The 61891-nt window shown below is 60.9% G+C and overlaps 4 protein-coding genes across 4 annotated transcripts; 1 reads left to right on the forward strand and 3 right to left on the reverse strand.

The window, feature by feature from the left end:
• Nucleotides 1–10079: 10079 nt before the first annotated feature.
• SMPD1 (sphingomyelin phosphodiesterase 1) lies at nt 10080–18393 on the forward strand. Its single transcript, XM_015817294.2, has 6 exons — nt 10080–10280; nt 12916–13676; nt 15377–15548; nt 15737–15813; nt 17195–17340; nt 17419–18393. The coding sequence occupies exons 1-6, from the start codon at nt 10080–10082 to the stop codon at nt 17820–17822; spliced, it is 1761 nt and encodes a 586-aa protein (XP_015672780.1). The 3' UTR covers nt 17823–18393.
• A 727-nt stretch (nt 18394–19120) lies between these two features.
• On the reverse strand, nt 19121–26793 carry APBB1 (amyloid beta precursor protein binding family B member 1). Its single transcript, XM_029284404.1, has 10 exons — nt 26653–26793; nt 24919–24930; nt 23525–23683; nt 23290–23417; nt 22147–22261; nt 21806–21890; nt 21174–21257; nt 20074–20189; nt 19758–19934; nt 19121–19467 (listed from the first exon to the last, which is right to left on the reverse strand). The coding sequence occupies exons 1-10, from the start codon at nt 26776–26778 to the stop codon at nt 19297–19299; spliced, it is 1173 nt and encodes a 390-aa protein (XP_029140237.1). The 5' UTR covers nt 26779–26793; the 3' UTR covers nt 19121–19296.
• A 10125-nt stretch (nt 26794–36918) lies between these two features.
• Nucleotides 36919–40774, reverse strand: HPX (hemopexin). The gene is made up of 8 exons (XM_029284401.1): nt 40685–40774; nt 40024–40248; nt 39711–39864; nt 39336–39548; nt 39006–39122; nt 38510–38640; nt 37739–37883; nt 36919–37214 (listed from the first exon to the last, which is right to left on the reverse strand). Exons 1-8 carry the CDS (start codon nt 40772–40774, stop codon nt 36931–36933), a joined length of 1359 nt encoding a protein of 452 aa, XP_029140234.1. The 3' UTR covers nt 36919–36930.
• A 6420-nt stretch (nt 40775–47194) lies between these two features.
• On the reverse strand, nt 47195–55205 carry TRIM3 (tripartite motif containing 3). The gene is made up of 11 exons (XM_015817307.1): nt 55075–55205; nt 52125–52365; nt 51732–51883; nt 51455–51635; nt 50470–51193; nt 50267–50370; nt 50016–50183; nt 49450–49618; nt 48596–48666; nt 48045–48185; nt 47195–47347 (listed from the first exon to the last, which is right to left on the reverse strand). Exons 1-11 carry the CDS (start codon nt 55203–55205, stop codon nt 47195–47197), a joined length of 2235 nt encoding a protein of 744 aa, XP_015672793.1.
• Between the last annotated feature and the right edge of the window lie 6686 nt (nt 55206–61891).

The raw sequence follows: 61891 nt of genomic DNA on the forward strand, positions 1-61891 counted from the left end.
CGTTCCAGTATCTGAGGGGCTTCCACAAAGAAGAGGGGATCATGTTATTCTCCAAAGTACCAGAGGGAAGGATGAGAAACAATGGTTGGAAACTGATCAAGGAGAGAAGCAACCTGGAATTTAGGAGAAACTTCCTGAGGACAATTAACCAGTGGAACCACCTGCCTCCGGAAATCGTGGGCGCTCCATCACTGGAGGTTTTTAAGAAAAGACTAGACATTCACCTGTCTGAGAGGGTATAGGTTCTCCTGCTTGAGCAGGGGGCTGGACTAGAAGACCTCCAAGGTCCCTTCCAGCTTCTATTCTATTCTATTCTATTCTATTCGATTCTATTCTATTTTGGGAAGAGAGGGCCCAGCCTCCCAAAACAGCAGGATCCGGTCCTGCCCTGCCCTCTAGTGGAGATGCCAGGTATTGCAGGGGGTGCACAGGACCAGCATTCTCTGCTCAAATGTGAAGCCTTGAAGACGCTGCTCTTGCTTACACAATATGGGCAGAGTCCGTGTGTTGGGTGAACCCGGCCTCTGCTTCCACCCCTGCCTCCAAGTCAGAAGCAAAGGGGGGGAAAGAACACTCCTCCTCCTCCCCCCTTCTTGCACTGATGATGTTCCCTAGTTGGGTCATGAAATGTCCGCAAGGAAACCACCCAGTTCAAAAAGCACCAAGGACCCCAGAGTTTAACTCTGAGCTACAACTATTCTTTTCTATCCATATTGTACAATGGTTTGCACACTTTGTTAAGTCCATTTTTTGTTATTGGAATACAGACTGGCTTCTTCCAATCTGCTGACCATTGTGTTGTTCCCCAGTTTTGCTGGCAATGCTTGATTAGAAGCTGGAGGGACTCATGTGCTGTAGCTTGTTCTGTTTCTTGTGGATGTTCCTCAGTTCCTGTATCCTCCTGACTTGGTAACGGCCAGAGTGTTGATCTAACTTCATTTTCTGGGACTAGAAGTTCCTCAGGTGTGAAATATCTTCCAAGGTAACTTGGATGTTGACATTGCTACTGTACAGCATTTGAGTAGATGCATTCCATCTTAATTTGATCTCCTCTGAATCCATTATTATCTGTCCATTGGTGTCCTTTAGAATATGAGAATTGCAGAATTACAGAGTTGGAAGGGACCTTGGAGGTCTTCTAGTCCTACCCCCTAGTCAAACAGGAGACCCCAAACCACTGGGGAACTACCAGAAGACTGGAAAAGAGCTGATGTAGTTCCCATCTTCAAAAAAGGAAAAAAAATGGATCCAGGAAATTACAGACCCATCAGCCTGACCTCAATACCTGGGAAGATTCTGGAAAAGATAATAAAGCAACGAATCAGCAAACACCTAGAGGCAAACAAAGTCATTACTAAAAGCCAACATGGGTTTGTCAAAAACAAATCATGCCAGACAAATCTTATTGCATTCTTTGACCAAGTGACAAAATTAGTGGATCAGAGGAATGCTGGGGATATAAATTACTTGGACTTCAGTAAGGCATTTGCTAAAGTAGATCACAACCTACTTCTTGACAAGATAGAAAAATGTGGGTTAGACAGCATCACCACCAGATGGATTCGTAGCTGGCTGACCCGCCATACTCATTGTGTGGTCCTTAACGGAATTGCATCTATATGGAGGGAAGTGTGTAGTGGGGTGCCCCTGGGCTCTGTTCTGGGCCCAGGGCTCTTCAACATCTTCATCAATGATTTGGATGAGGGGATAGATGGGGAACTCATCAGATTCGCAGATGACACCAAGCTGGCAGGAATAAGCAATACTCCAGAAGACAGGCTTAAGAAACAGGAGTATCTGGACAGACTTGAACACTGGGCGCTATCTAACAAAATGAAATTCAATGGTGAAAAAAGCAAGCTTCTACATTTAGGCAAAAAAACCCAAATGTACAGGTATAGCATAGGGGGTACCTTGCTCAATAGTAGCAACTGTGAGAGGGACCTCGGAGTCCTAATGGACAATCACCTAAATAAGAGCCAGCCGTGTGCTGCAGCTACCAAAAAGGCCAACACAGTGCTGGGCTGCATTAACAGAGGGAGAGACTCAAGATCATGTGATGGTTTCCTATGGAGGAGACAGACCACCGCCTCTTAGTAGTACACATACTGTTTGTGTGTGTTTGTGTGTGTGTCTTCTGTCTCTCGTATAACATTCTTAACAATGAAATTTTCTTGACATTGCCCATTTGCACCTGTTAGTAACTGATTGATTGCAGCATTTACACCTTGAGAAAAGGGCAGTATAGGTACTGCTAAATGTCTCCTCTTAGCAGCAGTCGAAGGAACTCGGTTCCTACAAGGCTAAGGGAACCAAATAAACACACTGCTTGTCAGAATGCTGCCTTTCCCCGAATGTCTTGGGAACCTTATCCCGCCTGCGGCCATTTTTCTACCTGATGTGATGGGTCCTCCTCTCTCGGGCCCCCCATCAGGCCCAGAGGCTCCTGCTCTGCCCATTTGGGTTCAAGAGCAGAGACTCACTGGGACCTGCTAGCTCTGGAATTAATACAGAGCCCTTGGCAGCCTCTCCGGCCGTTGGGCATTTCTTGGTGTGCTGTTTGTCCACCACCACACCAAAGCAATAACTGCAACACTCTTTCACTAAGAGTGGCATCATAGATACTTAAACTGAACGTTTTATTATTTGTTTATTATGGCCACCCAAATGTTTTATTATTTGTTTATTATGGCCACCCACATCAAGACTTTGAATATTTCACACCAACTAATGTACCAAACATCTGCCACGGACACCGACATAATTTTTAAATTTATCTCTTTTATTTTACATTCAAATGTAAACTTCTTCTCTCCCATCCCCACAGCTCAAAGCTATGCGCAATTAATATTTCAACAATTAACCATGAACACGGTGTTAGTTTCCCTTCGGCTCACACAGGAAGTGTCTTCAGCGTGGCTATTTACGTGGCTGAGCGCGTCTAGGCGTGTGGGGCTCCGCTTCGGTTTTAGACCTTGGATTCAGAGCGCAACCAGGAAGCGGGTTAGGAGCAGGTTGGGCTTGTTGTGCAGAGCCAGCTGTGGGTTTTTCATCTGCAGGGCTGCGGCTGAGAATGAAGAGTGGGAGGAAGAAGGCAGACCAGCTCTCACTGTGAAGTAGAGCGGCAGTGCCACCGTCTCCAGGGCGGGGGATTGCGGAACAATGGGGGTTGGTGTGTGTGTAAAACGGAACCGGGATACGGGCAGAAGCTCAGCTGTCAGTTTCCTAGAACTAAAAGTACTTTGGATTGCAGCAGGTTAGGCAAAAAACAAACATAAATAATGTCTCAGGCCGAAAACATCATCTGATATTTTAACAGCAACCTTGGACGGTTAGATTTGGCAACAACTGAAAACTCGTGGTTTCCATTTGTTAATCCTCTGGTTCTTTTTATGCAGCCCAGATCCAGTAGCTCAGGAGTCCCCAACTTGTGGCCCACTGCCAGGCCGCAACCTGCTGGCCACCGGGCTGTGTGAATGGCAGGCCGCTGCACGCATGCACAGCCGCACTCGTTGCGATTATTGCCGTGAGCGCCGTGGGCGTTCTTGGCCCCACTTGTGCGAGTGTCGCATTCGCAGCTCCTCACGTGAGCAATGGGTGTTTGTGTGTGTGCATGTGTGTGTGCATGCGTTCACCTTCCCACAAAACCATCCCTTCTTTCCCCCCCCCCTCTCCCCACTCCGGGCCACCAACCCCAAAAGTTTGGGGAACTCTGCAGTAGCTCTACTTTGGTTGACTTTGGGACTTCCGGAAGAAGCAAGAGGGGGTTATTAATAAGATCATCTTCAAACATTGAATAACGTCTGTATTGGGATGACTCGAGTGTGTGTAGCTTCCGAAACATGAAGCTGAAAGAGGAAGCAACTGTGCGCAGTTGTATTTGTGAAAGTGGCACGCGCACATGTGAAACCATCTCCTCTCCCTGCCCCAATGCCGCCGCTGCCGTCTCCGCTGAGCCGGAAAGATTGGGGAACTCTGTTGTAACGGATCTGCAAACTCTACCACAGAAAGTTAAGGAACACGGTGAAAAAAATGGGACTATGCTTAAATATTCAGAATGAGAACCGGTACAGCAACCGGCCTTCAAACAGGGGCTACCGAAGTGGTGGAGAACTTCTGCTTTTTAGGGTTGACCTTCGACAGGAAAGGAATCAGCAAAGGTGCCTCAGACTAGAACCTGTCACTGGACGGTAAAAGGCGGCCTTGAGGGGCAGAGGGAAGGTCTACTGTCAAGGGAACAGTCAGATAAAGTCCCAGCCAAGGCCAAAAATGTGGTTTATGGAAATGCCTCAGAGGCCCCCCCTCCTTTCGTTCTCGTTCAAGGCACAAGTGACCAGGCTGAAATTCTCCTGCTTTGGACACTCGATGCAAAGACTCAGCTCCTTGCAGAAGGTTTTGATGCCAAGAAAGATGCCCTGTTGGGAGACCAGGCTGGACATACAGCACTGTGCAAAAGGCTTAGACAGTTGTGCGAAAATGCTGCAAATTAAGAATACTTTCAAAAATACAAGTGATAATTATTGTTTATATTTATCAATGGATGAAATGGAAAGCAAATGAATAGAAGTCCAAATCAAATCAGAATTTGGTGTGCCCACCTTTCACCTTCAAAACAGCGTCAGTTCTTTGGGGCACACTCGCATACACGGTATTTGAAGGAACTTGACAAGGTTCCTTCAAACTTGCTCCAAACGTCTTGGAGTAAGATCCTCTGTGGATGTGGGCTGCCTTTCTCAAATCCTTCAGTCATCAGTTGATAAAAAAATAAACTATTACCACTTCTATTTCTGAAAGCATTCTTAATTTGCAGCACTTTTGCACAACTGCCTTTTGTACGGTACTGTAAATCACGGAGGTGAGACACGAAAGCCGGCTGGGCAACTTCAGGCCAATCGCTCTCTCGGCCCAGCCCACCTCGCAGGGTGGTGGTGGTGGTGGTGGGAAAAATAGAGGGAGGAATACAGAACAACAGAGTTAGAAGGGACCTTGTAGGGAGGGGTGTTAGCTTTATCCGCTGCCTTTGTAATAAAGGCAGGGTTAAAAAAAATCTCTTAGGAAGATGGATGGATGCAGCTACAGGGGGGTGACAGGACCAGGCTGGGGACAGAATGTCCTGGGGAAAATCCACTTATGTGGCCCCCGAGAGCCGATCTCGACTCAGTGGCAGGCAATCGTGGCTATCCACCTTTCTCCCGAGGTGGACAAAGAGTCCAGGGCTTGTGGGGCAGCAGAGAACAGAGACAGGGAAGGGTCCAGCCTGCATGTCAGCAAAGGCAGGGAGCGTTTGGGGAGAGCACCTTTGATATAAAGTAAATGAAGCCCAATTGTCTGCTGGTCAATGGGAAAGGGATCTTCAAACGTCCGGGGTCCTCAGGCTGCAGAAAGTCTTCCTTCACTGGGTGGCTGGGGGCTCCATGCAGTGTAGACACAACACAGAAAAACAATCCCCTAATCAAGAAACTACCAAAGGGAAACCCCCAACCCCACAAACACTGGCAGGGAAGGCCACCGTACAGAAGTGGGGAGCAAACCCCCACATTCCTCACACGGATGGGAAATCATGTCTGCCAGAAAACCACCCAGCTCAGAGGGCACCGAGGACACCACAGCCCAGCCCTGAGCTACACGGAGACTCTAGTGTGGGAGCCTCACACGGGTCTCAAAGGCCTCAGAAAGCACCCCGGTGGAAGGGGCCTGCCTGCAAGCGAAGCTCCATCAAAGACCAACGGTCTTCCTGCACAAACGCCTGCGGCAACAGGGCCTGCCCACCAGTGTCAGATACAAACCTCCAATAAACTGCACAACTGGATGGAAAATAGCTCAACAAAGTGGCTGAAAAATGAAACGGCTAAGGATCATGGATGCTCACCTCAGACTAAACAAATCCAACACACCACAGATTGGAACAAACAACGACCTTAGAACACACAGGCTACATCTCCAAGACAAGCCGATGAAAAGAAAACTCCAGCTAAACCCCAAGCAAAGAGAGAACTGAACCCAAAAGGGGGTTGGGTCAACACGTCCAGACACTCCCTGTCTACGGCAGAGCACGGTGTCCCCCAGAAAGGCCTCCCAGCTGGCGATGATGCCAGTCCCTTGGCATTCCTTGCAGCCTTAGAGGCAGCCTTTAAAACCACCAGGCCTGGCCCAGAGGCCCAGGAAAAGACCGGGCAGGCGAGCAGAGCTCAGACCAGAAGCAGAGCCCACTCGGAGCAGAGGATGGGGCAGCCCTCAAAAGCCTCAAGGAGGAGCAAGCCACCCCCATCCCCCCAGCAAACCAAGGCCGAACCGTGGTCAATGTGAAGAGAACACAATACCTACAGAGGGCCAAAGAGCAACTGGGGGACAAAGAGACCCTCATCCAAGTAAATAGCAACCCCGTACAGAAACTGGACAGCCTGATCCAGAGAACCCTCCAAAGCCTCAGCCAAGAAGAGGAACAGCGACAGATGAAAAGCAGAGGCCTCGTCTTCCCACCGTCAACCGTCCCATTTGGCACATTCAGCAAAAGAGACTCCCGGCTCTTTAGATTAAGCAAGAGGGCAGCTTCATTGAAAAACCCATCTAAACGCGACAAAAGCAAAGGCAGTTCTGGGATGTCTCCCTTTTCCTCACCGGCCCATCCATAGTTCATCAACTGAGTTCAGTGCTTTTGCTTTGGGAAACTCCATCTGTTTTGGTCAAAACATTCCTCACCACTCGGCCTTGCTAGATAATGTCTCCCCTGCAACAGAGAGACGGGGGTCCCCTTGCATTCCACAGCCTCCCTCCAGCCTTAGGAATTGCCCACCCTCTTCCCGTCACTGTTCGACAAAGCTGCCAGCAGCGAAAGCAGGTACAGGCAACTACGGAGTCGAGCCAGGTTTCGCACCCACTTTTATGGATGCCCCCAAAACCCAAACCTGACATATGTTTTCATCCAATTGTACGGATGCCAGCCACCCCAATGCACAACACAGCCAAAGAATTGAGCAAAACCTTGGACACCTCTGTCCACAACGCATCCAGAAAACAAAAGACTGAATAAGGGAAGAAGCTGAGATGACGGTTTCGTTTGATGTCACGGCCCTCTTTGCCTCCATAGAACCAGGGTGCTACACACCACACCTGACCTCATTCAGCATCCTGAGGTCGAAATGCCCGGCACGATAGACTGATCAACCTCTGCTTTCAGATTGATGGACACATATGTGCCCACAAGTCAGAGGGACATCCGCCCTCAGTGCCTAGAAACCAGGGCTCCCCCATCCATGCAAACAAAAACAGGCAGGTGGGCGGTTATGTAGGTCGGAATGCAGATGGCACCTTCATCCTCATGAAAAAGGACAACTGAAGGAGACACATGGAGCAATCAAGAGCATCTTCACGGGAGGAATATTCATGAGGAAATAAGGAAACAACAACACACAACCCTTCCTGGATGTCCTCATCAGCAGAGGCAACAAATTAGAAAGGCAGGCCTGTTGAAAAACTACCCACACTAACCAAGGATTCCATCACTCAACCTCCCACAAGAGGAACTGTGTGAGGACATTACTCAGATCAGCATAAACGCACTGCAGCAGCAACCCACAACACCAGCAAAGGGAAATAAGACTGCCTGCACACGTTCCAGGAAAATGGAAACCCACTGTCAGGTCCCCCCAAACCTCCGTGTTTTTCCTTGCATGTATATTCTACTTTGGGGCCTGCCATTCTGTTGGGGGAGGGGGAGCTTGGGATGACTTCCGTTTTCTACTTTCACTCTCCTGCCTCTATCCTGGAGAAAGGAATGTGGCTCCCTTATTAGTGTCCAACGAAAAGTCTTCATCAGGGTTCAGTCCAAGCCGGGAATAAACAACATGGCGACTGCTTTAGAAGGAAGGTTGCAGTTTATTGAAGAGGAGAGCCAGACAGGAAGATGGCTCTGGAAGAAAAGAAAGAGAGAGCACATGTAGGGAGTGGGTTTTTATACCCTCTGGAGCCTTTTGTTTGGAGTTGTTCCTGTGGCAGGAACTTTGACCTGAGTCTGAGTGTGCCTATCTGATAATCTGATGGTGGTGGGTTAATCCTATTATGTCCCAAGGGTCATATCCTGCTTTCCTGGGGCTGGGGCTGATGGCTCTTAGATTTTTGGTGTTGATTCTAGGGATCTTTCTTCCTAATCCCAGGTTCCTGACTCTAGTGTTTCTGACAAAATTATCACATCTGCATTTCTGCAGACCTGGTTTCTGTTTGGGACAGAGAGACGTGGGGGTGGGGTTGGTTTCTCCTTTTAAACCATTCAGGGAGATATATTCTGCCTTTTCAATATTTCCAAAAATATTCCTTTCTCTGGGGGAGACAGAGAAAGGAAAGCCGGAGAAGACCTTGAGATGCGCGCCAACTGTGCCGGTTACCCACACATCATACCACCTGCGGATTGGCTGAATCTCAAACGGACATTATGACTCTGGTGGGAGGAGGAATATTGCTTGCTGAACTATACCGTTTGCGCGGGATTTTCCCCAGATCTCGCCTTGACTTCCCGACCGTCACTGACCCCTAATAAAAGAATCCTTTTGAGACGACGCCTGTTTCAAGAGTTCTGCTTTCTTGGGTGGTTAGTTGAAGTGGGTCCTTACACCCACACAACTTTATCAGAAGGGGCCTCACCACTCAACGTGCTACAGCAGGGGTCCTCAACCTTGGCCACTTTAAGACTTGTGGACTTCAACTCCCAGAATTCCTCAGCCAGCTTTGCTGGCTGAGGAATTCTGGGAGTTGAAGTCCACAAGTCTTAAAGTGGCCAAGGTTGAGGACCCCTGTGCTACAGCACAGCCAACACAAGCTACAAAATGTAACACCGCTACTACGTGAAAAGCATCTCAGACTAGCAGAGCCCATCCATGAACACCAAGCAGCAGTCAGAAGACAACGGAAATCCCTTAATCTCACAACGGCTGAACGGACTCAGCCATAGTTCCAGCTGGGAAACTGGGAGCATCCTTGACCAAGCCAAGCCCAAGACCTTCGGGGGGGGGCGGATTCCCGGAAGCTCGGCCTTCAGATAAATCGGTCCTTAAGGCCCACAAGCAGGTAAACGTCCATACCGTTCAAAGGAGAAAATAAAAAGACTCCGAAAGGAACAAGAAACCCGGAATGCGTCCCCCTCGGCCACCGAGCGCCAGGGAAGCCTGGATCGCTACCAGACTAACCACAGTATCCAGAGAGGAAGCCCCCAGTGCCACCCACCCCGTCGGGCCGAGCTGCTGCACGCGGGCAGGGAGCAGACCCCGCTCGCACGAGCAACGCTATCGGCCGGTCTCCCCGGGACCCCCGCAGGGGAGGAACTGTCCGCGTCTGGATCGCTTGCGAGGAATCCTGTCGAATGAGACAGCCGCCGGGCAAAGGGGGCGCCGCCATGTAAGGTTGCCAGGTCTGCTTCCCAAAAATAGCGGACAAGTGGGGGGGGGGGGGTAAGTAGTAAAAAAAGTACAGCTTTAGATTACGTACCATTTCATCATAAAGCTTTTGAATAAAAAAAATGTCCACTATTTTGTGAAAAAAAATAGTGAACATAATGTGAAAAAAGTGGACTGTCCACTCAAATAGTGGACACCTGGCAACCCTACCATGGGACCCGGGGACCGGGGACCGGGGTGCGCAGTCCCCCGGATAGGCAAGGGCCCTCCTGGACGGCAGGCTCGGGGGGGGGGAGGCGGGATGCTTCTGGGTTCCCGCCTGCCTGCCTCCCGCCCGGCAAGATCGCGGCCAGCCCGGGGCGGCTCGGACTTCTTCTTTCCCCACTCGGGGCCGAGGCGGCCCTCCCCGGTTCCCGCCCCCCTGGCCCGGTCTGCGCTGCGGGAGGACTCCCCCCTCTCCCCTCCGCGCGCGGCGGAGGGCCGGAGCCCGCGAGCGCCCAGGGCCGGCCGGGCGGAGGCCATCTTGGGGGGCGGGGGCTCGCGGCGCTCCTCCCGGCTCCGGCCCTCGCTCCGCCCGCCGCAGCGGCTTCCCTGCTGGGCGCCCGGCCGGGCGGCAGTGGCGAGGCGAGGCCAGGCGGAGCGCGGCTGGCGGCGACCCGTTTTGCGTCCTGAGCAGCCGAACCGAGCCGGGCGATGCGGGCGGCGGCGGTGGCGGTCCCCCTGGTGCTGGCCGGGGCGCTGGCGCTGGCGCTGGCGGCGGGGCTGGCCGTGCCCCGGGAAGGGCGGCCGGCCCTGGAGAGGCTGCTGCCCGCGGCCGGAGCGCGCTTCGGCTGGACGAACCTCAGCTGCCCCGCCTGCCGGCTGATCTTCACAGCCCTGGACGCCAGCATTCAGGTGAGCCCCCGCTCCCTCCCCGCCCTCCCGGGCCCCGGCACCCGGCGGGGACAGCAGCTAGGCCCGCCGGCCCCTCCCGCGGGAGACCGGAACCGCGCTCCCGCTCCGGCAAAGCGGGCCCAGCTGGTCCCTTTCCCGCGACTCGCGGAGGCCGTTTCCCGGCTGGCTGAGGCTCCCGGGCGGCTTCCTGGTGGCAGCCGGGCCGCCCTCTCCTGCCCGCGGTGCCCTCCGGGGCTGGGGGTGGGGAAGGCCCCGGTGGCCCCTTGCAGGCGTTTCCCAGAAGGGGGGGGGGCCGCTGGCCGGGGGGAGGATCCGCGCACAGGAAGTTGGCAGAGCCCGATGGAGGCCCTCGGCTCCCCGAATGCCGGCCTCGCTGAGAAGGAGATGCCCCAGCCGGGGCCCCCTCTCTGGTCTCGGCCTGAGCTCGAGCCGGTTCACCCTCTGCAGCCCCCGGATTTCCCCCCTGAACTCCAGCAGCCTTGCCCCGCTGCCTCTTCTGCCCCAGACGCAGCAGCCCCACTTCTGAGAGCCGGGGAAGCGGGGAGAGCCAGGGGGGACCCCTCTGACCAGCTGGGGAGATGCCTCCCCCCCTCAAGGCTTTAGAAGTGTCGGGATGCTGAAGAAAGACATGCAGTCCTTGGATACGAAGCCCCCTCCCCCCCCCGTTCCCAGGATGTCCAGCACAGCCTTTTCCGTCCCCCCCCCCATCTTCTGGAAGGCAAAAGACGGAGTCTTTCCGTCCTGTCCCCCCCCCCGTGAGAGTCGCCTCCTCCCCCTCCGCTGCCTGTGCCAGCTGTGCCAAGGGAGCCCTTTGTGGCAGCTGCCACCCAGCCTGGGCCTCCCCCTGTGGGGGTCTTGTGGGCCCCCCGACTTGCCTCCTCCTTCCCTGGAGTCAGCAAGAGCAGCTGCTTCCGGGGGGGGTGGGGGCTGCCCTTGGCACCACACCCCTCCGTTTGTTGACAGCCTAATTCCCAGCCTCCAGCGGGTCACGAGCTCTGCAGAAGCCAGCCAGGCACTGGGCAAGGGCAGAGGGAGGGGGGGGCACAGCCAGGAAGCCTCTGAGTCCTCATCAGCCCAATATGTGTGTGTGGGGGGGCAGAACCTGGAGGCCTTGGGATAGAGGAAGAGCCCCCCCCAGGAGCTGCCCTCCTCTTCTCCCAAAGAAGGACCTCACCCCCAAAGCCCCCTCCCCCCCCTCAGTTTCTCCTGGCTTCAGGGTTGGTGGTCCGACTCCCAGGCTGAGACTCTGGTGGGATAAGCTCAGTGGAGCTGGGGGTCTTCCAGGGGCTGACCCTCTACTTGGCACCCAGCCGGCTAGGCGGACAGAGGCCAGGCAGGGAAAGAGCCGGAGAGCCGAACTGGGCCCCGGGAAGCCTCACCTCAAGGGGTGCAGCTCCTTTGCCCCCCCCTCCCCGCCGGATCACTGCCTTTGGGGGTCTGGTGGGACCCTTGACAGGGGCAGACAGAAGTTCGAGAAAGGGGGTTCAGGACAGTGGAGACTCAGAGGGTCTGCTGGTGAAGGCACCTGGCTAGAGTGACGGACGTGGTGAATTCTAGTTCCACCTTAGTCATGAAAGCCGGCTGGGTGACTTTGGGCCAGTCACCGTCTCTTAGTCCCACACACCTTTCAGGGTGGTTGTGGTGGGGAAAACGAGGGGGGGGGTAGGTGTGCTGGAGATGCTCTCCACTTTGAGTTATTTGTAAAAACAATAAGGGTGGGATACAGATAAATAAATAATTGCCAACTCTTACAGGCAATCTTTTCACAGCCCCACATTGGGAGGGAGACCCAGCGAGGAGGGGGGAGGAATGGGGGAGGGGGCTGCTACAGCCCTCTCCTCTTGCAGGCCTTATCCAGCTGGTTCCCCCTCCCGTTGCTGCGGGGAGAGGAGACCCAGAGGAGACCCAGAGGACCTGCTGGGGTCCTCTCGGCTGCCCGGCTGCCCCTTGCGTACAGCCCCTTGTTGGGGCAGCAGCCTTGCCACAAAGCACCAGCCCAGTTGCACAGCACCGGCTGTGGACTCCGAGGCAAGTCGTGGCAGGCCAGGTGGCACCTTCCCTCCTCCCCAGCTGGCAGGCAGGCTTTGGGCCCCTCCCGAGCTGCCCTCCCACCCCTTCCAGCCGGCCCCTGGCAGCTCAGCTGGCTCCCCAGGGTCCACGCAGACGTCAGGGCCAGGGCTGAGTTTGGGGCTCGGTTGTCCAGGGGGGCTGGAGAACGGTGGCCCCTGTGGACGGCCTGCTCTTCTGCTGAGAGGGCCGAGAGGGGCTGGGGGCCACGGGGGAAGCCTGGGGCCTTGGGGCCAGCCCCTCGCCTCACTTCTGGCCTCTGTGGGGCAGGGCAGGTGGCTAGGTGCAGGGAAGAGCCAGCCGGCCTTTCTCACCACCCAAGGGGGCTGCTCCTGCGCTTATGGGTGGTTGAAGGAGACTGCAGGGGCAATGGGTCTCCCCACACCAGAGCCTGTCACACACACGCACCCCCCCCCCAGGGACTCCTGACAGGACTGTAGGAGGGGAGGGATGGCTTGGCTAAGGAGGCAGGCGGGGAGATTCTTCCAGCACCTCTTTTTTGCCGGGACATTTCAGGGGTGCTTCTCCAGCCCCTCCTCAGTGCTAATGTTGCCCCTCTGCTTCACAGCTGGAGACCAGCGTGGAGCACATCCAGCAGCTGGCTACCAAGGTCTGCCTGACACTGAGCCTGGCACCCCCCAACGTGTGTCAGGAGATCATCCGTCTCTTTGGGCAAGACGTGGTGACTGCCTGGGTCCGCTCCATCCTGCGCCCAGCTGAGATCTGCGGCCTGCTGGTGGGTGCCCAGTGCGGCCACTGGGACATCTACTCCAGCTGGAACATCACCCTGCCCAAGACGCCCAAGCCCCCCGTGCGCCCTCCAGTGCCCCCTCCGCCCAGCGCCCCCACGGCACGCCTGCTCTTCCTGACTGACCTGCACTGGGATCGGCAGTACACCCCGGGCAGCGACCCCAACTGCAAGGACCCGCTCTGCTGCCGGGGGGGGCAGCCGCGGGGGCCCGGGGCCGGCTACTGGGGCTCCTACAGCAAATGCGACCTGCCCCTCCACACCCTGGAGAACCTGCTGCAGCACTTGGCGTTGGCCGGGCCCTACGATGCCGCTTACTGGACGGGCGACATCCCGGCTCACAACGTCTGGCAGCAGACGCGCCAGGACCAGCTGCATGCCCTCACCACCATCACCAGCCTCGTCCAGAAGTACCTGGGGCCATTGCCCGTCTACCCGGCGGTGGGCAACCATGAGTCGGTGCCGGTGAACGCCTTCCCCCCGCCCTACATGCCTGGGAACCAGTCCTCCGCCTGGCTGTACGATGCCATGGCCGATGCCTGGCAGCAGTGGCTGCCCCCAGAAGCCCTGCAGACCCTGAGGTAGGAGCGAGGGTCTGGCGGGCGGGGGCACTGGGGAGGCAAGGGGGTGGGGGGAAGGGAAGGCTGCCTGAGGGACGTCAGGAGGCAGCCCCCGCAGAGGGTGGCCGCTGCCTTGCGATTTGTCCACCTGGGAGTCCAGGCTGGGCGGAGGTCCAGGCTGGGCACTCCCCCGCCTTCCCTGGGGACCAGATCCTCACTCCCCCCTTCCCCATTCTCCAGGCGGCCTTGACAGGGACCTGCCCTGGGCGTCATCAACACATCTCTCAATGATAACAATAAATAAAGTTCAACTCCGCCCCCCCCACTCCACTGGCCTCCTTCCTCTCCTCCTGGCAGCTCTGCCCCAGGTGTCTTCATTATACCCTTCCTTGCTTTTTTATAAATAATTCCGGGCCAGGGAGAGGCCCTTCAGCCTCTGGCAGCCTCCGGCCTCTGGGAGCTGGACCTTCGCCCCGCAGGACAGGCCTCCAGAAAGAGCAGCCCCTCGCGCTCCCCACGGGCTCGGGGCCAAGGGCTCCGGACAGCGGCGTGGCCTGCTTTTCCGTGGCTGTGGCTGCTGCCCGTAACCGGAGCTGTCTAGGAGGAAGGCCAGCCCGGAGGAGCCAAGCTCCAGGATTCTGGATGTGAGAATTGTAAGCCCCACCCAGAGTCGCTTGGCCCAGCTGGGTGGCTATAGAAATCAAACAAATTAATTAATCTTCATGGCAAGAAAGTTTTGCTTCCGCTGCAGTCCTGACCGGGACGGGTGCAACCTGATCTCCTGGTTCTTGCTCCTCTTGATCTTGTTGCCAAAGCAGCCGGCTGCCGCGGCAGTTGCCTTCCCCTGTGCTCAGCAAAACATCTGGGCTTTGCCAGGCATGAGAATCGGGGCTCCCGGATTCGCCAGGTAGAGCCTCACGGCTGCTGCTCCCTTTCTGCGGCCAGGCTCAGGAGAGGCTTTAAAACAGGCGTGTCCGACCTTGGCCACTTTTAAGACCCGTGGACTTCAACTCCCAGAATTCCTCAGCCAGCCGTGCCGGGAATATCTCTGCCTATTTTCCCCACGAGAGCAACAGCCCTGTAAGGCAGCTTGGACTGTTTTTGTGGCCATTCTGTTGGCGTGACTACAAACTTTTCTGCGTGCAAAGCCGACTTTGAAGGGTCTTTGGTCCTCTCTGAGCTGGACTGTGTTCCTGCAGCCGTTTCATTACCCAAACCTCAACCTTGGGGGCAGCTTTGTTTGGGGAGGGGGCCCGGATGGGGCTGGACTCTGCCATGTGCCCCTCCTAAAGCCTCTCCTGGGCCCCAGGGTGAAAACTGCTTGTGGGGAGGGAGAGGAGGCCGCTTCCTCTGCTTGGTTAAGAGCTTTTCGGCCTGGGCGTGGGTGGGTGGCAGAGCCCCGTGGCACCAGCCAGGCTGCCTCTGCCCAGGGCACAGTCTCCTCCCTCTGGAGCAGGGCTGGGCGATCATGGCAACTTCACCAACTGTGGACTTCAACTCCCAGAATTCTATGCTATGCTATGCTGGCTCGGGAATTCTGGGAGTTGAAGTCCACAGTTGGTGAAGTTGCCACAGGTGCCCATGGGGACTCCATCACTGGAGGTTTTGAAATCTGGTTGGTGGTGATGGAAGGAAGGAAAACCCCCTCCTCAGTGGCAATGGGGGAGGGGTGTTCCACAAGCCCTCCCATCCCTGAGACGTTCCTGCCTCCTCTCTGGCAGGCTGGGGGGCTTCTACACCCTCCCCATCTGGCGGGGCCTCCGCCTGGTTTCCCTCAACATGAACTTCTGCTCCGAGGCCAACTTCTGGCTCCTGATCAACTCCACCGACCCGGCCGGGCAGCTCCAGTGGCTGGTGGGCGTCCTGCAGAGGGCGGAGGAAAGTGGCGAGAAGGTGAGCCGGGGCGGGCAGGGGTGGCGCTGGGCAGGAAGCGGGTCAGGCCGGGCCAAGCCAGAGCATGAGGTGGCCTGCTCGGAAGCAGGGCAAAGGGCGAGCGGGGAGACCTGCCCGTTCAGACAAGCCCCGGTCCCCGGAGGGTGCCCGGTGCTGCTGCCCCCACTGACACCCCTCCTCCCCTGCAGGTCCACATCATCGGGCACATCCCGCCCTCCCACTGCCTGCGGAGCTGGGGCTGGAATTACTACCGCATCATCAACAGGTACGAGCGCCAGGGCCTGCTCTGCTCTGCCCAGCCTGGCACCCAGGAAGGGGCGTCCCCAGCAAGTGCTTGCGCCAGGCTGACCGCAGAGCCTCCCGCAAGCCGGCACCCCTTGCCCGTCCCGTCCTGGATGTGGGTCCTCCCTCCAAGGACAGCCGCCGACTGGGGAGGCACTGCGGGGGTGGGGGGGCTGCTGGAGGCCTCTCTGGCTCCTTTCTCCCCATCGCTCAGGTGCCTGCAGTCCCCCCCCATCACTAACTCCGCTTCAGCTGCCCCGGCTCAGTCCTGGGTCACAGTTGCTGCTGCTGCTCTGATTTGGTGGGGGAAGCAACCCCTCACATCCCCCAGGTTTCCTAGATGCCTCCTGAAGGGGGGCAGCAGTCAAGGGGGGGCTCCCGTTCCCAAAGCTAGTGAGAAAACACTTTGCTTCTGGGGAATTCTTTGGGTGGCTGGAACTTGAACCTTAGCAGGTGGTGAGGCAATGGCTGAGCCGCTCCCTCTGCGTGAGGAAAGGGTCCTTAATGCCGGCGGTGGTCTGATTTCTGCAGACCCCCTTCCTTGGGGGGTGTGCTCCATAACCCCCAGCAGGGCCTGCCTGTGGGCCTTCCCACTCCCCAGGCCCAGGCCGGCTCCTGCTGACTTCCTGAGCACACAAAAACATAGAACCCTAGGGCTGGAAGGACCCCTGGAGGCTATCTAGTCCAACTCCCTGCTCAAGGCAGAAGCCTTATATCATCCTTGGTCAAATGGTAGCTGCCTCTCTTGCCGTCACCTGGAAGTTAGGACCCCATTGTTGCTTTCTGGAGAGGCTTTAAATTCCGTAGTCCACTCTACAAATTTGGGGACTCCTGGCGCGTCTCCAGCTCCAGCTCTGCTTAGCCTTCCGAGGTTGGGCAAGGTCAGCTCCGTCCAGCCACCTTTCGCATTCCACCCTTTATAAGGCCGTATTGCCAGGGTGAAGGCCGTATTGCCACCCTTGATAAAGCCGTATTGCCGTATTGCCAGTCCTGGGCAGCGAGAGTGTTGCACATTTGCACACCTCTCCCCTGAAGATGGACGCCAAGGGAGGACTTGCCCTGGACCCCGCTGCATTCTTGAATGGGGAAGGACCTCCCCATCTGGGGGTCTCTGCTGACCTCCTGGGCGTCTCCCTCAGGGCCTGTGCCGAGACTTGGCTGCCTCCTTGCTAGTCTCGTAGTCCTGGTTCTCACGGAGGCCAAACTGTGGTGCTCGTGTTCCCGGGGGTGCCCCTTCTCTCCCCACCCCCATCTTCAGGGCAGCAGACGCAAAGCCAGATTCCTGCTCAGCCGGTTTTGGCTGTCCAGCCGGGACAAAGGTCTGGAGAACCCGTGCTCAGGCCTGTCTCTCTCTCTCCCTGCAGGTTTGAAGGCACCGTCGCTGGGCAGTTCTTTGGCCACACCCACTTGGACGGGTTTGAGCTTTTTTACGACGAGGAGACCATCTCCCGGCCGGTGGGCATTGCCTTCCTGGCTCCCAGCGTTACCACCTACATCAAACTCAACCCAGGTGAGGTGCTGACCTCCCTCCCTCCCTCCTGCCAGAGGGCCTGAACTGAGCCAGTAACCCCTCCTGCCTTCCTTCCAGGGTATCGGATCTACCACGTGGACGGGATCCGCTCTGGCAGCTCCTACATGGTCCTTGACCACGAGACGTTCATCTTGAACTTGACGCAGGCAAACCAGCCCGGTGCCGTGGCTCGGTGGCAGCGCCTCTACGGGGCCCGGGAGACTTACGGGTTTCCCGTGGCCTTCCCAGAGGACTGGAACCAACTCCTGGACCGCCTGCAGGCCGACGAGCGGCTCTTCCAGCATTTCTGGTACCTGAGGTTCAAAGGCCACCCGCCCACCGAGCCCTGTGGCGACGCCTGCAGGAAGGCCACGCTCTGTGCTCTCCGCACCGGCCGGGCGGCCGATCCCAAACTCTGCCAGACCCTTAAGATGCCCTTCTTAGAAATTCAGGCCTGGCGGCGGAAGCACACATTTTGCTAGCTGGGGCCCGAGATGAGTACCAAGGGGCGCAGGGGCCCTGTCCTCCAGCAGGCTCTGTGGGCGTGGGCACAACACGGCACCCCTTCTCTCGGGCACTCCACAGGACTCAAGTTCCAGACAAGCACCGCGGCCCTTCAGATCGTGCAGAAAGATGCAGAAAGGACCCAGCAGTGGTCCTAAGACCCTTAGGAGAGGGTGGGGTGCCCTGGCTGCCCTTGGCCTCTGCCCCTACAGCTCCCCTCTATTGCTCAGCAGCTCCTCCTCTTCCACCCCTGCTCCACCCCTTTTGTGTGGGCACGGAAAGCAGGCCTGCAAGACATGCCCACCCTGCTGCCCCCGTGTTTGAAGTGCCATCAGCAAAGGAGGAGCAGAGACCTGGACGGCCGTGGGCGCTGGGGGTTTTGTTGCTGGCTCTGGCGCCAGGCAAAACCTGGCAGGATCCGTTCTCAGACTCTTCTGCCTCCAGTACCGGCCCAACCTCTGCCAGCGTGGGATTCCTCTGCAGGGGAGGGGTGCCCCCCATCTCTTTTGTTCCTCCCTCCCCAGCAATAAACAGCTTCTGTGTCTCCTCCACTGGCAGAAGACGCCTCTTTCGCCCAGTCCCCACTGACCTGGGGTCAGCCCCTCGCCTTGATCCTCTGGGCTCTCCCATGTGTGACCAGCCGGCTGCCCCCAAGGCCAGGGGGCAGAGACACATGGGCACAACCAGGGAAGAGCACACAGCACCCGGGCAGGAGGGGGGAGAAAGTGGGGTTCAACCCCCTTCTGCCCTAATGGCAGCTCATGGGGAGAAGCCAAGCCCTGCCTTTCCTGCCCCATATCCTGGGCGGGGGGGGGGAGGGTGTCCTGTACTCATCAAACCATCAGTGCGCTCCCCGGCCCTTCCAGGCACCCATCATCCCCAGAACTGGCCCCCAGCTGCTTCTTAGGTGGGGAGACGGACATTGGCAGCTCCCTCCCCCATCACAGCACCACGCCAGAGATGGATGGGGGACGTTGGAACAGAGTTTATTTGTGGGTTAGTACAAGACAAGAGTTGTTGCAACAGCAGAGGCAGCAGCTCTCCCCCCACCCCCTCTGCTCCTGGGCAAATGGGGGGAGGGGGTTGTTGAGACCGTGACCCCTCCCCAGTATGTGGCCAGACACCGGTGAGGGCCTCTGCAGCAGCTCCAGCTAATTCCGGGGCCTACCATACCTGCAGGGGTGGGTGGGCAGAGGCCAGCGGGGGCAGGGACCAGGTTTGGCGGCCAGGGAAGAGGAGCCCACCCCTCCCTTCCCCCACTGGCATGAAAGTCACATGTCTGTGCAGATCCACGCATCCCTCATAAATAGACACCTTGCACTCATGCAGAATACACACGCACCGCGCACCGGGGCAGGCAAAGCGCTACGAGGCTGATGGCAAGAGGCCAGTGGCGCTGCTGGCCCGGAGGGTCAAGGTGGGCGGGCAGGTCCCCTCTCTCGTGCCTGGAGCTCACGGCGTCTGGGACCCCTGGCGTTTGGGTTGGAGGGTCCCCAGCAGGGCCTGGATGCCCTTCCTAACTGTGGAGCCCACACGGCGAGCCACGGAGTCGGCAGGAGGGGCCGGGAGACAGGAGCTGCTGGTGGATTGGGGCCGCGCATCCAAGCATTTCTGGTAGCGGAGCTGAAAAGGAGGGGCGAGGCAGTGACAGGGCATCGGTGCTGATACAGGCACCTGGGGCAGAGGGCCCTCCCAGCCATGCCCCGCGATCCGGGCTTCTACAGCAGGGCATGGGTGGGCTGCCGTTAGGCATTGGTGGGAAGGACTACTCAGTGGGGAGAGCAGGAATGGCCACTCACAGCTGCCAGCAGATTGTACAGAGCTGGCACAGTCAGGAGTCCCGCCGCCCTTTTGGCCGCGTGGCAGAGCCTCTGCCAACCAGCGGGTGGGGAAGAGGAGTGCCTCAAACTCACCATGCAAGCGGCCTGAACGGCTTCGCTCAGCCCCGCAGCATTGGGCTCGCACCAGATCATGTGGCAGCGGAAGTTGCCGGCGGCAGCAGCCATGATGAAGGCGAAGGAGCGGACGTCCTGCCCAATGCCCATGAAGGAGAGGAAGCGCACGCGGCACTCACACAGCACGGTGTCGGTCTGCAGGGAAGGCAGGCGTCAGGACAGACCCACCCACAGCGGAAGGGTGCCTGCTCTGGCCCCTCCCAGGGCTTCCCCGTGCCCAACTCCCGAGAGTTCATCCCCGGCTGCTCTCGCCAAACACGCCGGGCACTCTTACCTGCTGATGGGCGAGGGTGAGAGTGGCCGGTGCCACGCTGAATTGAGCAGGTGCCCACTGCTCCTTGCTGCCAGATGCCAGGGCTGCCTCGAGGGCGCTGTTGATGACCTCCATGCCTAGAGAAGCAAAGGCAGTGACGGCCTCACTGGGGCAGGCGAGGGGCCAAAGCTTGTGATTAAGCCCGCCCCGGTGGGGAGAGCAGCAAGGCAGGGCCCGTGGGGCCCCGACAGCAGCTAAGGCAGGACGATGGTTCCAGTTTCTGGGATCGGCTGGGGGTGAGGGAAAAGCAGAGTACCCCCACCCAGGCCGAAGGTGCCCTGGGCCCTTTGCTGGCACTGATCTGCCCCCGATTTGGGGGATGGGAGGGAGGATCCTCGCATGGGGTCTGCTGCACAGCCAACTCTGCTAACAGTGTAAGGTCCGTCAAGTTCCTGACCTGCACATGGTTTGTCCCAATCTCAAAGGGAGAATGGAAGACCTGGGAGATCTGATCTCCTGGCCTTGACTTCCCCCCCCCCCCCCAACAAGGAGTCGTGCAAGCAGAGGGCCCAGCCTTTGGGGAAGCTGACCTAAAGAGGTCAGAGGTCCTGACAAGGGATGCCATTCAGCAGAAAGAGGACCACTCGCAAAGGTGGTGGTGTCCAGGGATGGTGGGAGGAAGGGACATGCAACCAAGGGGTTGGGGAGCATCCAGACACGGGGAGGGGTCTGGGAAAGCCCACCCAGAGGAAGCTGAGGATGGTTTCCTTGGACACACTGCCGCAGAAAGGACAGTCCTTTAGAGCAGGGGTCTCCAACCCCTGGGCCATGGATCAGTACTGGTCCGTGGTCTGTTGGGAACCTGGCCACCAAAGTGGCGGGCAAGCAGGCAAAGCTAAATTGGCATACGTGAAACCATCCCCCCTGCCGCCCACCGCTGTGTCCGGCTGGGGACGGCTGCCTGGGAGGTCTCAGGAGGAGGCGGACGGGATGAAAAGATCACGGTTGTCCCTTCTTGTTTTCCACTGTGGGTCCCCTGGGACTGGTAGCCCCCCACCTTCCGCCGCCTCTCGGGGTCTCAGCAGAAGCCTCTGCCCCACCTCTGCCCATGCCTCGCTTACCCACAGGCTTGGCCACAGAAACGCTCCCCAAGTAGTAAACCTGGAACTTCTGGACCGATTCGCTTTTGGGTGCCGGAAACTCAACTGGAGAAAAGAAAGGGAGGGCCGAGAGCAGCGGCGACCTTGACTTACAGCTGGTTGCTTAGGAGAGGCTCCCCCCGAAAGCGACTTATGACCCCGTTTCAAAGTTCCAACGTCACACACACCCCCTGGTCACATGACCCCATTTTAAGACGGTTTTGCCAGAAACTGGCGCTTATTTCCATTTTCTGGAAAAACTGGGCACGGTGACCAATGGGTTCACCGAATGACCCCCTGCGGTCATTTTACAATTGCCACAAGAAGTGGCATAAAATCAGGTCACTTGCGTGATGACTGACTTTATGACTGTCACAACTTACAACCGTAATTGCCAAGCTCCCGATTCTGCCTGGCTGCCCTCCCACCAGCCCCCCCCCCAGGGTCGATGGAGGCCCCAAGTGACCCTCTGACGGCCCCCCTCCACACGGGGGCTTCCTGCACCCCTCCGGCAGCCCAGGGGAGGGGGGAAGCAGAACCGGGATTGGAGGCAAGGAGCCCCCTCCCAAGACCCCGACCCCCAGGCCCCCCTCTCCTTCCCATCTCCCAGCTACCTTGGAAGGGGATCTCCACCATCTTGGACGGATCCAGGGAGATCCCGTTGAGTGAGCTTTGCACGCTCCGCCGCTCTGTCACAATCTGGAGGAGAGGAGCAGATCCCCCCAAGGGCCATCAGGCTGGCTGCCACAATCCTGCACGTCCTGCCCCGTGGCATTAGAACTGGGGGGGGGAGGCGTGGGTCTGAGGACGGTGCCCGGCCCCAGCGGGAGGCCCTCTCTTGTGACCATCTTCCCAGCCCCGGAGGAGATGAGAGGGAGGGGCAAGGCCCAGCAAGGCAGGCAGCTGGAGACCCCCAAGGAAGAGGGGAGGCGGTGGGGAGGGGGCAGGTCCTGACCTTGGAGCAGATTTCATGGAGTCTGCTGGCAATATTCTTGGCGGGAGCTTCACACCGGAAGACGTGGCACTTCAGCATCTGAGCCAGCTGGTCTTGTGCCACGTACGCAAACTCCCTGCAGGCGAGGAGGCACAGGGTGGGAAACCAAGGCCCAGGATGCCAGGGCAGAGTTGGGCCCGGCAAAGCCCCTCCAGTGGGCAGGTGGGGTGGCTGCCAAGCAGGCGCTGGGGGCGGCCATTCTGATGCCCCTCCCAGCAGGGGAAGCGCTTCCTGAATAGGGGGGGCTGGCTGGCGGGGGGGCTGGTGCAGGGCTCACCTTTCGCTGGATCCCGAGGCAAAGCAAAGGAAGAGATGGGCGGGCACCAGAGGGGGGGCAGAAAGGCCTCACTCCTTCCACTCCCCAGCCACTGGTCCGATCAGACAGCCCCCCTTCTCAAATAGAGGGCACAGACCCTCCTGCAGGCTGCCAGAAGCCCCCAAGAAGGCACCCATCGGTCGCTCGGGCCTCCCTCTGGCCCGGGGGGGAGGGGGCAGGCACCACCAAGGCCCCCGGCAGCCCCAGGGCCTGGATTGGCCCATCAGAAGAAGGTCCAGCAACCAGAGCTGCTGCAAGACCCTTTGGGAAGACCTGCCCCCCACCCCCATCGAGTAGGACGTGAGTCCGCGGGGGGAAGCTCTACCCCACCCAAACGTCGAGGGGGGGGAACTCTCCCGCAGAGGTGGGCAAAAGTCCAGGCTGGTTTGGAGTGCAGATCTGCACAGCCCCCCGAGGCTGGGAGGAGACCCCGGGCTCTCTGCTGGGCCAGCTTCAGAGGCCCTGGAGCACCATCAGCGCATGGATGGTGCCAGGCCCTGGGACGACAGCCAGCTGGTGTGGCCACGGCTGCCCCGGACGCCCCACGGGGGGGGGGGGGGACATTTCTCCTGTGTGCCAAGAGACGTAAGTGTGCAAAGGCCCCACTTTTCCCCCGGGGGGCTCAGCCGCCACCGGCCCCTGTGGAGCAGCCACCGCCTGGAGGAGGGCCAGCCGGGCAGAGTCTCTGGCCTGGGCAAAGGACCCTCCAGGGAAGCCCACCCACCCACCCACCCAGCAGCCCCCAGGCGCCACGGCCACCTCCCTTCCGCTGTGGGTGGGCCGCCTACCTTCCGCTGTCCCGCCCGACGCCCCAGACCCGGATGGCCGCGATGGGCAGGCAGTGCAGCTCCGTCCGCTTCTGCGAGTCCAGCAGCTTCAGCAGCTCCTTCTCCAGGACCAGCAGCATGGATTTACCCTGCCGGGGAGGGGGGACGGCTGCCACGGGCCCTTTCTCAGGCCCCCCAGGGGCCCTCAACTGGCCCAGAGTCCCCAGGAGCCTTTCCCCCCCCCCCACACACACACACTGTCTGGCTGCCCACCCCACCAGCTGCTTACCTCCACCAGGGCCGGCTCCTGCCCAGCCAGCTGCCGGATGCAGTTGTTGACCGCCACTCCGCTCCTGCCCAGCGCCAGCTCCTCCTCGGCCACCGCCACCCAGCCCAGCGAGTGGACGGAGAAGCACTGCGGGGAGCAGCGGAGACAGGCGTGTCTGGGGATGTGGGGCTTCCCCAAAGAGAAAGTCTGCCCCCGGGTGAAAGTGGCAGCGGAGGGACCCTGGGGGCAGCCCCAGGCAATGCCTTGGAGGGGGCACCGGGGGTCCCTCCCCGGGGCCTCCCTCCCCTCAGGGCCTTCCGCCAGGCAGCTGGGCCATTCACGGAAGCTGGAGGATCCTGCCTGTTGTTGGGGGGGGACTGAGGGGGGGATTCCTCCTGCAAGGGGGGGGTCAGAAGCCAGCCCGCCAGTGGCCCAAGGGAGCCTGCCATCCTCGTGGCATCGGGCAGTTTTACCTTCGATCCCGGGGAAAGGGCCAGCAACCCGGCTGCGTCCTCCCCTCCTGCTTCCAGGGAAGACCTGGAAGACAAACAGCCCAGGGTGGGGTCAGCTGGGTCCCCCCCCCAGCCTCTTCAGAATGCACCCGCAGCACCCAGAGACACGCCCCCTCAGGCTCCCTGAAGGAAGGCCAGACCCCCACATGTTGCGGCTTTCCGGACACCCTGATGCCCCCTTGGAGATCTGGAGGCAGGATGGCTCTCTGCCACTCACCGCCCCCCCACGGCCCCCAGCAAAGGACCCTCCCTGGCCCACCAGCCTGGCAGTGCCCCTAACCCTTCCTCACTCCCTTTGGCCCTCCCTCCGAGGCTGCCATGATTTGCCAGGAGGGTGCCAGGCAGTTTCTGGGCATCGATGCAGGGATATTGGCGGGACCCCCAAGGGAGAGTCCCTTCCAGGACGAGACACCCCCCCCCCCCACACACACACAGGCACTCACCGGATGCCGGAGGATCCCAAGGCTGAGCTGGGCTGGCCCTCCTCTGACTGAGGCTCTGGGGTCGCCCCCTCGGGTGGAATCTCCTGGGGGAGGGAAGCCATGAGGAGCAGTCAAGCCCCCCCTCCTGCCCCTCCCCCATCCCCGGCCCAGGCAGCCGCTCACCTTCCAGAAGTCAGGATTGGGGGTTGCGTCCGTTTGCCCAAAGTCCATCCAGGTGAGCTGCAGGGAAGGAGGGGGATGAACAGAGAGCCCCTCACCCACGGACGCCCCCTCCCCACTTTCTCCATGTGCCCATCCTGACACTCCCATCTCCCTGGCTCTGCTGGGACCGAGCACCCCTTCCCCAGTGGCCCCTGCTGGGCAGCCCAGCTCAGAGCAAGCTGGCCCCCCACATCTGTCCCGGTGGAGGAGTGGCCCCCCCTCACACACACACCCCAGGCTTGCAAGAAAGTCCTGCTGGCAGCCCCCGCCTCCTGCCCTGCTTTGCCCCGAGGGCTTTGGAGCAGGAGGCATAAAAAGCCCTGCCAATTTATTTTATATTTTATTTTATTATTTCATTCATTCATATTTATCCTGCCTTACTATGAATATGAGTTATTATAAAGAGATGACAAATAATTCAACACAGCAGACATACCTAACGCCCCTTCCTCCTCCTGTTTTCCCCACAACCACCCCCCTGCAAGTGGGCTGGGCTGAGAGAAGGGGGCGGGTCACCATCCACACGGCTGGCTTTCGTGCCTAAGGCAGGACTAGAACTCACCACCTCCTGGTTTCTAGCCGGGTGTCTTAATCGCTAGACCAGCCTGGCTATAGGAACTGCAGCGAGAGGGGAAGGGTGGGGGGGGGAAGACCCCTCCAGCAGCGGCACCTGAGGGCCTCCCCTCGTCCGCAGGGCAACTGGCCGGCGCTCCCTAGTCTGGAAAGGACCCATCTTCCCCTGCCCGGCAGAGCTGTGTGGGCAGAGGGGGAGTGGCTGCCACAGGAGGAGGCGACCCCTCCCGTGCCCGGCCCAGGCCTCCCCAGGAGCAGTGGGCGAGCACAGGGGCTGCACCCTCCCCTCCCCCCCCCCGTGAATGGGGAGGGCATCTCCCACCTTCAAGGCTGACAGGACCCACAGCCACTCGGCAGAGCCTTCCCAGGCAGACCCTCCCCCTGATGGCTGACCACGAAGGGAGGGGCCTTGCTTGGCAGGGGGGGGGCAGGACGCAGCTGGAGGCCCTGACAGGCACACCCACCCCACCCCGCTGGGGCAAAGCTTCCCATGAGGCTCTCCCCACAGAGGGGTCAGCAAATGCTCTCCTTGGAACGAGGCCACCGGAATGGAAATACCGGCTCCCTTGGCCTGGCTGGGTTCACACAACGCCCCCACCGCAGCTGCCAGGCAAAGCCCCCCCCCAAGGAAGGAGCCCTCATGGGTAGCCCTGCTTGATGGAGGCCCCCCCTCTGCCCAGCTCCTCTGCCCAGCTGCTTTAGGGGTTGCCCCCTTTCTATCCGGCATCTGGCATCCAGGCCTGGGCCTGCCCTCTGGAGCACCAGTCCTGGGGTGGCCTTTCAGCTACTGGAGGGTGCTGCTATGACCCAGTCACCAGTTCGGTCTAGCTCAGGGGTGGGCCACCTGGGCTCTTTCATGACTCATGGACTTCAACTCCCAGAATTCCTGAGCCAGCCATGCTGAGGGGAAAGGGAGAGGTTTCCAAGCTGAGCCGTGCTGGCTCAGGAATTCTGGGAGTTGAAGTCCACGAGTCATAAAAGAGCCAAGGTAGCCTACCCCTGGTCTAGTGGTTAAGGTGCCAGGCTAGAAATCAGGAGACTGGGAGTTCTAGTCCCGCCTTAGCCATGAAAGCCAGCCAGCTGGGTAACTTTGGGCCGGTCTCTCCCAATGCACCTCACAAGGTGGTTGTTGTTGTTGTGGGGAAATAAGAGGAGGAAGAAGTGTTAGTTACGTTTGTTGCATTGAGTTATGGAAAACATATAATAAAGGCAGGACAAAAATAAATACTAAATAAATAAGCAAATCCTCCACTCCAAGCTGTCTCCTTAGGAGGCCCTTTGGGCTCAACCCGCCGGCCGCCCAAGGCCAGGGGCCTGCCTGGCATCTGGCGATCTGCGGAGGGGCCCTTGGGGCAGAAAGGGGCCAAGCCCCCCCCCAGCCTTTCACCTGGGTCTCCCGGGTGGGGGTGTTTCCTGCCGAGTCGCCCCTCCCGCTGCACAAGGGAGGCTCCCATTGGGTGGTGCCCGTCGGAATGTGCCAGTAGTAGGTGCCGGACGTATCTTGAACCCGCATCCATCCTGCTGGGAGGTCAGAGTCTGTCTCCAGGGAGTTGCACAGCCAGAAGGAGTCTGCCAAAAGAAGGAGCGAGGTCAGCTGGGTTGGGGGTCCGGAGTGGGGGTCTGGCGGGAAGCAAGCACCCCTGGCCCTCTGCCACTCCTGCCACCCCAGGGGGGAGGGGGAGGGGGCGAAGGGTGGGGCGGGGGAGGCTGGCGGAGGAAAGGAACAGGGGAAAGCGATCGAGGGAGGGAGGGAATCTCTTGGCAGCTCAGCTCTGAAGCCCCCCTCAGCCCAGCCTGTGAAGAAACCCCCAAAAGAGGCTTTGGGCCTCCGGGAGCCCCCGTGAAGGAGGCCGGAAGATTCTGCGTTGACCCCGGGACCGACAGGAAGGAGCCTTCCTGGAATCGGGCCAGTTCTTGCTTCTTGCTTCTTGGCCCAGCTGTGCTGGCACACAGGCACCTCCTGGGGCGGATGTCTGCCTGCCCGCGCAACTGTGCCAAGCCAGGGTTTGCACAAGGCTCTCCTTGTGCTGGCACGGTCACAGCGTGCTCTGAGCGCCGCTGCCCCAGGCACTCCGGCCCTGGAGGGCTGGGCATCATGGACACAGTGCTCCTTGCCCCAACCCTCCCCTCCCAGCCTGACTGGACCCCAAACCGTCCGTCAGCCAGAGCAGCTGGGGAAGAACCAGGCAGGGGTCGCCCTCCAACTCCCCCTGCCAGCCCTGGTCCATCCCGGCAGGCACCAGAGGGACCCGTGGCTCTTGCCGGAAATCCCACCAGGTCTCCCCAGACTAAGCCCAGCCCTCCGTCCAGACCCCCAAAGGGGGCCTGAGAGCCTGCCAGTCTCCCCCGTCTCAGCCCCAGGGCTGCTACAAGCTGCCTCCTCTTCGGCAACTCTTGCCTGCAGTGGGGCAGGCAGATGAGACCCCCCCCCCAGCCTCCTTAGTCACACACCCCTCCCCTCCCCAGCAAAGGCAGCCTGGTGGCCCTGTTTCCCTAGGGGAGGGGCAAAACCAAGGCAGGAGGGGCTGGGTTGCAGTAGAGTCACAGGAAAGGGAAGGAGGGAGGGATTTTGCCCCCTAAGCACCCCCCTCCCTCAATTCTGTTGCTGATGAGACCTCCCCTCACAGCCCCCTCAGGCTCTCTGCCCCGGCACCAAAGATCAGAGAAAGAGAATTAAAACCACAGTCCTTCCATTAAGACGTCCTTAGTTTTGCCTTTCCCCCCCCCCCAGCCGCCCTGCTCCCTGCCCCTTTGCTGACCCCCTGCCTCCTTCCACTGGCTCCCCTGCTCCACCTAGCCCCCCTCACTACTCAGCGGCTTCTCCCACCCGCCACCCCCCCACCCGGAATAAGGCCGGCTGCAGCACAGCCAGCCATCCCTTGTCGGTGGCAACGGGCAGGAGCTGTTCTTGCAGCCTGACATAAATGTTTCACAGACCAAAACCGAAAATAATTTAAATAGCCCCCCCCAGTCTTTGCCCTCCCCCACCCCTTGTAGCCCCAGGGCCCACCAGCTTCTTGCCAGTCCACGTCGCTCAGCCCACTCCCCCTCCACCCCGAAAGCCCCCCTTCTTCTTCCCAGGCAACGTGCATCTCGCCAGGCAAGGAGCCGCAACCTGCCTCCCCCAGGGACACAAGAGGAACGGGGGGGGGGGCAATGGAAAGCCTCCTCTGCCCCTGGGAGGCTGCTGGAGACGGCCACAGCTGCAGGGGGCAGGACCAGAGGAGCATCCCAGGGCTGGTTGCTGGGCACTAGGCAGTCCCGGGGGGGGGGGGGCTGTGCCAGGCACCTGCTGACATCACTGCTCCCCCAGGGGCCTTCGGAGGCGCAGGAGCAGTGCTGCCAACCGACAAGGGGGGGCATCCTAGAAAGCAGCCCCATGCTGCCCAGCACACACCCTAACCCAGAACCTCTGCAGTTGCCCTCTTAAACCTTCCCAGTTTTAACATGCAGGGAAGAAGGGGCCAAGATAATCCTGCCCCCCCCCGTTGCATTCCCTCCTCGTGTGTGACTTGGCTCGCTTGTCCAACTCGCTCTGCCTGGCACAGGCACGTGGCAGTGTGCCTCTCTGCCTTTGGGCTCCCCTCCAGCAAGCCATTGATGGTCCCTCCTGCCCTCTGCCGTACCGCCCCCCCAAGTGACCCACCGGCTTCATCCGGGGAGCTGCCGGTCGGACTGCCCTGGCTGAGCGTGGCCCAGCTGGAGTCTTCGTCGCTGGCGGTGCTGTTGCGGGTGGCAAAGAGGAGGCTGGCGCTGCGGCCTTGCTCCCCCCGAGGCAGTGCCCGCTCCGAGCTCTGCTCCGACTCAGTCACAGGCTCACTCTGGACCGGGGTGGAGCCTTCCTCCTCCTCTTCCTCCTCCTCCTCTTCGTCTTCCTCCTCTTCCTGGTCCTCGGGGTCCTCCGCCCGGCCCTGGCCCTCCTGCCCCGTCAGTGGGACCAGCAGCGCGCTCAGCTCCTTGCTGGGAAGGCTCACTTCGTTGCGGTTCTGGTCGCGGCCACGCTCCGCCGCCTGCCGCAGCTGGTTCTGCCCCTCCTTCACCCACTTGCGGTTAGAGGGCTCCTCCACGGACGGCGGCAGCCCCAGGAGGCTCTGCAGCTCCCCGCAGCTGTAGGCGCAGCGCCCCTTGTGCGGCAGGACCGGCCCCCCCGGCGGGGCCACCAAGGCCAGGCTGAGGCCCAGGCAGCCGTTGTCGTTGGCCAGGCTGCTCCGCTTGCTCAGCGAGGTGGACATGATGCTGGGCACTGGGGAAGACTGGGGAGCGCCGGAGAGGGAGAGGAAGCGACCGGTTACAGCTCTGAGGGAGCAATCCCAACGCACGGACACCCCTCGCCTGAGCCCCCACCTCCATGCACCCCCCCACCACTCTCCTTGGAAGGGAACAGCCCCCCCCCAGGCCAGCAGGGCCCTGGTTAGGATTGGCTTTGATTGGTAAGCATAGCCTGCTGTGCCCAGAAACCAGCTAATTTGGTCACCCAATTAAACTCGTCTGGTGGACCCAGCCTGGCCTTTGGCTGTGGGAATGAAGGCCAGAGATGGATGTCGGGAGCAGGTCAAAGATCAGGGGCAGGAACAGTCCTGGGCCCCAGAAAACCTCCCTCCCTCCCTCCACCCCGTCCCCAGAGCTGGGTGGGCCAAAGCTCTGAACTGCTCTTTGCATGCCCCCACCACCCCAACCCCAAGTCAAGGGCCGACTCCTGCAAGACCCGCCAGGGGCTTACCGATCCTGGGCCGGAGGGAGAGAAGCGCAGCTACATGCCTCGGGGGAATCTTGGGGGGCCGTCCAAGGAAGGCTGGGCAGCATTCAGCTCCTGGGGGCAACGGGGAGAGGCAGGCAGGCAGGCCGTCAGTCCACCCCAGCAGCCCCAGGGCAGAGGGGCTCGGCTGGAGCAGGCCGGGTGCCTCCCGGTCTGGTCTCCCGAGTCTCCTCGGAGCAGTTAGAGGTCGCTTGGGCTGGGGGGGCTTGTTGGTTCCCCTCCCCTGGCATTTGGAGAGAAGCTCTTTGGGACCTTCAGCCGAGGGTGGATAGTGCTCCCTGGATGGACCCAGTCCCACTCGCGGCCATCCAGGTGAGGATGAGACCCATTTTGCCTCTTGCCGTGGCCCACTGGAGGCCGGGGGGGGGGCTTTCCAGTAGGGCGGGAAGGCTGCTCTGGCCTTGCCCTTCTCCCCCTCAGCTGGGACTGGGAGGCCTCCGCCCGGAAGCGGGGACCCTCCGAGCCTGGCTCCCCTCTCTGGCCCAGAGGCAGCAGGCAGGGGGCCTTGGAGCCGGACCCCCGCGGCCATCTCTGCCCCACGGGTGGAGCTGATCCCCTTCGGTTACTGGGGTGCCTCGGCTTCCTCCGGCTCCCTCACCGCCTTTCCCAGATGTGCCAACCAGGACCAGACTCAGTGACCCCGACTGGCCCCCCGAAGGCCCCGGAGCCGGCAGGCAGGCTGGCAGGCAGGCGGGGGCTGCCATTTCCTTGAATCCCGGGGCGGGGGGACTGCAGCCCCCTCCTCCAGGAAGAGCTCCGGCGTTCCTCTCTGAACTCTCGCCTGCCCAGCCGGAAGGAAGGGCGGCCCTGAGCCCGGCTCCTTCTCGCCATCGGGCCTGGGGGTCAGAGAGGCCGTCTGGGCAGGCCGGGGGCGCTCGCCGGTCCCANCTCCAGGCGCAGCACCGGCGGGTCCGGCTCGGCGGCCGCCCCGAAGGCTCAGCGGCAGCAGCAGCAGCCCTCGCCCGCCCGCCCGGCCGCCCGCGCTGGGTACCTGCAGCTGCAGCGACGCTTCCGTCAGGAGGGAGATGGCGGCGGGTGGGGGGGTCGGAGGGGGGGAGGCGTCGTTTCCGCTTCCGAGACCGACGAGCCCCTCCCGGGAGGGGGTCGAGGGGCTGGCCGGGCGAGGGAGCGCCGCTGCCCCCCAGCACCTTCCGCCGCCCCTCGGCCGTCCCCGCAGAGCCCCCCTGCGCCCAGGGGCGGGCGGAGAGCGGGCGGCGGTCCGGGCGCCAACTGCGGACCGGGACCAGGCATCGCGCGGGCGCCCGAAGGCCCGTCCTCCAGCCCAGCCCAGGACGGGCGTGGACGCCGCTTCGGTCTCGGGCCGAAGAGAGCGCCTGCTGCGACCCGGGCCCGGAGGAGCCTCCCCGGACCCCCGCCTGGAGGCCAACGCGTTGAGGGGGCGCCTCCTTTTTGTGCCCGCATAAACAAACCTCAACCCGGCTCCTCGTCGCCCTGGTTCCCCCGGCTGCCAGTTCTCCCCTGGGTCCGGTTCTCCGCAGGGCAGGCGGGGAATCCCGAAAAGGCAGCCAGCCAGCCTGCGGTTCGGAGGGCCCGGACGCTCAGGCAGCCGGCGGGGCGCCGGTTTGGAGGGGTGCGCCCTGGATACCAAACTGGGGCCGCACGAAAGAAAATGCTGGACAGGGGAGCAGTGGGGAGGGGAGGGAACGTTCTGGGCTTAGAATCATAGAGGTCTTCTAGTCCAACCCCCTTTCCAAGCAGGAGTCCTTATACCGGTAGCATCCTGGTCAAATGAATATTGAATCTTAAAAACCTCCAGCAATTAGGGAGGCAAGCTATTCTGTTGATTGTTCTTATTGTCAGGGAATTCCTTAGTTCTAGGTTGGATTTCTCTTTGAAGATCTTCCACCCGGTGCTCCTTGTCCTGCCCTCAGGTGCTTTGGAGAGTAGGTGGACTCCCCTCCCTTCACTGTGATATCCCCTCAAGTACTGGAAGACAGCCATCCTTCTCGTGGTTAGGCTAGCTAGACATAACCAGTTCCTTCAATCGTTCATTGTTTGGTTTAGCCTCCAGACCCTCCATCATCTTGGTTGCTCTTCTCTGCACTTTCTAGGATCTTTTTTCTATCGTGGTGACCAGAACTGGGTGCAGAATTCCAAGTGTGGCCTCACCAGTGCAGTGCAAAGTGGGACTGTCCCTTACATGAACTTGATGCTGTCCCTCTGTTGATGCAGCCCAGGATTGCGGTGGCTTTTTTGGCAGCTGCAGCACACGGCTGGCTCCTATTTAAATGGCGGTGTGCTAGGACTCTTAGATCTCCCTTGCAGTTACTGCTCTTGAGCCAGGCACTGCCCATTCTGTACCTGTGGATTTGGGTGTTTTTTTTCTTGTTGTTTCTTTGCTTGTTTTTGCCCAAGTGCAGGCTGTGCTTTTCTCACTACTGACTCTGTGTCTTGTTGGTGAGGGCTCAAGTCTGTCAAGATCCTTCTGAATCTTGAGTCTATCTTTCCAAGTGTTGCTAAGGCAGTGTTTCTCAACCTTGCCAATTTTAAGGCATGTGGACTTCAACTCCCAGAATTCCACAGCCAGCAATGCTGGCTGTGGAATTCTGGGAGTTGAAGTCCACATGCCTTAAAATTGGCAAGGTTGAGAAACACTGTGCTAAGGGGATATTGCAAATTAGAAAACAAAATTGTTAGCACTGGTAACATTTTATATACTTAGAATAAAACCATGTTTGAATTAAAAATCCATAAAAAGCCCATGAAGTTGTTCCTTCACTTAATCCTGGGAGGGGAAGCAGCAGAGAGCGGGGTTCTGCCTTGGATGCCAGGCTGTGGCCTGGGCAGGAGGGCTCGGGTGTGACGTATCTTGGAGGGGTCTGCATGCCAGGCTGGGCAACTGGCCGGTTGGCCTCTGGCCTCCTGGGCCAGCATGAGAAGGCGGCCCTCAGCGCCACTCAAGCAGAGTCCTGTGCAGCCACAACCACCGTGATGCTCTGAAGCTCACTTAGTCGGCAGTTTGCACCGACTAAGTAACGAAACTAAGTGTGCAGCCACAACCACCGTGATGCTCTGAAGCTCACTTAGTCGGCAGTTTGCAGTTTGCACCGACTAAGTAACAAAACTAAGTGTTTCGTTACTCAGACACATGACACAGGGGGGCTACGAGGGTGAGCATCAAAAACGCCCTGGATGCCAAGTGCAGCAAGGAAGAGACTCAACAGGCGGGCAGGGGCAGGGCACCAACAAGAGAAGCAATGCAACAGCCCCCATCTTCTGCCACTTTGCACCATCAATTTTTCACACCTCTCCCCAAGACCGTGCAAGCAGGACGACACGTGTAGGACAGCACTAGGAGGGAGACAAGGGTGCCCCCCCCAGGACACAGCTGGGTCCTCCCAGCCTGCAGCTGCGCCCTCTTTCCCCAGCACTGGCAAAAGGGCGGCGGTCTGGTGCAGCTGCCAATCTTCTCCAGCATCCATAGGCTCCTGCACCAGAGTCCATACCTGCCAGCAACCTCCCCCCCCCCCGCACACTTAACCCTCGCCCTTCCGGCTGGGTGTCTGCTAGTCCAGTGAAAGAGAAGCGGGGGCTGCCCTGAAGATGCCAAGGAGGGGACATGGAAGTCACAACCTGCCCCAGAGCAGAGGGGCTGCTCAGGCCAGGGCCAAGGCCGCAAGGGCAGGGTGGGCACCTCCTTTCCATGAGGCCAAACGAAGCAGGGCAGCTGGGCCCTAATCAGCAAAGCCTTCGGAGGTTGGAAAACTGGCCTGCAGGGCCCCCCCCTCCCTCAGTGGGACAAGACAGAGGCAAATGAATAGGACTCCTCCCTGCCAGGAAGGGAGAGCCGGCCAGAGGGGGCAGAGGCCCATTGAGCAGAGGCTGTTTGAAGGATTGGGGTTCAACCCCCCCCTCAACCTGCCGGCTCCTGAAAAGCCACCAACAAGCAGAAAACCAGATAGGGAATACCGAAGAGAAGGCACGAAAGTCGCCCCCCCCCCCCACATTCTCTCCAGGGAATTATATCTATCCACCCACCCCCTCAACACGTCCACAGAGCTTCTGGAGGGGGTCCAGCTGGACGAGGCCCAAGGCAAAACCTCTGAGCACGCGGCTCGGGTGGGCGGGGCAGAGATAAGTTGGGGATTTATCAGGGACGCAGCAGGTACCAGCAGGTGTCCAGTCCAGGTGGAACTTTGCAAGAGCTAGGCCATCAGGTAAGGCTCAACCGGTCCCCAGCTGAGGCCCCGAGTAGGGAGCTGGGCAGAGAGAATCCCAGGGAAAGACCTGAGGCAGGGAAGGTCAGAAAGGGGAGGGTCCCTGCTGCAAGGGGATCCGCACTCGGCCCCTTGCCCTTGAGGAGAGGGCTTTGGGTGATAGGCAAGTTGTTCATTGCCCCCCACCAGGCCAGACTATGCATCCCTGGGACTGCATGCTTGTGGGGGCACCTGCTGGGGAAACCCCACTTCTTCCCAGCCCCCTTGAGAAAGCTTTGACCCTCCCCTGGGAACAGGCTGCCCTCCACCTCTCCCGCTGTGCCCAGCAGCCCCCTTGCCAGTGCTTGGCCAAGGATGCAGGAGGTGGGCCATGCCCTTGGCGATCTCACAGCACAGGCCGGAGGGCGGCCCCTCCTCCTCCTCCTCCTCCTCCTCCTCTTGGGGCTGCCTGCCCGCCTCCCCTGGAGGGCAGCGCAAGGGCAGCCCTGAGGGCGAGTCCTGCCCAGCCTCCGAGTGGAACCACCGCCTGGGCCAGACCTGGGGAAGCAGGGCCCCTCCACCCTCCTCTGTGGCCCTGGAGAAGGCAGAGCTGCTGTGGGCCCCACCAGCCTGGGTCATCCCAAGATTGAGCTTGGCTCAGCTGGACTTGCCTGTGGCTTGTGCTGGGGGTGGGGGTCATCAATTAAGTCGAAATAATTAGTCACCTGCCTCCATCTAGGCATGGGGAAGCTGCTGGATTCTTCCCCTCAGCTTGAATGCTGAAAAATTAAAACATTTTTGGGGACATGTCACCACAAAGGATGGGGGGGGGCTTACCTGCCTCTTCCCTTTCTTTTCCCCTCAACCTCACTGGGGCCCTGGGGGGGGTCAAACCTCCAAGGACTCAGCGGTTGTCTCCCTAAAAGGCTCTTTCAACTAGTCTTTGCCCCTTTCCCTTAAGTGACCAGGGGAGGGTCAGGGGCTACTTTGCTGCCATGGACCCCTCCAAAGCCCCTTGGCCCAGGCCTTCCACAGCCAACCAAGGAGGCCAAGAACATTCCTCCGTGGGCTTCCAGTGAACAGGCCACCTTGCTGCCCCCACAGTGGCCGGGTGGAAGCAGCATCCCGCCGGTCAGGGAGCCCAGCTCCTGGGGGAAGGAACGAAACCCGCAGCGCTGAGGGTCAGCAACGCCGCCTCGGGCAGACCGCGGGGGTCCCGGGCTCCGGCCCCTCGACTGGCGGCGGGCAAGCAAAGCACTCTGAGCCCTCCCGCCTCTCTTCGCAGGACGCGGCATGGCGCTCTTCTCCCAGTGCCTGGAACCGGTGGGCTTCCTGCAGTCGCTGCGCTCGCTGGCCCTGGGGGTCGTGTCCCACCTGCAGGGGGGCGCGGCCACCGCCGAGGAGCTGGCTTTCGTGCGCAGGGAGGTGGAGCTGCTGGAGCGCGAGCTGGCCGCGGGGCCGGGGCTGCTGGAGGACGGCGGGCTGGACGTCTGCGAGGACTCCGTGGCCGCCGCCTTCGGGCAGCTGTGCCTGGCGGTGCGAGCGGCGCCACCGGCCGCGCGGCTGGAGACGGAGCTCTTCGCTCAGGGCTGCGCGCGGGACAAGCTGGAGCGCCGCCTGCTGTGCCTGTGGCGCCGCCTGCAGGGCAACGCCGTGCTCACCCTGCAGCGCCCCCTGCTGGAGCAGGCCGTGCAGCGCCACCGCCCGCGCCGCCCGCAGATGGCGCTCTTCTGCCAGAAGCTGAACGCCGTGCTGGGCGCCGGGCTGCTCTGCCTGCTGTGCCAGGCGGGGCTGGCCAAGCGCGACCCGGCCCTGCTGCTGGGCGTCTGGGACCAGCGGGTGGCCGCGCTGCACAGGCGCATGAAGGAGGCGCTGGCCCAGTGCAAGGGCTACTTCCGCGAGCAGGCCCAGGAGGATGTGGAGCGCGCCCTGGAGCAGGCGGGGGAGCCCCCCGACCCGGCCGAGCTGGCCGCCTCGGTCCTGCGCAAGCTGGAGCAGAACTACGACTGGCTGTGCTGGGCCGTGATGGCCTGGCGGGCGGAGGGCGAGGCGGAGGGCGAGGCGGGCGGCGGGGAGGTGCTGGCCCAGGGTAGCTTCGTCACCGCCCGGGGCGCCGCGGGCCTCCGCCTGGTGGCCTGCTACCGGGAGAGCCCCTCGGCCCTGGACCGGGCGCGCACTAACCAGCTGATCGGCGAGCTGGAGTGGAAGCTGCCCAACCCGCCGCCCGAGGTCTACGCCAGCCTGGAGGCCGAGCCGGCCCGCGCCCGCGGCTACCTCGCCCGCCGCATGCTGCAGAAGCTGGCCGAAGGGCTCGGGCCCGGCGTCACCGTCCTGGTGGTGCCGGGGAAGCTGGAAACAAAGAGCAGCTTCCCGCTGGCCGCCAGCCTCCTGCACGAGTACCACCACCGCCTGGCCTCGGGCACCGTCTGCATTTTCGGCTAAGCCCCCCGAGGCCAGCGGGCTCCCGCTTGCCAACGGCCGAGTTAAGCGGCCCTCAATAAAAGCCTGTTCTACCGAGCCCGACTCGTCTCGCCCTTCCTGCACGCCCGGTCCCCGCTCCGGAGGCGGGGCGGCTAGGTCCCCTCTGAGACAGCCGCGCCCGGGTGGCCTTCGGCGCTGTCTGGGTCCAGACCCCCTCCCCCTGTACTCCCCCCCCCCGTGCTGGTCTGCAGGGCTCCTTGCCGAGTGGGCGTCTCACCCATAAACACACACACACACACACGCAGCGTTCACAGAATTGCTGAGACGAGGTTTATTGAGGGGTGTCTCGGGGACGGTGCCCCCCCGGGGGAGGATGCTGGGGAGCCCCGGAGGGAGAGCAGCGGAAAAGGACGGCCGCTGCGTTCTGGGCTGGCGCGGGGACGGTGGCGGCGCTGAGCTGGGCCACGTCCTGGTACTGGTGGAAGTCCGCCCCGACGAACAGGAAGACCCCCTTGGAGGTGCAGATGGCGCTGTCCACGCGGGGGTGGGGGAGGAGCCGCGCTGGCCCGGGGCGACGAGGACTCTGCTGCAGGTCAATCGGCAGAAGGTGATTTCCTGGGAGGGAGGGGGGGAGGGAGGGAGGGGCATCAGAGGGGCCTGATCTGGGATGCCAGGCTGGGTGGGGCTGGCCACAAACAGAAACGCCCTCCCCCCCCCATTCCAAGTCTCCAAAGCCCCCCCCCTCCTCTCATCTGCTTCCTTCACTGCACGCACACACATTTCCATCTAAAACATAGATGGGATCCTGCTCAGCCCGGGGAGGGGGGGGTTTCCAGGGATTGCACTTCCCCATCAGTGCCAGGTGTTTCCCAGGTGAGGGGCCTGGTTTCAGGACAATCCCTCGCAGGGGTGGTTGAGCTTTTCACCTGCGCTTTGGGTTAGGAATGGGGTGAGAGTTGTGTTTTCGTTTTTGTGTTCCTTCTCTAGCCCATCAGAGATCTAAGCCACTTGCAATACAAAGCTGTGATTGGCTTTGGACTTTAAGCAAGGCCAGGGACTGGCTAGACCCAGAAAGGGTGTCCTTGGGAGAGGTTGCCCTCTGAGCCCCTCCCCCATCCACCCCCTCTTTGGTTGCGCACCTTGGATGATGTACAGCAGCGAGGAGTGAGGGCAAGTGAAGGCAGCGTCTGCTTGGGACACACCCAGCTCCTCCAGGAGGGACCTGGGGTAGCCCTCCACGCGGATGTAGCCGTGCTCAGATCTGTAGATGGTGACCTGGGAGTCCTGCAGGGAGCAGCGAGAGAGAGGAAGGGCAGTTGCTGAGCCTCAGGTGCCCCCCCACCCTGCTCCCCCCAATTGACCTCCGAGGCTGGCACCTCCAGGATGCCCTGATTGCTGCCCCAAATTTTGGTCCTTTTCTGGGGCTCTCTGAAGGGACTGCGGTTCTACTGAGCACTCTTCTGGCTCCGGGGGTTGGCCTGCCCTCTGGCCTGCCCAAGACACGCAGTCAAGGGCCCAGGAGCGCTTGAAGGGAGCTGGGGGGGGGCAGAGTTTACTGAAATGGCAGCCAAAGCCCCAGGTTGGCACCTCTCTCTTTTCAGCTGCCAAGCACGTCTGAGCCAGCAAGGCCCCTTCGTGCAGGACGATCTTCCTGGAGGCTGCCTCGGGGTGCGGGGTGGGGCGTCAGTGCAGCAGCAGCAGCCGGGTGAGGAGCCCCCTTGCAAGAAAAATGCCCCACTGCCAGCTTTCCTCACAAAATGAGGGGCTGCTCTGCCCCAGCCAAGGGGAGGGGACAGGAGCAGAGACGGTGACCCACAGTGGCTTGTCCGCCCCTAAAGGTGCGTCCTGCGATGAGGGCAGAGGCCCAGATCTTTGAAGGATGCAAAAGCCCGCCTCCCTCGGCAGCTCACCTGGATGAAGTAGAGCTTGTCTGCCCAGCTGAACGCGGCGTCCACCTCGCCCTCCATCCCTGACCAGGTGTGGTTCAGAAGCCAAGGGTGCAGCCCGTCTCGTACAGAGTCCACCCGGAAGTAGTGGCCACCTGAGTGGAGGAGGAGAGCCGGCAGCAGTTAGAGGCCCCACCAGCCCTCAGCTGAGGTGCCCCCAGGACGAGGCACCCCGGCCCAACCACCCCTAGAAGCAGAGGCAGGCTGCCTCGCACGCTCTGGCTAAACCGCACAGCAGCTGCACCAAGAGGATGCTGTTAACCCCTCCTCCCACTTAGCTTAGACTTAGAGCAAACTCAGGGCTAGGCCTCATCACGTGTGAATCTGCCCCATGGAAGCATGAGGGAAGTACCCCACGGGACCCACTACACTCCCCGATTATGAGTTCGCTGAGCTGCACTTGCAGCCCACATTTGGCCTGCCCACCCACCCACCCACCCACCCCAACCAGCTTGCTTACCACGGAAGGCATAGATGCGCCCAGGGTCGTCAGAGGAGAAGGCCGGGAAAGGACGCCCACTGCAGGCGTTGAGGATGCTCCAGAGTGTGGCGTTCCTCCGGGACTCCCCCCCGTGGCCTGTAGGGATACAGGACAAGGCAGTGAGGTAGAGGACACCGCTTGGTTCCCAGTCAGGAAGAGCCCCCCCCTCGCCTCCTTAGGGTGCACCACGGCCTCACCCTGCCCGACATCCAAGGCCAAAGATTTCCTGCGTCCCTCTCTTGCAGGCCAGGCACCTGCCCAGGGCTCGGCTGCATCTTTCCCAGCAGCCACGGGCAAGAGGAGACCCACCTCGTCCAGGGCAGCGCATGAAATAATCCCGGGCATCCCGTGGGTAGTGGGGTGGCACATCACCCCGCAGAGGATCGAAGCGCAGGAAGTGGATGCCTTGGAAGCAGTAGTAGCGCTCCAGCCAGCGCACGGCCGCGGTGCAGTTGGAGACGGCTGGCCAGGTACGCGGCTTCACCGCCTTCGTCCGCAGGTCATAGGTGAACACCCTCTGGTCTGCAGAGAAAGGGGGGTCAGTGCTGGAGGGGGGAGGGGTGGGGGCCCTGGAGGGGGCAGCAACAGCAGCCAGAGCAAAGGAGCAAACACCTCCCTCCAGTGGGCGAGGCACAGAGGCTTCCGACCTGCCCTTGGACCGTCCAGCGAGGGAGCCTTTCTCACCCTTGAAGAAGAGGATGGTCTCAGATGGACATTCCTTCGGGTGGCACTCCACAGCTGCATCCAGATCGGCTGGGATGCCCGGGAACATCTCCTCAATCAGCTTGGGGTAGCCGGACCGAAGCTTCCCTTTGCGGTACGCCCAGAGCTTCTTGCCCTGCGAGGGGATGCAAGACCGCCATTTCACACAGCCTCCCGACTGCCTGTCCATGCCCCTAGACGCGCCTCTGCCCGAGCCTGCCAGCCTCCCGCCACAGCCTTCCCTCCCTGGCGGCCCCAGCTGCCCCCCCCAAGCCTGCCTGCAGGTTGGCAGCACCTGGAAGAGCAAAACGTTGTCATGGATGTCCTCCTGGGGGTCGTTGTAGTGGATCCGGAGGGCGGCGTCGATGGGGCCATGGATCTCAGGCCAGGAGTCCTCAATGGGCTCTGCAGCGCCCGTGAAGCCCTTCCAGACCGAAGAGCCTTTGAAGAAGACCATGGTGCCCGTCTCGTCCAGCGTGACGGCGTCAAAGCCCTCCTCATCCGCACAGCGCTGTGTGACCTCTGGGGGGGAACAGTGGAGATGGCAGTCAGTGACACACACCCACACCCACGCACTGCAGTGAGGGTCCCCCCAGCCAGAGCCCCTCCCAATCTGCAGAGGAGGCTCATGTCCACAACAGCCCCCTCCCCGCTCACCCCCCTCCCCAATCTGCAGGCCTGGAAGACTCCCCTGGCTGAGGGTGAAAGTCGGTGACTGAAGCTCCCTCCTCCCAGCCCCCCCCGCTCGTCTGGCCGTCCCTTAGTGCTCCCCTGGCTGAAGTGGGCCCAGCCTTCAGGGTGGGGTGCTGGGGGCTCCCCAGGGGAAAACCCCTCCCCTTCCCCCACCCACCAGGGAAGGAGAGGGAGATTTGGGGGAAGCGGGCTTTCCCAGGTGGGATCCCAAAGAAGAGCAGCTTGCAGGGTCTGCTTCTGCCCAGAGGGAAGCCCACCCCCACCTGTGCTGTTGGCTGCAGGCTCCGAGCCCAGATGATGCCAGGTGCCGGCTGTCCTGTTGCCACCGTGTCCCCTGCCAGGAAAATCCCCATTAGGGTTTGGTCATTCAGAGCGTGCCCTCTCACAGCCCGAGAGCCAAAGGGGATCCCCGGTAGGATCCTGGCTCAAGGGCCCCCCCTGCAAATCTCATCACTCAGCACCACGGCAGAGCGCCCAGCCTCTGGCCCCTTCCCAGGACTGGGCTTATCCCCTCCCCCCCCGTGCCCCCCTGGTCCACAGCCACTCACAGGGGGTGGGTGCCCACCAGCGCCAGGGCCCAGCTGAGGCAGAGAGCTGCAGAGAGGCCACCCATGATGCTGTGCTGCCAGCCTAGCCTGGTGCCCGGCCTCTTATATCGGGGCAGCTGGATGTTTCCCAACTGGGGAAAAGCACCCCGCCCATTGCCTAAGCCGGACCACCCACTTTAACCCCTTGTGCCCCATCATGGCAGCCCCCCCCATACCTTCCCCCCACTCCAGGCTAAACAGTTGAGTTTGATCTGCTGCTAAAATCAATGCCACCCCCCCAGGAGTCATTCCTCCTCCCCCCCCACCCCCTCCCTGGCTGCTGGGAATCCTTCAATGGCCTGGGTGAAGTTGAGCCCCCCCCGCTCTGTTCAGAGACACCCCATTGCTACTACAGGAGCAGATGCGGAACTTTGGGGGGGGTCCAGGGCCTGGCTCGGGCTGGGCTGTTGAGTGGGGGTCTGAAGTGGGGGGAGACATCCTGCCTGCCTGTCCCTTCCCCAGCTGGCCCCGGGCAAGAAGCCGGAAGGACAGGTTCTGTGGACCTGCTCTGTGTACTCAGCAGACAAGAGGTCAGGCCCAGGAATGCCCCCGCCACCCCCCCTCCCTTGCTCCTCTCAAGCTGACTGTCAAGCTGAAGGCTTCCAGAAAGTGAAACACCACCACCCCACACACACACACACAACCTCTGGATGGCAAGCCCTCCCTGGAGGGGGTTGTTTGGCTGTCTGCTCAGAGCAGGGAAGGATTCAGGCCCAAAGCAGCCACCTGGCCGAAACCTTGCAAGTTTTTGGAGCGAAACCAGAAATCTCCTCAAGGACAGAAGAGTTACAGAATAACAGGAGGGCCCTCAGAGGTCTTCTAGTCCAACCCCCCCACCCACGCAAGCAGGAGACCCCCAGACCATTCTGGACAAATAGCTGCCCAGTCTCTTCTTAAAGGCCTCCAGTGAGGGAGCACCCACTTCATCTGGAGGGAAGGCCTCCCGCAGGTCGGTCAATTGTTCTCACTGCCAGGAAATTCCTCCTTACTTCTAGGTTGAGCCTCTCTTCTGCCACTTGTTACTCCTTGTCCTGCCCTGGAGCACTTTGGGGAACAAGACAAGAAGTACTGGACGAAAGCTAACCAGATTTAAAGGGACCTCTTAGCGACAGGCAAAATGATGGCCTCCAAAATTACTAAAAACAAAAACCTTTCAGAGCCCGGGAGGTGATGTCTTTATTAGGATGGCTAGCTATACTTTGCCAACAATCATCTGGTCAAGGCATTAACGGCCAGTCCTGGGTCCTCAGAATCATTATTAATGGCTTGAAGGAAGAAGGCAGACCTCCCAGGCGCTGGGGTGGGAGGACCCACACCCTGCAAGACTGAAGCAAAAGCCGAAGAGTGAGGGCAGAATGAAAGTCGGGCAGGGACAAGCATGGGGGTTCTCAGCAGGAGGAGAAGACGCCAGGGCCACCTCTGGCCCAGGAAGAATTATCTGCAAAAAGAAAAAAACTGCAGAAAAGTAGAACACCGGGTGGTGCTGCATCCACAAAAGCAGATTCCCTTTCTTGCCACAGATAAGTGAATCACTGCAGTTGCTAGTCACACGGTTGTTAAGTAAATCCGGCCTCCCATTGACCTTGCTTGTCAGAAGGTCACAAAAGGGGGTCATGTGACCCCCAGGATACAGCCACCATCGTAAATATGAATCAGTTTCCAAGTATCTGAATTTTGGTTACGTGACTGTGTGGACGTTGCAATCATTTTTTTCAAGGCCACTGTAACTTTGGACAGTCATTAAATGAACTGTTTTAAGTTGAGAACTGCCTGTAATGGGAGTGTGCCGCTCTGCAACGTTCTTGGGCACTTATAATTCTCTGTAGCAACTTTTCTAAAGCATCTTCCAGGGGAGGGGGATACATCCAAGGACCATCTTCCACTGCAGGAATGGGGGATTTCCCCCCTAATTGTTACAGTCTTGAAGGCAGTGAAACATTTGTTGTGTTTAGAAAAATGGGCAAAGACGCACCACACAAATGCTGGAGACGCTGCTGCTCCAAACCTGCAGAGTCAGAGGGGAACGAAATGTTCAGTGGATTTTTCAATCCAATTTCTGCAAACATGCACAGATCAGACTAATGCTAAAAGGTCAGGCACGTTCCTGTTTACAGATGATAAGCCAGGTTCCCAGAAACTCTTGAAGCAGAATGAGGAAACAGCACATGGTGCTTCCCCCCCCCCTCACACACTCACAGGCAGAGTGAATGGATGGAGGCGGCGGGAGCTGAGTGGGGCTCCCAACTTATGAGGAAATTCCCAGGTTGTGCAAGTCTCTCTGTGCCCATCCCTGGTCCTCAGTGGGGGGGAGGGGGAGGGGGAGGGGGAGGAAGGGACAGAGGATTCTTGCTCCCCCCTCCCTGCAAAGATACCAACCGCTCCCTACTCTGCTCATTTACGATTCCCAAGGAAAGGAAACCCCTGCCCACCTGTGCCATTTCCTTGCCAGGCTGATTTGGGGGTGTCCTGGACCATTCCAGCAGGGGGGCTGGAGATCACACACACAACCACATCCACGAATGCGCACCCAAAAGAACTCCAAAGCCCACTTGCTCTTCTGTGACCTTTCAGGTGAGGATTCGGCTAAGGGCCCCAGAGAGTCCAGGTTGTAAGGAGAGGCCGGCAGCTCCGTCCGCCCCGCGGTCCCCTCCCCACCCCTGCCGGTCCGAGTCAGGCCGGCGCTGCGCCAGATTCCCCCCTCCCCCACTATTGCAAATAGGGGCGATGTTTGCCTTCCTCTGGCACGTCGAGACCGGGAAACTGCCAAGGCCTTCCCTGATCTCTGGACGGAACGGGAGGAATTCCCGTAACCCTCCTCCCGCCGCCGCCGCCGCCCCCCCCGGGAAGGAGACACCGGGCACCCATAGGTGGGCCTGATCCTTCCCAGCTGCTTCTCGGGGAGACCCGCCAACTCAGCCCCGACTTCTGACCAGCCCATTTTATGCCGAGGCAGAAGCTGCGCCGAGCCCACGCCAGCTGGGTTAGCGGACCGGGGGCTGCCGGAGTCTGAGAAAGGGCCGTGCAAGAAGGCAGCCCTGCGCCCCCCCTCCCCGGGGAGATCTGCCGGCCGCTCCCGTGGTCCCAGGGAGATCGGGCCGCGTCCCCCTCGAGCTCTCCCACAGGACCCCAAAGCCAGGCGTCAGATTCCCCGGGAGACGGGGGGAGGGGGGCGCGAGCGAAGGGGGGAGGTGACCCACTGAGGGAGGGCGGGGGGGCTTCTCGGCTGGCCACGGTGCGGGGGGTTCCCGGCGGTGCTTCGGGCGGGAGAGCAGCGGGGGCTCCGGGGGGGCTCCGGCCTGATGGGAAAGGGGGGCGTGGGGGGGTGCAATGGTTCAAAAGGAACCGCAGCCACGGAAGGCCGGGGGAGGACGGGTCTGCGGGCGCCACGAGCCCCTCCCTCCCTCCCTCGCACAAAGCCCGCAGAGGGTTTCTCTCCACGGCACAGCAGGTTGCCGGAGCAGGAGGGAGGGCGAGCGGGTTGTGTGAAGCCAGCTCCCCGTCAGAAAGGCCTGACTCGGGGTCCCGCCCTCCCCGGCTCTGCGCTCCGGAGGGGAGGGGAAGCGAGGGGGGGTCTCGAGCGCTCTGGGAAAGCCGCCCCCTCCCCCTCCCCCTTCCCCTTCCCTCCCCGAAGCGGTCTGCCCAAAGCCCCCGCCCCCCGTCGAGGGGCGGTCTTGGGGGAGGAGCCGGGATCCGCCCTCTGAAGGTCAAACCACGTGGCGGATTCCAGGCTCCGCCTTTTAACTACAGCCCGGAAACGCTTGCGCGACTCCCTGGGAGCCTCCCGCCCCACCCGGCCGCGCACGCGCCCTGCAGGAGGAGACCCCAGCGCCGCCCGGCTTGGGACGCTCCCTATTGCGTCAGGCGGCGGCGGCCAATCAAGTCGCTGTTGCTCCCTTCCCTCCCCGAGGGCCTCTCCGAGGGGGCGGGGCTGGCGAAGGAGCAAAGCCGGCAGCGCTCGTAATGCCGGGCGGGAGGGGCCGTCGCTCGAGCCCGCTCTCGGGTGTCGTCGGGCGAGGGGGCGGGGCTCCGCGCTCGGGAGGGGCCGCTCGGCGGGCTCCGACGGGGGGGCTTCCCGAGGGCGGGAGCGGAGCCCGGGAGCAGTGAGGCGGCCCGGGGAGACGGGGCGGGAGGCGGGCTCGGTTAGCACCTCGCCCGTGGTTGGGAGGCGCCCGTCTCGCCCTTCGCAAGAGACGGAGCGCAGCCCGGCCGATGGCGCGGGGGGCCCCCTGAAGCCCCGGGTCAGCGGCGCGGCTCGGCAGAGCCGGTCCTCGGTTTACGACTGTAAGGGAGCCCGGATTGACGGTCGGTCCCGAGGTCAGCACCGGGTGACCGGCCAGGTTCTCCCGCCTCTAGTGCAGAGGCCGTCAAAGCGAGCCCGCGGTCCGCACTGGGCGTCCGGCCTTTCCCGACGTCCGGAGGGCGACCTCGGTCTCTGGCCGGAGCCGCAGCCACGTGACCCCGGGAGCCGGCAAGCGGCCGCCCAAAATGCGGGCACGTGGACACGAAGCGTCGGGACTTTGAATCCAGGGGGTGGGAGGGGCGGCTGTCGGAACCGGTGGCCAGGGTTGTTGACCGAGGGGGGCCTGTAGCCACGGGGGGGGCTCCGGCGTCTCGTGCCAGTGCAGCCCCCAAACCCTGCCAGGGCGCGGCCGCTGAGCGGGTGGAAGCCGCCGATAAGCAGGACAGCAAGTGGAAAGCGGGCACGTCGCCCTCGGAATACTTGGCCGTCACCGAGCCCCCCCTCCCCCCTCGAAGAGCTTGGCAGCGCAGGGGGAGGCCCCACCGCCCTCCAGAGGGGGCCACCGGTTCAGATCAGGCCGCGTCCCAGGAGGCCGTCCGTGGTTCGAGAGGCGGGGGCGCATCTCCAGGAAGAGGGGCAGCGGGACAGACCAGGGAGGCCCCTCCAGGCGGCAGGAAACCCCAAACCGGGGGGGGGGGGGAAGAGCATCCTCCTAGGATCCCAGCAGTGCAAGGTTCGTCCCAGGGGGGCTTCTTCAGGCGGAAGCTGCTTTCTGCCCTCTTCCCCCCCCCCACTGGCTCTGGCAGCAGTGGGCAGATGTGGCCCTAGGCAAGCAGCAGCTGCAGCCCCCCTTATCCCCCCCCGCCCCGCCCCAGAGCTGACAGAGAGGGTGTTTATTTTCAGAATACTTTATTTGTACATAATTCCATTAGCACGTGGCTGCCTCTGCTCAGCCAGAGGGGAGGGGCGTGTGGAAAGCCAGGGGCAGGAGGGCAGAGCTGGCACTCTGGGGGACCAACTGGGCTGGGTCGGGCATCCTCAGCCAGGCTGGGCTGCTCAGCTGCAGGGCTGGGTGGGGGCGGGCAGCACTTCTGAGGGGCCAGGGAAACCGATGCTGGGTCCCCTCCCACCCGGTGCAGAACAGCTCTCCCCCCCCCAGGCCCCCAAAGCACAGGAGCCCTGTGGGGCCTCTGAGCTCCACGTAGAGAGGGGCGCCAGATTGGCCAAAGGGCTTTTTTACTACAAGAATGCCTGGCTAGCCCAGAATTTCACCCAGAAGGGAAAATGGGGACAGGGTGATGGGTGGGTAAAGCCACCCCCTCCCCATGGGGGTGGGGCCCGGCCTTCTCAGTGGAGCCCCAACTTCCAGTTCCTAGGAAGTCATCGGGGTCCCCCCCTGGAAGCCTCTATTGGCTTCGCTGGTGTCTGCAGGCATTGCAGAAATGGTCTCTGGAGCCGAGCAAGGGGTCCTCCGTCCCCCTCCCGGTTCTTGCAGCTGGGTGACCGGCCGGCCTTTGCTAAGAGGAGGGGGAGCTGTTTTGGTCCCCTTGCTGGGCAATGATAAAGTGCAGAAAAAAAACGAGGGAGGGGGAAATCTGGGGGAGAGCCAGGAGATTCCAAGGGATTCCTACTGGGGCATCGGGGAAGGCCCCGCCTAGCCATAAAAGCAAGCGGTGTGGTGCCCACAGGGAGGCTCTCCCCCCCTCACTGGGGGGCAAAGGTCAGCTTTTTTGGAGACTATGGGACCACCCCCACTCCCTGGAAGCTGTCCCAGTGCTGCATAGCTGCCATTGTGGCTGTTGGCACCTTCACACACAGCTGCAGAACCCCCAATCTGGTGTGGGGAGAAGGACCCCGGAGGGCCAGCCCGCCCTCAAGCGCATAGTCCAGCAGGCGGGCCAGAAGGAACTCAGGGAGCCCCCCCCTTCCAGCCTGCCCCGCCAGGGTTACTGCAAGTAGCGGTAAGCCTTGAAACAGTGGTTGCCCGAGTCAGCCACCACCACGTGTCCGTCCGAGGTGAGTGCCAAGCCCTGTGGCCCATAGAGCGGATCCGCCGTGGTGTTGATGTACGACAGGAAGGAGCCCGAGCTGTCGAAGACCTGGAAGAGAGCAGGGGGGCATGAACCCCGACGGGAGACAGCACTGCCCTCACACAGCCCATCTCAGGAGTCAAGAGGAAGAGCACCTCCTTGGCCATGGACCCCAGCGGCCACTTCTGGTCACTACATCTCAAAAGCAATGTGCCTCATTCGGGTGGGGCAGGAAAGGGTAGCCAGAATAATTAGGGGCTGGAGCCCCTCCCCAATGGAACGCAGTCAGGCTTGGGCCTGAGAGGAGGCGTCCTCCACTCCCCCCCACCCACCCCCAGAGCAACATGCTCCAGCCCACTTTGCAGGTGTCGCTGAGCAGCGGCAGAAGGAAAGCCCCCCCCCGTGCCACACACCCAGTGGCCACACCCAGGCACGAAGGGCCATGCGGCAGGAGCGCCAGCATCCGCATTGTCCCCGGGAGCAAGAGCCGAGGGTTCAAGCCACTGCCTTCATCCCGGGAGTTTGAGAGACACTGGGAAGAGGCTGCTGGATCACTACAACCCCCTGCTCGGCAGCCCATGAAGGGCCCCCAAAGAAAAAGGGTTCAACGGCAGCCTCCGCTTCAATTAACGGGATCAGCCCTGATTTTCTGCCTGGTCCCGGAGCCCCCTCTGCGCCCCCAGAACACCTCGGGTGTCCCCGGACTTGGTCCCCAGGCCGGCTGCTGAGGAGGAAGAGATCGAGCTGCCCAGCTCCCACCAAGCACCTGGATCCGGCTGTTCCCCCAGTCGGCCACAATGATGTTCCCATTGGAATCCACAGCCACGCCCGTCGGGGCATTGAACTGCCCGTTCCCCTCGCCGTGGGAGCCAAACTTGAAGAGAAACTCGCCGTCCGCACTGTAGACCTGAGGAGAGGAAGGAGGATGGCTTGGCCGAGCTTCCCAGGCCCAGCATGGCACCACAAGAGGGACGGCCTGGCCCGGCCTGGCCCCTGCCTCCAGTTGCCTGCTCGGTGATTGGGGGGGGGGGGGAGGTCCTTGCAAAGGAACCAAAGGCGTGGGGCTTTGTGCGAGAAGCTTCCCCTCCCTCCCGGCAGGCAGGGAGTCTCCCCAGAGCCAGTGGGGCCCAAAGGTCCTCTCCCCCAGGCTTCCGCATGGGAACGTTTCTCCTCAAGGCAGGGGAAGTGCTCGGGAGGGGGGAGCCGGGGCCCGTAACTCACAGGAGCAGCTGAGGGCCCCAACCAAGCCTTCCTCACAGCAATAGCATAGTTCCCCTTCCAGACCTCAAGATCACCTGGGCCCGGCCCCTCTCTCACCTTCACAGAGTGGTTGTGGAAGTCGGTCACCACAATTTCATTCTTGTTGTTGACAGCCACAAAGTGTGGTCCTGAGCAAAGAAAATGGGAGGAAAGAAGTGAGGAAGAGCCGCACGGCAAGGAACTGCAAGGAGCAGGGGAATCCGGAAGGAATGAGCCGCTGGGAAGGACCTGACAATCGGGGAGCAGGGAGACCAAGCGCCGATCCCAATCCTGAAGATAACGAACAAGAGAACAAGCTCCAGCTTCTTCCCCCCAACTTCCCCCCAAAGTCTATTTGGCCCAGAAAGCCCCCCAAATCTCCAGAGGCTTATAACCAGCTTAGGCTCCAGGTCAGCAACAGGGAGCGCTGGGCCAAAGGCAGCCCAGGAGAGCCCAGGCAGGCCAAGTGTCCAGAGCCAGAGAGATGCATCTGCTGCTCTGCGGGGCAGGAGAACGGGCACTGCCTCCACAAAGACCCAGCAGAAATGCTGGCGGAGCAACCACCTGCCAGCCCATGCTCTGGTGTGGGGAATTGGCTGGGGGGGGGGGATAGACCCACCTCTGCCTGCCCCGACATTCCCATCACTCCCAAAGCTGCCATTGCACAAAGAGTGAAAGCTGGCAAGAGGGAGTCTGCTTCATCACCCACCCTCTGCCCAGGCAACCAGAGAAGGGTTGTAGCAGCTGGGAGGACCCACCTGCCCACCCTCCCCTGGGCGGCAATGGAACAGCCCAAACACAGAGGGGGCGGGGGCAGTCCCCATCCTCCGATGCCACACTCTCACAGGCAGGACGAGGGTGGCCTTGAAAGGGTGGCTTCCCAGCCCTTCCCAGATGGGCCTGAGGCAAAGGAGAGGAACTATTGAGGGCACCTGCAAACTGGCGCTCCGACGTGCCACGGCTCCCGAACTTGGCTACCAGTTTCCCATTAGATTGGAAGATGAAGACGCAACACGCCTTGTTGTCCACCACAATTATGTGCCCGTTACGGTCCACCGCCACACCCTTGGGGCCCATCAGGCGCCCGGCTCCAATCTTAGTCTGAGGAGGAAGGCATACGGGCATGTGCCAACTCCAGGACATCACCGCATGGATGTCAGCCCCGAGAGCAGGTCTTCCTGACCCCTCACCTGGCAGCCCGCTCCCTTTAAAGGAGGGATCAGGCAGAAGGGCTGCACAGTCTTGTCCAGTCCCCACTGCAGCCATTCAGCGGACCAACTCTCCCTAACCAACATGGGTTGCAGCACAAGTCCCATCACCCACTCCCTCCTCCAAGAACTAAGAAGGGGAATCTAACACATCTGAAGAGGGTCAACCAGGACCGGCTCACTACTGGGCAAAGCAGATGGCAAGCTTCCAGTCCCTGACATGATGGGGGACCACTGAAACCAGCAGAGATCCCAACCTGCAAATCACATCTGCCTCCCCAGATGCTCACCTTGAATTTGCCCTCGGGGGAGAAGATGCTGACCCAGCGATTGTCATAGTCTGCGATGATGATGTCACCATTAAGGTCCACCGTAACCCCAGTGGGACGCTGCAACTGTCCTGGAGAGCGTCCCCGTACACCAAAGCGCAGCCTAAACTGGCCCTCGTTGGAAAAGACCTGGTGGGCAGGGGGAGGGGAGAGAGCACCTGTGAAGGGGTCCCAGGCAGCCACCCTGGGGCCTGCGATGGAGCTGCTCCTACCTGCACACACTGGTTGTTGCTGTCTGCCACCACGATGCGCCCACTGCTGGATGTGGAGATGCCCTGCAGGTTGGTGAATTCGCCCTTTTCCCGACCCCGGCTTCCTGCCAAGAGAGGGGCACCGAGTGAGGCCAGGTGGGGGCCACCAACCCAGCCAGGAGCCACAGTGGCTCCCCTTGCCTCCATCCCGCCCAGGCACTGACCGACGCGGAAGATCAGTTCGTCTTCAATGGGGTTCTCCTTCTTCTTGCCACTGCTGTACATGCTGGAGGGGCGGCGAACAGCCTTCTGGCGGATGTGACCGCTGCTGGGGGACTTCACACGGCGCTTGACATCATCTGGGGACGGGGGCACGTCAGAGGCCTTGACAGCCTTGACCCGGAAGGGACTGCTGCGGATGGGCTGCCCGTAGAGGCATATGGAGAGGACATGGTCACCCTCCTGGCGCGGTGTGTAGAGCAGTTCATAAGTGCCGTTCTTGTTGTCCTGCACCTCGTGCTCCAAGGTGCAGTTGTCAGGCGCTGCCACCTTGGCCTGCAGGCAGGCACTGCCATTGCGCACCAGCTCCCCATCCTTGTCCTTGGTGGTGATGGTCAGTGAGGCAGCCTGGCCCACCACGGCGTGGCGGAGGCCTTCGCCTGTTGCCACCGTCTTGTGGGCAATGGCACTGGTAGTGAGCAGCACGCCCAGATTCAGAATGGACTTGCGCACGCCCTCCGTCTCCACCACGTAGTCCACCTGGGCATTCTCATGAGGCTGCTCGGGGAACTCCCGACTGGCCAGCTCATTCAGCCGCTCGCTCATTTGCTTCTTCACCAGCAGCACCTCTGTCTCCGAGCCGTGGTCCAGGGCCTGCTCAGTGAAGCTGCAGCTGCTGAGGATGTTCTCCTGGCCCTGGCGCAGGATTTCCAGCTGGGCCTGTAGAACCTGAGCAAGGGAAGAAGGGGCTCAGTCCTGCCCAGCAAGACGCCCCAGGAGCTGGACGGGGGGGGACAGCCATCCTTTAGCTGCCAAGAGTAGGACTGGCAAGGGCAACAGCCCCCTCCTGCCCCTACCTGGCCTGTAAGGCTCTGCCAATGGAGCCAACCCACCGAGAGCCTCTCAGCCACTGTCTTCTCAAGCTGGGGGAGGAAGCAAGGGGGGGCTGCCAGGGCCCGAGAGGAGACCCCCTAAATTCTCTGGGTTTACCTTTTGTTTGGCCCCACAGAGGGCCTCCAGGTCTCGGACCAGCAGCCCCTTACGCTGCCCCAGGGCCTTCTCCAGCTCAGTAAAAGTGCTCCCGATCTCGGCCACAGCATCATTCTTGCGCTCCACCAGCTGCTGATTGATCCCAGACACGAGTTCCACGGCTGTGGCCAGCTGTGGCAGGCTGGGAGACAAGGAGAACCCTCAGGAATCTGGGTTGCGCAGCAGAGTAACAGCCCCCCAGCCCCCGAGCTGGACCTGCAGCCCACCCGTGCAATACCGGCTCTTGATGGCGTCCAGCTGCTGGCGCAGCGAGGCCTTGTGCTGCTCCACCACATCCCGCAGAGGTACCGTCACGTGTTCCCGGTGCTCCCCCACTGTGCACTCATGGCACATGGCCGTCTCACAGGCCTCGCAGTAGTACTCCATGGTCTGGCGGCAGATGGGGAAGCTGGTAAGCCCTGGACCCTTGAGACCCAGTCCCCAGCTAGCATGGCTGCCTTGAGGACAGACCCCTGGCTCCTGCCCCCAGAAAGCCCCTCTGGTTTTGAAAAAGAAAGCGGAGATGTGGACGCCCCACCCTCCCGCTGGCAAGGGAAAGCTTCTGGGCAGAGGGCTAAAAGAGGGCTCGCCTCCCACTGATCCGCCCCACGAGCGCGAGCCCCACACGTACCTTCCCCTCGTGATTGGGGCAGGAGAGTGGCTTGCCCGGCACTGCACTGACAGAGTCCAGCATGGCGATGGCATCCTCATGGCCGGCACTGTCGGGCTGGCGCTGGAGCACTTCCATGAGGTTCGTGATGAAGAAGTTGTTCTGCAGGGCAGCCACCCCCTTCTCGGGGAGGATGGAGGTCTGGCGGCAGACGGGGCAGGAGAGGGTCAGGCTCTGGGGTGGGATGTAGTTCTGGAGACACCTGGCCAAGGGGGCGAGAGGCAAGTCAAGCTGGGCTGTGGCCCCTGGCAGAGGGCAGAGCCAGGCAGGCAGGGCCCTCAGCCACAGCCAGCCCTCCGAAGGACCAAGTGGGACGGGGGGGGGGGTGTGCTGGGTGTCCCAAGGAGCCAGCCACCTGTCCTGCACCAGTCCTCCCCCCACACCCCATGCCATGCCCGGGGCGCCTGCTGTTTCAGCCTGCCTGCTGTCTCAACCAGCTGTGGGCACCAGAGGTTTCAGATGAACCGCCCTGTTCTGCCTACTGCCTCAACACTCCAGCCCACCTCCAGCCACCCCAACAAGATTTCAGCTCCAGTGCAGAGGAAGGCAGTCTGTCCACAGGGTCACTCCACCCCCGGCAGATGATCGGCGCACCAAATCTTTTGCCAGCTTGAAACTGCTCAAGTTTCACCTCTCCATGCAGCGCTGGAAGGGAGCCACCGGCCCAGCTGCTCCAGGCCTTGGCTCCCCACGTGGAAAGCCGGAGGGCCATCTTCTCAAGGGCAGGGCGGGATGGAAAGAAGAACGTGGCCCCCCTCAAGCAGGGACAGGCAACTCTGGCCAGGATTTGCACCCAGAGCCCAGGGCTTCCGAGTCCAGGACAGGGAGCGGCTGCAGCTGAAACGCTGTGTCAGGGCCAAGGGAAGCATGTACCCTTCCTCCGAGGAGGGGGTGGCCAGGCTAAGGCTCCAGGCTGGAACCAGGAGACAGAGAGTTCTAGTCCTGCCTTAGGCATGAAAAAGCAGCTGGGTGACTGTGGTAGCACCAGGGAGCAAGACAGCCGGTCTCAGGCTGGCAACCTCGCAGGGTTGCTGTGGTTGTGGGGAAAATAGGAGAAGGAAGCACTAGTGGGAAGAAACGTACCGGTTGTCTTTTGAGAAAGCACCTTTGAGACAACCCTGACCTGGATGACTGAAAAATCTCCATAGACACTATTAGATACGATTGCCAGCTTGAACTATTTATAAAAATAATGATGATTTGATGAAGAAGTATTTAAAACCCTCCATGGGCTGGAGGGCCTCTGCACTTCCCCTTCTGCACCAAGGCGGGAAGAGCTAGATGGCCTCTTAAGTCCCCACAACTCTACGGCTGTAATATTCCGCTCAGGAGACGCAGCTAATATTCCCTATTCATTTATACCCAGACAATCCACCGGACTGGCAGCGGTTCACAACAGAGAAGCCAAAAGTCACACACAAAACGCCTCGGCCGCCCTCCCCTCTGTTTTGCAGGACCTGCCCCCAAAGCCAACGCCGGGAGCCAGCCTGATGCCAACAGGGCTGCAGGCTTGGCATGGCAAGGACAACCCCGCTGCCCTGATGGCCAAGGCAGGCACAGCAGCAGGGGAGCAACCCCCGAGCCCCTTCCCCAGACCAAGGGGCAAGGCCCAAAGGCCGGGTCACAGATGTGGAAGCAGCTTCGCGGAGGGCTGAGCCTGGCCCACCCCCGAGGCGCCCGTCTAAGTAGGAGCCGTCCTCTGGCAAGGACCCAGAGCCCTATGGGGAGCTTGTCCAACGCAGAAGCAAAGGGGCCCACTTTGGCCTAGGGAAACTCCAGGGACCAGCGCAGCTGATGGCAAATCCAGCCCCAGACAAATCCAGAAGTGGTGTTTGGGGGGGGAGGGTGTCAGAGACAACATCACCAGCACAGTCCAACGTACGGGAGGCAAAGTTTAAAGTGTCCGAGGGTCTCCTGGACAGCGTGAGACGGTGGGCTGCCCAAAGGTCAGCAAAGGTCAAAGAGCCTGGCCGGGTCCCTCAGGAGGCTTCACTTCCAGGAGCAGCATTTGGGGACCTTCCTGGGGTTTGGGAGCCTGGCAGTCTGCCTGTGCCCTGGATGTGCCAATGACCTTGGCAGACAGGAGGCAGAGCCGCAGATGGGGCAACCAGGGGGCAAAAGCCCACAGAAGAGGGGATGGCATGGGACCCCCCCTCCCCCCCCAGTCTTTGGGAGAGTGAAAGGAAGGAAGGAAGGGAGGAATACTTTCCATCCTGCAAGAACCTGTTAATGTCCCCTTACAAGAAAGGCAGAGCCAGGACTCCTGGCCGTATTCTGGGCCGGACCACCTCGCAGGGCGAAGGGTCTGCACAGCGGCCTCCTTGTGTCATCAAAAGACAAAGGCTGGGTTTCCACTGATCCGCTCTGGCTGGAAGAGGTTCGGCCGTCCCTTGCTGGGATCCCTGGCAGGGGGAACGTTCTGCTTTCTCCTACGGCTGGCCCTTATTTCACAGACGCCCGTAAGGACCCTGAGCATCTCCAGCAAGGGATCGCCCTTAGCAAAGACGGTCTTTGGGTGGGCTCTACTCCCACCCATCCCACGACCTCCCTCCTTAGATTGTCCCACGTGATCAAAGCCTCAAAGGAAACCACAGAGACTGCAGCGCAACCAACGTCCAGCTCTTGCTACCCACCGCCCCGTCCTGACCCACTGCATCCGCTCCAGCAGACTGCAGGCTTCGGGGGCCCTGCAAATCTCGGGGGGGAGGGGGGGAATCTGCGGGGGGGGGATTGAGAAGCAGAGCTTCTCCTCCCCCTCCGCCCACGCAGCGCCCGGTCGCCATTCCTGATCCGCTCAGCGAGCCGCTTGGCCGGACGCCAACAAGCACCCGGAGCCGGGAGGGGGAAGCAGGCCGTGCCCCCCTCCCTCCCCCCCCGGGCCGCTGGCAGACGGCGGGGCCGCGGCTCTCACCTCTCGCAGAAGGTGTGGAGACACGGCAACACCTTGGGGTTGTGATAGCGGTCCAGGCAGATGCTGCACACCAGGAACTGTTTGTCGATCTGCCGCACCACCGGGCTGGAGCTGGACTCGCGCTTGGCCATGGCGAGGGCCGGCTGGAGGCTGCGCGGCGCCCTTGGCTGCTGCTCTGCCCGGGAAGAGACAAGCGGCCCTCAGCCCCGCCGGAGGGGAAGGACGAAGGGCGGCCGCGCCTCCGCCCGGCTTCCTCTCGCCAGAGGCGGCAGAGCGCGGAGCCGCATTCCCCCCCCCGCCCGCCGCCGCCCCCGAGCATGCGCCGCGCCACTCGGCTCTGCCCCCGGCCCAGCTGCCGCCCCCCGCCCCGCCGAGCCCGGCCGCCGCCCCCGGCTCCTCCGGGCAACGCCGCCCCGCCCGCTGCCCTGGCGGCCCACCCCCACCCCCGGAGGACAGAAGGCCGGCCGCCTCTCACCGGCCGCGCCCGGGGCTTCCGGCCTTTCTGCGCGGAGGGCCGGCGGGGAGGCTGCAGCTCCTCCCCTTCCCTGGAGGGAAGCAGCGCAGCGGCGGGAAGGCGGCCGGTCGGCCGGCCCGGGCCGGGGACGCTCTCCGAGGCAGGGGCGCCCGCCACGCCCTTCTGCGGCCGGCCTAATGGCCCCTCCGCCCGCTCGCTCGCTCGCTCGGCTGGGCGGGGACGCTGCCTGCGCTCCCGCCTCCCAGCCCGGGGAGCGGCCGGACTACGCGCTCACCCGCCGCGGCTTCGGCTCCCCGCGAGGGCTGCCCGGCCAGGAGGCGTCAGCGCGGGCGGCGTCCGGAGCCCGGAGCCCGCATCTCCCTCTGCGGCCGCGGTGCCGCGAGCGGGCTGGGCTTCTCACCGCATCCCCTCTGCCGATGGGCCGGAGCGTACCACTGCTGGCGGCGGCGGAGGGGGCGACGGGCGGAATCGCGCCCGGCGCCCTCCGCAGTGAGCCCGGCGCCCGGCTCCCGCCCTCGCCCGTCCCTCTCGCCAAGCCCGGGGGTCGCTCGGCCGCCGAGGAGGCGGGACGGTGGCGCTGCCCCGCCTCGCTCCCCCGCCGCCGCCGCGGAATGGTCGCGCCCGCCGAGCCCGCTTCGGAGCTGCAGCAGCTGCGGCTTCTCCGCAGTGCCCGAGCGGGCGGAAGCGGCTGGCGCGGCGAGGGGTGGACCCGCTCCCGCGTCGGAGGCGGCCCAGCCCGCGGGGGAAAGGCCCTTCGCGGCCCGCCCGCTACAGCGGGAGCCGAGGGATGGTGGTTGCCATGGGAACTGCATCTGGGCAGAGGGTACCAGAGCAGGCGGGGGCGTGGCAGGAGCAGCGGCTCTTCTGAGGGCGGAGGGGCTCCTGCGAGGGGGGCCTTTCTCTCCCGCCCTCCTCTGTCTAGTGGGGCATCCACGGCAGGCAGGCAGGCTGAGTGGGATAGAGCTCCCCCCTTAGTCACAAATATCAACCTGCCCTCCTCCACCTTCCCTGGAGCCCCTGGCCGTGCCCTTCCTCGAAGTCCACACACCCACCCACCACCCCCCCCGGCCACTGGCATTCTTTGCAGAACCTTTCCCTTCAGCCTCCCAGGCAGACGGGCACCACACTGGTCTGGGAACCCAAAGCGGGAATCGTACGGGACAGGCACTTCTCTGCTCCCTGAATGTCTCCCCACCCACCTCCAGGACCTGAGCCCTGTGGGTCCTCCCTCCGGTTGCAGCCAAGGGTGGGGGGACGGCGAGTGCTGGCTCTGCATCCCTGACCGCCCTCTCAGCGCCTTCAGGGTGAAGGAAGCCAGCAAGAGTGGCCAAACCAGCTGCTCCTGCTGCGGCCTGGCCTGGCCATTCACCAGAAGGATCCTGGCTGAACAAACGCTCCAAGGTGCAAGTCAGCCAGGCTGGGGGTGTCAGGGCTGCTTCTCCTTCTGGCCACACCCCTTCCCCCCCCATCCCAGGGCAATGATGGATGCCCTTTGGAGAGCCCCCGCAGTTGGAAGCACATCGTACCAGGGACCATCCTTTCCACTTACCATGCATTACCAAGATCGCATCCTCCTCAGGGGATCAAGCGCTTCCCCCACATCCGTGGGGATGGATATCTGAAAGGCATCAAGAGCGTCGTCACCAAAGGCATTCCAGAACCAGGGGGTCCCAAAATCCAGAGCCACTCAGCCTCGCCAGGGTTCGGCCGAAGCCTGCTGTTCCCCAACCAGCCCACTCCCCCTCAGGACCTCCAGACACCAAAATGAGAAGCCCGAGCATTGCCTAATTCCCCCGGGGCAGGGATGGGCATCCTTTGCATATGGGGGTTGCTTCACCCCATGATGACAGAGGAGCTCACCCGGAGGTCTCCTGTGGGTGTTTAAAAGAGAGAGGAGAAAAGCAACTGACCCAGCAGTGGCCGAGGGTGGGATCTCTCCCCCCCCCCAGCTGAAACTGACCCCGGAGAAAGGAGGCGAGCCAGCACAACACAGGGCCACACCCCCCTCCCATCCCCCATTCAGAGGGATACTGGGATTGATGGCACAGAAAGCCCCAAAGAAGTCAAGTAGGGCAAAAAGGGATGGATCCCGTCAAGACTGCAGCAGAGATCACCCAAATCACCACCAATGCTGCTTCCACCCCATACTCTGAATCTTGACTGAAAGGGATCCAGGTAATCTGCTCCACCTGCCGAGGTCCTCTGAAGCTGTTACGCAGCCGTTCTCAACCCCCTTCCCCGAAAACAGAAGGTTAGATACCGGACAAAGATTATCCAGCGATGGATTCCTGAGGAGCAGGTGGACTAAAAGGTAAAGAAACACCCCCCTCACTCAAAGAACAGTGACAGGACACACACACACACACCTGTCACACAATAACAAGCCAGCAGGTCTCTGCCCGCATAGAGGAGGCGACACCCTGGAGCTGGTGCACAAAACCAACATAAAGCATCAGTCCTGCAGTCCCCATGAACAGCCGGCCCCTCGTCTCCTGCCGTATTCCTCCCCCCTTAACTACCATAACGTGGTCTGTGAGCTACCAGAGGGGAGCTTGGGGGTGGGGGGTGGGGGGTGCACAGCAGACAATCACTCTACCGTTACCCCAGCCCTGCATCACCCCAAAGCCCCAGAGTGCCACTTGGCCTCTGCCATTGAGATTACAATCCTGGAATCTGCAGGAGGAAAAAAACGTGGGGGGGCCCAAAGGGAAGGAAGCACCGCAAGTGCCCCCAGAGCTGGAAATGAGGTCCATCCTCTGACCAGAAGTGACCAATACCGGAAGGTGGGTGATGCTATCCCCCCTCCGGCCATTCCTCCCGGCTGGCCAGCACCAGCATCGCAGCCCCTTTCGAAAAGTCCTTCGCCCTTCATCACCACGGGAAACGGGGATGTGCAAAGAGGGCAAGGCTTCCGTTGGAGAGTCCCAGCCTAAATTAGAAGTGGATCTCCTGGTGGTGCTGCCTCTGTGTGTAGCTGCAGCAGCCCCCGATGGATCGACCCCAGAGTCTGGATCTAGGTCACCCCCTCCACAGAGCCCCCACTTCTGCAAAACACCTGCCCCCCCTCTCCCGAGGGTTTCGCTCGGTGCCCACGAAAGTGCAACCCTTTTCCAGAGAAGCCCCTCCAAGGCCAGCCCCTCTCCTGCCAGGGCCCTCACCAGGGCCGCCCCCCCCCCTTCTGGCCTTTCACTAAACGCTGAGCTAATTCCTCGGCCTGGTTTAACCCCCCCCTCCCTCCCTCCCTAACTCTGGTTTAATTCTTTTCTCCCACGGTTCTTGCTATCCGAGTGGGAAATTATGTGCTGGATATTCAGTGTTCTCAATAGGCTGCATGGGGATTTTTTTTTCCTTTTCTGCCTGAAATATCCTCTGTTCTGGCTGCTGACCTTGTTGCCCTCACTGGCCCCGGAGCCCTGGCCCCAGGCCAACCCCCATCTATTACCCCAGATTCTTCTTACAGAGTTGGTCGTTCTTCTGGTAGTTTTGGAATTTCGGGGGGGGGGGAGATTTCACTCCCCCCCCCCCCAGTTTATGCTTTGCTTCAGTCCCCTTGGTTGCCCTGTAAAGAAGCTGCCATGTGTGCAACACACGAGGCTGGACGATTCCAAAGCTGCTGGCGAAGCTACGCCGGGAGTCCTATGGACTGAAGTCTCTGGCTGCCCCTGGCCCTGCCTGAAGCCCCCTCTCCGTGGGGCACCTCCAGCTTCTCCACAGAGGAGCCCTGCTCTAGAGTGAGGCTGGGCGGGTGGCAGTTGCAGGAGGTCTGGCAGTGCCCAACAGACGCCCGGCTGCCCCTCGGCCACTAGTGAAACATTCGTTCCCTTAACACAGGGATGTCAAACTGCCAGCCCACAGGCCAGATGCATCATGCCAAAAACGCGCCCACCCCACGGCCGGCAATGGAAAAAGAGTCACGACACGTCACGTGACATTCCAAGTTTGACACCCCTGCCTTAACATGAAGAGGGATGCAAAAAAAACCCAGGAAAATGTGGGTCCTGATGCTTTTTCATTTGCCAAGAAGCGCAGGGCTGTGCCCCGCCTGCCATCGGTTCCTGTGGCCCTCGGTTCCCCCCCCAACACACACACACAGGCTGTGTACAAGATCTTGTTGTTGGTTGTGGTCTGTATTTTTTCAAGGTGGGCTTTCTAGGTGGGGCACCTCTCTCTCCATGGACCACGATGTGGCTATTGCGACTCTCTAGCTGGGCCACCCGGATAATCTGCAGGCCTGGGCATTGTGTTGCAATTGCACTTCCCATCTTGCCCCACAGAGTCCCACGGGGAGGGGGCAGTGACAGAGCCAGGACACCCAACCTCCGCGGGCCAAGACCTCCACGGGCCCCGGCTCTTCGTGATCTGCTGCTATTAAACGGCTGATGTTTTCCACCTGTTTTGGCCATTTGCGATGGGGAGAGAGATGTTTGGGGGTAGAATCTGCTGCTTAGGAGGATTTGCACAATCACGGATCGATCGCCTGGGTGCCCGTCATTTTTCCATTCAGGAACCAATGGCAATCCAATTCTTACAGGATAGGAACAGCAGACGCCAGTCTCCATTTCCTGTTTGGGTTTGTTCACTCAGTGGGACAAAGCTGAGGGATGAAATAAGGGGCAGACAAACCCCCCCCCTTAAAATCTCCCTGCAGTGCTCAGCATCTGGGCAGGCCCGAGATATCAGGGACTCCTAAAGGCTGTGCACCAGACCTATCCTGGATTCTCTCCCCCCCCCATTAAATGGCACACTTTCTGGAGATCCCACAGGCATCCCACCTCAGCCCCCCCCCCACCTGCAAGGCCATCAGTGGTCAACCTGATGAGAGGCGACTCAAACGGACCGCCTGACAAAAGCAGTTATCAAAGAGAGCACCGTGCTTAGTCAAAACTTGCTAATGCTTAAGTTCCTCAATTCTTGGAAATGCTACTCGGACTACAAGCACCACAATGATCGTTTTTGTGTGGGTATTGAAGCATTTGGGTCATTTGTGCTGGTTGGAATAAAGCTGCCCAGGAGGAAGTAGATTTGTGGGCTCAGTTGCTGTACCTCAAAGTTTTCCTGGTCAGGAGTGTCAAATGGGAGGGGATTGCCCATAGAAGACAGAGCCTCAGCCCAGCCCCCTCTCTCCCCCCTTTTCTCAATCTCTCCCCCCCCCCTGTTGGCTTGGCGATCCCTGAGCTGGGAATCTCATTGATCAAATGACCACTGCATAAAGTAGTCACTAACATGGAACTTGCTTTCAATGTCATCCTAGATTTGGGAGAAAGTCTGTAGGAAGAAGCCTGTCCAGATATGGAGAAGTACCATTAAATTCCTCTATGAAACTGAACGGACCACCATAAATAACTCTGGGAGTTTTTCATGGCTGATTTTACTTTCCTAAACTTTAGGGCAACTTTAGGACTTGTGGACTTCACCTCCCAGAATCCCCCAGCCAGCGGAACTCTGCAAAGTGTGTCCTTTAATGGGGGGAAGAATCAAGGATAGGTTGGGTGCCTTAAGTTTTGCTGAGGGAAATATCTACTAATCACGTTCTGTGTAAAATCTAATTGCAAAACATACAAAATTCCACCAAGATATTTCAGGCCTTGTATAGATAAATACAATACAGTTTGGAACTCATTTACACCAAGTACACTAGGTTAAAAAAAAAACCTCCCGGTCACTTGCTACCCTTACTCCACGCACACACTAATGGCCCAAGTCTTCAGGGAGCTTGGTTTAGTCTCCTCCTCCTCCTCCTCTGCCTTTGATCCTTTAAATAAACCACTTACCAGCACAGCCTGGAATTGCGCTCTGCTCTGTGATCTGAAACACAAACACCTTGAAGGTGGGGCTTGAATCAGAGACCGGGCCCCTCTGCTCCCACCGTGAGTCCATCCCGCAGAGCGCAGCAGCTCTTTCGCCAGTGCCAAAGTCATCCACATAAAATGGGGTTTCACAACCGTCGGGCTGCCCTCAGTGTGGGGTGCACAAAAAGATCCAGACTTTGCCCTTCTGGCTGGGGAAGAGCTTCCAGGCTGTCGGAGGATGTACAATTTTGCAGCAGCTGCCGCAAATAGGGCCGCTTCTTGTGGGGCAGGAATTCAAAGCCCAGGTGAGTACGATCACGGCTGTACCCCGATCCCTGGCACAGCTTTATTTATTATTAATTTAATTTCTATACCGCCCTTCTCCCGCAGGACTCAGGGCGGTGCACAGCATATTAAAACAGATACACATATCAGCAGCCCTGAGAGGCCAAGCTGGGAAATGGGCAGGAGGGGAAGGCAGCAGAGCAGCTGCTCCCACCCCCACCCCTCACGGCCAGGCAAAGCGTTTGGAGTGTCTGAATCACTCTGGCGG

The sequence above is a fragment of the Protobothrops mucrosquamatus genome, unplaced genomic scaffold, assembly GCF_001527695.2.
Source record: "Protobothrops mucrosquamatus isolate PMUCROS unplaced genomic scaffold, P.Mucros_1.0 scaffold570, whole genome shotgun sequence".
Lineage (NCBI taxonomy): Eukaryota > Metazoa > Chordata > Lepidosauria > Squamata > Viperidae > Protobothrops > Protobothrops mucrosquamatus.

Bases quoted from the DNA above. Each gene is read 5' to 3' on its own strand.
- SMPD1 (XM_015817294.2), top strand. From the start codon at position 10,080: ATGCGGGCGGCGGCGGTGGCGGTCCCCCTGGTGCTGGCCGGGGCGCTG. The intron at 15,814-17,194 runs GTACGAGCGCCA...CTCTCCCTGCAG, and splicing joins TACTACCGCATCATCAACAG to GTTTGAAGGCACCGTCGCTG. The intron at 17,341-17,418 runs GTGAGGTGCTGA...CCTTCCTTCCAG, and splicing joins CTACATCAAACTCAACCCAG to GGTATCGGATCTACCACGTG.
- APBB1 (XM_029284404.1), bottom strand. From the start codon at position 26,778: ATGCGGGTTCAAGATACGTCCGGCACCTACTACTGGCACATTCCGACG. The intron at 21,891-22,146 runs GTCAGGACCTGC...CCTCTCCTCCAG, and splicing joins TCCATGAAATCTGCTCCAAG to ATTGTGACAGAGCGGCGGAG. The intron at 19,468-19,757 runs GTGAGTTTGAGG...CCTCCTTTTCAG, and splicing joins CCGTTCAGGCCGCTTGCATG to CTCCGCTACCAGAAATGCTT.
- TRIM3 (XM_015817307.1), bottom strand. From the start codon at position 55,205: ATGGCCAAGCGCGAGTCCAGCTCCAGCCCGGTGGTGCGGCAGATCGAC. The intron at 51,884-52,124 runs GTACGTGTGGGG...ATCTGCCGCCAG, and splicing joins GCCCCAATCACGAGGGGAAG to ACCATGGAGTACTACTGCGA. The intron at 51,194-51,454 runs GTAAACCCAGAG...TCCCTTGCTCAG, and splicing joins TCTGTGGGGCCAAACAAAAG to GTTCTACAGGCCCAGCTGGA.
- HPX (XM_029284401.1), bottom strand. From the start codon at position 40,774: ATGGGGATTTTCCTGGCAGGGGACACGGTGGCAACAGGACAGCCGGCA. The intron at 39,865-40,023 runs GTGCTGCCAACC...ATCCCCTCGCAG, and splicing joins ACAACGTTTTGCTCTTCCAG to GGCAAGAAGCTCTGGGCGTA. The intron at 37,884-38,509 runs GTGAGCTGCCGA...TGCTCCCTGCAG, and splicing joins ACAAGCTCTACTTCATCCAG to GACTCCCAGGTCACCATCTA.